Source organism: Calliphora vicina, chromosome 3, assembly GCF_958450345.1.
Source record: "Calliphora vicina chromosome 3, idCalVici1.1, whole genome shotgun sequence".
Lineage (NCBI taxonomy): Eukaryota > Metazoa > Arthropoda > Insecta > Diptera > Calliphoridae > Calliphora > Calliphora vicina.
Genome location: NC_088782.1, coordinates 124871934 through 124944022, shown reverse-complemented (window position 1 = coordinate 124944022; position 72089 = coordinate 124871934).

The window sequence follows — 72089 nt, the reverse complement described above, 5'->3', positions numbered from 1 at the left end:
ACTCCTTTGTGAGAACTTTTAGCACGTACTTTTTTCTGTTGTAATTTTCATTTGCGATTTTAAATATTTACTTATACTTAACGTGTTGAAAAAATCATTTCATTTGTAAATGGAGTAAGTATCATCATTTTACCAAGTTTTTTGTGGGCTTAAAAACTTTTTCTATACAATTCTTTTTATAAATTTTTTACATTTCTTGTTGTTTTTTTGCGTTTGTTCAATACTAGTAGTAGCAGACACACAGTCAGACTCTTGAACAATATTTGTTTGTAGTGGTCAATTGCAATTTTCATTGGTTTCACAGCACAAACATGCACTCTTTTTCAGACACTTACACACATATATACAGAAACACAAAAACAAACCGTTATATAGTTTAATATGTGTTTGTGTGTATAAGTAGTAGGCCTGAAAAAAATATTGAGTATTTGGTGTGTAAACGTTACAATTTTTTTGTAAATGTTTATTTTACACGCACTGTATGCATAAATGATGCCGCCATCAACAAAAAAAAAAAAAACTAAAAAGAAAAACATTTAAAAAATCAGCTTGTAGAAAAAGCCGAAAAAAACATTTAACAACCACAATACCATTACTTGCCTCACAATGTGAGTGCTGATGATGATTGTAATTTTTTTTTTCAAGTTTTTCAACTTTAAAAGTATTTTTTTTGCCACTGTTATTGGTATTGTATTTAAGTATCATTCAACTTTGGTGAATTAAACTCATGGTCATCGTCATCATCATCTTCATTATTATCAGTAGCATCATTATTATCATTATCCCGCTGTTTCTTTTCAACTTCATTTTGGTTTTGCTGTCTTGTGCCACAAATATATTTAAAATAGTCCATACATTCGTTAAGCACATCAGACTGAATGTATTTACAGCCAAAAAAAAAAAGAAACACTTGCATTTAATTTTGTAAAACAAGTGGTTGGGTTTCTTGAAGTGGCGGCATGTTTCACTGGTGGTTCCCGATTTTAATTTTGCAATGGAAATTGTTTCTCTGTAGGAAACGTTATGGTAAAATGTGTATTTTATTTGATGCTTAATTTTAATTTAAGACATTTTTGCTATAAATAAATATGAATATTTTGTAAATGAGAACAAATGAGTTGTGTTAAAATATTATATGAAAATTTTACTTTTTAGTAGAATTATCTCAATTTGTTTACATATCGTTTGTGTAAGAGAGCTAATTTTACTTAAGTTCCATTGTTTAAGAATTAGTAACATCTCCAGTAACAAAAAAATACGTTATAAAGTAAAATTATAATTTTTCCAAAAAAAGGATATACGGCGGCCACTTAAACCAAAGTTGGGAACTTCATGAAATTTTCAGCATTCATAGAGGCAACCAAGCTACGACTTGTGGTAAAATAATTATTAAAAAATTCAAATTTTTTCTAAAAAAAAAAATAAAAAAATTTTAAAAAAAATTGGTTTTATTAAAATTTTCTTCTCTATAGAAAACTTAACACTTTCTCCTGGCTTTCTTATATCATTATGTATATTTTAAATAAATTTTTCATTACAAGCTCTGTTAAAATGTGATAAAAAATGACACTTTTGTAAAATTTCTTTTCTAATTGGAATGATATTTAGAAAAATTTAAATTATCCTATTAAAAAAGTAAAATTTTACAAATAAGTGTTTCACCAAAAAACGTTTAAACAATCACTGTAACATTTCCCTTCAAAAATTAGAAGAGTTTCGATTAAATTTTATATAAATTCATTTAATTTGTATTAACTTCCATTCAATTCTCTTTTTTTTCACTGACGTATGAGTAATATTTAATTACTTTTGAAAATTATTATTTATCATACGCCTTGGTTAACCAGAAAGTTAAATAAGTGTTTGCTTTAACATTTCTAAAGGATAATTGATTACTTTTTAAATCAAATGTTAATATTACGTAATATATCCTAAACAAATTAATTAAAATTGTATTACAATAACTGCTGAAATGTTTACTTTATTAATTTTTACTAAAATACTAAATAGAGTTTTACTTTATGGAAATTTCATTTCAATTGTGGTTGAAATTCAATTTAAAACTTTGTTTTGTCTTATGTGTTGTTGTTTGTGTGCATAGTCTTTATTATATTCACTTTTTCCAATTGTTTAACATTTGAGTGACAGTTTATGGTTTTTTGTATGAGTATTTTAATAAAAGCTCTTTGCTTATATGCATAAATACTAGGGTGGCCCTTTTGCAAGAGACTTGAGCAAGAATATATAATGTTAAGGGGGTCGAGACTTTTCTATAGAAAACTTGAGTTGCCGTCAACTTTTCAATAGAAAACATGAGTTGCCGTCAACTTTTGTATAGAAAACTTGAGTTGCCGTCAACTTTTCTATAGAAAACTTGAGTTGCCCTCTACTTTCCTACAGAAAACTTGAGTTGCCCTCAACTTTCCTATAGAAAACTTGGGTTGCCCTCAACTTTCCTATAGAAAACTTGAGTTGCCCTCTACCTTCCTATAGAAAACTTGAGTTGGCTTCAACTTTTGTATAGAAAACTTGAGTTGGCTTCAACTTTTCTATAGAAAACTTGAGTTGGCTTCAACTTTTCTATAGAAAACTTGAGTTGGCTTCAACTTTTCTATAGAAAACTTGAGTTGCCGTCAACTTTTCTATAGAAAACTTGAGTTGCCGTCAACTTTTCTATAGAAAACTTGAGTTGCCGTCAACTTTTCTATAGAAAACTTGAGTTGCCGTCAACTTTTCTATAGAAAACTTGAGTTGCCGTCAACTTTTCTATAGAAAACTTGAGTTGCCGTCAACTTTTCTATAGAAAACTTGAGTTGCCGTCAACTTTTCTATAGAAAACTTGAGTTGCCGTCAACTTTTCTATAGAAAACTTGAGTTGCCGTCAACTTTTCTATAGAAAACTTGAGTTGCCGTCAACTTTTCTATAGAAAACTTGAGTTGCCGTCAACTTTTCTATAGAAAACTTGAGTTGCCGTCAACTTTTCTATAGAAAACTTGAGTTGCCGTCAACTTTTCTATAGAAAACTTGAGTTGCCCTCAACTTTTCTATAGAAAACTTGAGTTGCCCTCAACTTTTCTATAGAAAACTTGAGTTGCCGTCAACTTTTCTATAGAAAACTTGAGTTGCCGTCAACTTTTCTATAGAAAACTTGAGTTGCCGTCAACTTTTCTATAGAAAACTTGAGTTGCCCTCAACTTTTCTATAGAAAACTTGAGTTGCCCTCAACTTTTCTATAGAAAACTTGAGTTGCCGTCAACTTTTCTATAGAAAACTTGAATTGCCGTCAACTTTTCTATAGAAAACTTGAATTGCCGTCAACTTTTCTATAGAAAACTTGAGTTGCCGTCAACTTTTCTATAGAAAACTTGAGTTGCCGTCAACTTTCCTACAGAAAACTTGAGTTGCCCTCAACTTTCCTATAGAAAACTTGGGTTGCCCTCAACTTTCCTATAGAAAACTTGAGTTGGCTTCAACTTTTCTATAGAAAACTTGAGTTGGCTTCAACTTTTCTATAGAAAACTTGAGTTGCCTTCAACTTTTCTATAGAAAACTTGAGTTGCCTTCAACTTTTCTATAGAAAACTTGAGTTGCCTTCAACTTTTCTATAGAAAACTTGAGTTGCCTTCAACTTTTCTATAGAAAACTTGAGTTGTCGTCAACTTTTCTATAGAAAACTTGAATTGCCGTCAACTTTTCTATAGAAAACTTGAATTGCCGTCAACTTTTCTATAGAAAACTTGAGTTGCCGTCAACTTTTCTATAGAAAACTTGAGTTGCCGTCAACTTTTCTATAGAAAACTTGAGTTGCCGTCAACTTTTCTATAGAAAACTTGAGTTGCCGACAACTTTTCTATACAAAACTTGAGTTGCCGACAACTTTTCTATAGAAAACTTGAGTTGGCCTCAACTTTTCTATAGAAAACTTGAGTTGGCCTCAACTTTTCTATAGAAAACTTGAGTTGGTCTCAACTTTTCTATAGAAAACTTGAGTTGCCCTCAACTTTTCTATAGAAAACTTGAGATGCCGTCAACTTTTCTATAGAAAACTTGAGTTGCCCTCAACTTTTCTATAGAAAACTTGAGTTGCCCTCAACTTTTCTATAGAAAACTTGAGTTGCCCTCAACTTTTCTATAGAAAACTTGAGTTGCCCTCAACTTTTCTATAGAAAACTTGAGTTGCCCTCAACTTTTCTATAGAAAACTTGAGTTGCCCTCAACTTTTCTATAGAAAACTTGAGTTGCCCTCAACTTTTCTATAGAAAACTTGAGTTGCCCTCAACTTTTCTATAGAAAACTTGAGTTGCCCTCAACTTTTCTATAGAAAACTTGAGTTGCCCTCAACTTTTCTATAGAAAACTTGAGTTGCCCTCAACTTTTCTATAGAAAACTTGAGTTGCCCTCAACTTTTCTATAGAAAACTTGAGTTGCCCTCTACCTTCCTATAGAAAACTTGAGTTGGCTTCAACTTTTCTATAGAAAACTTGAGTTGGCTTCAACTTTTGTATAGAAAACTTGAGTTGGCTTCAACTTTTCTATAGAAAACTTGAGTTGGCTTCAACTTTTCTATAGAAAACTTGAGTTGGCTTCAACTTTTCTATAGAAAACTTGAGTTGCCGTCAACTTTTCTATAGAAAACTTGAGTTGCCGTCAACTTTTCTATAGAAAACTTGAGTTGCCGTCAACTTTTCTATAGAAAACTTGAGTTGCCGTCAACTTTTCTATAGAAAACTTGAGTTGCCGTCAACTTTTCTATAGAAAACTTGAGTTGCCGTCAACTTTTCTATAGAAAACTTGAGTTGCCGTCAACTTTTCTATAGAAAACTTGAGTTGCCGTCAACTTTTCTATAGAAAACTTGAGTTGCCCTCAACTTTTCTATAGAAAACTTGAGTTGCCCTCAACTTTTCTATAGAAAACTTGAGTTGCCGTCAACTTTTCTATAGAAAACTTGAGTTGCCGTCAACTTTTCTATAGAAAACTTGAGTTGCCGTCAACTTTTCTATAGAAAACTTGAGTTGCCGTCAACTTTTCTATAGAAAACTTGAGTTGCCCTCAACTTTTCTATAGAAAACTTGAGTTGCCCTCAACTTTTCTATAGAAAACTTGAGTTGCCGTCAACTTTTCTATAGAAAACTTGAATTGCCGTCAACTTTTCTATAGAAAACTTGAATTGCCGTCAACTTTTCTATAGAAAACTTGAGTTGCCGTCAACTTTTCTATAGAAAACTTGAGTTGCCGTCAACTTTCCTACAGAAAACTTGAGTTGCCCTCAACTTTCCTATAGAAAACTTGGGTTGCCCTCAACTTTCCTATAGAAAACTTGAGTTGGCTTCAACTTTTCTATAGAAAACTTGAGTTGGCTTCAACTTTTCTATAGAAAACTTGAGTTGCCTTCAACTTTTCTATAGAAAACTTGAGTTGCCTTCAACTTTTCTATAGAAAACTTGAGTTGCCTTCAACTTTTCTATAGAAAACTTGAGTTGCCTTCAACTTTTCTATAGAAAACTTGAGTTGTCGTCAACTTTTCTATAGAAAACTTGAATTGCCGTCAACTTTTCTATAGAAAACTTGAATTGCCGTCAACTTTTCTATAGAAAACTTGAGTTGCCGTCAACTTTTCTATAGAAAACTTGAGTTGCCGTCAACTTTTCTATAGAAAACTTGAGTTGCCGTCAACTTTTCTATAGAAAACTTGAGTTGCCGACAACTTTTCTATACAAAACTTGAGTTGCCGACAACTTTTCTATAGAAAACTTGAGTTGGCCTCAACTTTTCTATAGAAAACTTGAGTTGGCCTCAACTTTTCTATAGAAAACTTGAGTTGGTCTCAACTTTTCTATAGAAAACTTGAGTTGCCCTCAACTTTTCTATAGAAAACTTGAGATGCCGTCAACTTTTCTATAGAAAACTTGAGTTGCCCTCAACTTTTCTATAGAAAACTTGAGTTGCCCTCAACTTTTCTATAGAAAACTTGAGTTGCCCTCAACTTTTCTATAGAAAACTTGAGTTGCCCTCAACTTTTCTATAGAAAACTTGAGTTGCCCTCAACTTTTCTATAGAAAACTTGAGTTGCCCTCAACTTTTCTATAGAAAACTTGAGTTGCCCTCAACTTTTCTATAGAAAACTTGAGTTGCCCTCAACTTTTCTATAGAAAACTTGAGTTGCCCTCAACTTTTCTATAGAAAACTTGAGTTGCCCTCAACTTTTCTATAGAAAACTTGAGTTGCCCTCAACTTTTCTATAGAAAACTTGAGTTGCCCTCAACTTTTCTATAGAAAACTTGAGTTGCCCTCAACTTTTCTATAGAAAACTTGAGTTGCCCTCAACTTTTCTATAGAAAACTTGAGTTGCCGTCAACTTTTCTATAGAAAATGTAAATGCCACCCTAATAGTTACTATAGCTATAACAGTTTTTTCAATTTCCTTTAAAGTGTGCACAATTTTAGTTGGGGAAAGTGTTATGTCTGTTGTTTAAATAGTCATGTCTATGTGCATGACTCACTCTCTGTTTGAGCTTGTTACTTCATTGATTTTATTTGTTTTAAAACCATTTTACGGCCTATTGCTAGATACCCTGACATAAAATTTGCTGAATGTTCATAAAAAAAGACTTGTGGTTTAATTATTGAATCAGTAAAGCTCTAGAAATAAAATTGTTTTAAAGAAATCCATTTGGAAGTAAATAGGGTCTCTAAGATATCAAAAATATTTTAAGAATTTGCACAATTTTATGCAACCATAGAGAAATATTTATGATTAGGGCTTATCATATTGTCAAATTTTAAGCTTTTCGAACCCCTTTTTGAATTTTAGGTTTCAAATGTTTTACTTTTCTCTACATCATTTTTTAATTTCAAATTTTCATGCTCGTTTTTTTTTCAATTACATTTTAAACTAAAACCCCATTTAGTTGTAAATTGAATTCCTCTTTAGATTTTAAGTTTATATTTTATTTTTCTGTGTTTTTATTTCTATGCTGCCAGTTTAAAGTTAATTATAGACCCTCTTAATTTATTTAACATGCAACAATTAATTACTTTATATATATTTTCTGGTACAAATTGCACACAATACTCGTCTACACATGTAAATTGCAATTGCTTAACTCTTAATTACTAGTTTTGCTTGAACAAAACTGATGTTATTTTAGAACAAAAAATATTTTTTTTTATTTTTTTTAAAATAAATTTGTGAGTTTTGTGTTTTATTTTTTTTTTAATTTTCACAAAAAGGACCCTCATATATAACTTTGTATGTAATTTCATTGTTACGTGCTAAAATAAAATACATCATTTAGCTACAAAAATTTCACATAAATACCAACAACAGCAACAATCACTTTACAAATGTTGTTTTGTACAGCCAGCTAGCTCGTCATACAGAAAAACAAAAATGAAAATCAACTGTGTATAAGTATACATACATTTAATGAATAGTATTACAACAATAACACACACAAATTGCATTCAAACACAAAATTTACAAACACAAATGTACATATGTATAAATGAACAGGAAATCATGTGCTAAAAGTAAAGCAAGAGCGAGGATAACAGAGAGTGAAGGTAGAACATTAAAAATGTTAGCAACAAATATTTATGTTTATTTAACAACAACTATAACAAAGAATGACATATAATCTACTATTTGGAACTTTAGTTGCATTTTTACTAATTGCACATTTGAGTGCTAAAGTACAAGTGTATGTATGTGCAGGAGAGTGTTTGATGTTCATTAAGGTCATCAAGGGTTAGGTTGAAACTATTTAATTTAACCCAAAAAATCTATTTAGTTAGAATGAAAAAAGTAATTTTCAAAATTTTAACGTATGAGTGATATTGAATTATTTTGTAATTAAATAAAAATCATACGCTGTGTTACACTAAAAATGCAAAGAAATATTATTTAACTCTAAATTGAAAATTTGTTAACACAAATCTATTAAAAATTCCTAAAATATCCAAATTATTTTACAAAATTTAAATTTTCAATATTTTTTTTTAAAAATATAAAATTTTCCTGAAAAAAATTTGAGTTTTTTCATAATTTATTTTACCACAAGTCTTAGCTTGGCTGCCTTAAGCAACAAAGAAAATTTTATGAAATTCTTGCCTTTGGTTAAAATGTCCGCTGTATATCCTTTTTTTGAAAATTTCGTATTTCATTTAATAAATTAAATTTTTTGATACAAAGTGTGTTAAAAATTCATAAGCAATGAAACTTAAGTAAAATTATTTTTCGAACACCAATAATGTTTAAACAAATTGAAATTTTCCCAGTAAAAAATTACAATATTTAAAAAAATATTTTACCACAACTCGTAGTTTGGTCGTAACTATTAACCTTTAAAATTTTATGAAATTGTCTGCTTTGGTTTGAAAGGCCACCATATATCCTTTTTTGAAAAAGATATTATTTCACTCTAAAATTAAAATGTTTCAACAAAAAATTTATTTGCAATTTCTAAATTATTTAAATAACTATTTTTTTCAAATTAATTATTAATTTTGTTGAAATTTTTCCAGAAAAATAATAATTTTTTTCATACATTATTTTATCACAAGTCGCCGTTTGGAAGCCACTTTCAACCCCTACAATTTTTTGAAACTTTGTGCTATATTTAAAATGCCCGTCATATATCCTTTTTTTGAAAAATTATTATTTTTATGCAGAAAATAAATTTTCTATTGCAAAATGATTTATAAATTTCTAAACAATAAAAATTGGGTTAATACTCATATGTAACATAAAAGAGGCTTAAACAAATTCCCCAGTAAAAATATAAAATTGTTCAACAAATATTTTACCACAACTCCAAAAATACTAAAAAAATCTAAAATTATTTTAACATGAAATCAATTACCAAATTAATAAATATTAAAAAAAAATTAATTTTCAATATTTTTTTTTTAATTTAAAAATCTGCTAGCAAAAAATTAAGTTTTTTAAAAACTAATTTCCCCTCAAGTCACAGTTTGATAGCCTCTATGAACCCCTATAGTCTCAAAGAATTTTCGGCTTTAGTTTAAATAATCGTCATATATCCTTTTCTGGAAAAATTATTATTTTTCCGCAGAAAATTAATTTTCTATTGCAAAATGTTTTACAAATTCGTAAACAATATAAATTGTGTAAAATTGTCTATATACCATTAATTAAAAATAAATATTTTTTTTAAAAAAAAATTTTATAATTGAAAATTTTCCTAGCAAAAATGTAAATTTTCCAAGAATTTTTGTTCCACATGTCGTAGTTTAGTTACTTCTATGAACCCTTCAAATTGTATCAATTTACTAGCATTGTCTTAAATGCCGGGCGTATATCCTTTTATTGAAAAAAAATGTTTTTAAAAATTTTCTTAAAAAAATTTTCATTTTTTTCATAAATTAACCTGCCACATGAGGTAGTTTGATTACCTCTACGAACCCTTAAAATTGTATCAGTTTAGCATCTGTGGTTTTGATGCCAGCCGTATATCCTTTTTTGGAAAAATCATTATTGAATTTTATAAAATATTTTCTTAGTTACATTAACCATAACATGTTCATAAATAATTTAAAATATTTTATTAATTTTGATTTGATTAAAAAAATTTAAATTTTCCTAGTAAAAAAGTAAAATTTTTCTAAAAATTTCTGATTACAACTCGTAGTTTGGTCGCCTCTACGAACCCTTAAAATTGTATCAGTTTATAATCTTTGATATAAGTTCAAGCCTTATATCCTCTTTTTGAAAAATCATTATTTTATATTTTAAATAATTTTTTTTTGTTACAAAATCTATAACATGTTTATAGATAATGAAAATTTAAAACTTAACCAAAAGTTGTTTAAAAAAATTTAAATTTTTTAGTAAAAAAAGTAAAAATTTTCAAAAAATCTCTAATCACAACTCGTGGTTTGGTGGTGTCTAACAACCCTAAAAATTTGATTGCATTATCTGCCTTGATATAAATTGCAGCTATATATCCTTTTTTAAGAAATTATTAATTAACTCCTAAAAGTAAATTTTTCCAAACAAAATTTATTACAAATTCCTGAAATATCTAAACTATTTAAATATGTAAATTTTTTTTAACATTTTTATTAAATGCAATTTAATTATCTTTGTAGAAAATTCAATTTCTAGACAATTTAGTTTAAAATATTGAATTATGTGTGATAAATATTTAAATTTCGTTTATTTATCACTTGAATAATATTTTCCATTAGACTTATCTTGATGATTTGCCTCAAATATTTTCCACCTTATTTAAACCTAATAATAATTCTTAACATTTTTAACATTTACAGAAAGGATAACACCTACATGCATACATGTAATATGTTTACTTGTATGTGTATGATTGTGTGTATAGATTATTATTTTTTCCATTTGTATTTTATATTTATTTATTTATGTTTTTTTGTTTTTTTTTTGTTATTTTCTTATTCACATTTTCCAATTCTATCACATTATTGAAAGCATCCATATCGATTTTCATATCCTCTAGCAAATATGTTAAACTTGGTTTGTTTTTTCATACAATTTTTACGTACTTTTTCCTATAATATATAAAATAAAATAAGGAAAAAAGAGAAAAACACAATATATAGAATTATATTAGTTGGTGTTGTTTTGGTGCTGCTTTTCCTACTCATCATCTCAGCATCATCATGATTTTCGTTTAGCTGTGCTAAAAAGGAAGAGAGGAAATTGTTTACGTTTATCTTTGAAAATCTTTTGTATGGAAAAAAACCAAATGTATGAAAGACTAACAAGTAGGAAAAAAAATAACTACTTTAAGAGTTATAACGTCACCTAATATAGCAGCTTACTTACACATGTAAAAGGTAGCTGAGAAAAACTAACACAGTTACACAGAAAAATACAAATATAACACCCACAATCTATTCTAACTTACTGCCTGCTTACTGCTCTTACTCATTTCCTTTTTGCTGAAATTGTAAGCATGTCTATGCACGTTTAGTCAATCCACAGTAATGTGTCTAAGTACAAACACATAAACTGGTAGACACCTACATACACTCACACACACACACTTATTTTTGTAGAGAATTTTCCTATTCCTGTTTAAGTACATATCACTTGCATATCTTTAAGATGTAATCAGCATTTAGGCGTGATAGAACAGCTCTAGTGTTATAAATATGATAAAAATAATATTCCTAGCAGTAGGCAAAATGTAATAAAAAAAAACTGAAAAAAATGTAACAGAATCCTTAAAAACACTAAACATGAGATTGCTCTGAAAATATATGGCAATTTATTGAGAGAGAAAAAAAAACCTTATTTAGATCTAGATAAAGTTAATTTAGTTTTGAAAAATAAATTGTTATATATTTAAAGAAGAAGCTGAAAGATAAGTCAGTAAATGTATCGTTTACATTTTTGTTAACCTAGTATCAGGCGTATGAGTAATGTTAAGTAAAATGAAATAAATATTAAGTATACGTATGAGGAAGGGTAGATAAGAAATTATGAAAATGGTTGCGTATGAGTAATATTTTGTATTTTGAAAGATATTAATAATAAGTATACGCCAGTTGATTTTAATTCTTTATTTTTCCACCAGAATCTCAAAAATTTGGCTCAATTCTATTTCACAAACAGTTTTGATTTATAATATAAACTTTATTTTCTAAAGTGAAATAATTTTATAAAAAAGGATATTACAAAGCAGACAATTTTGAATTAATTAAAAAAACAAAATCTTTTGTAAATAATTTTTCTAATTTGGATATTTATAAAAGGTTTGTTTACTTTCTGAAGTATAATAATAATTTTTACAAAAAGGATATATGACATCCATTGAAACCAAGGATGAGAATTTTACAAAACTTCAAAGGTAGACAGAGAAGACCAAACTACGAGTTGTGGTAATAAATTTTTTAATAAATTTAAATTTTTTGCTAAGAAAATTTCAGTTTGGTTAAACATCCTTCGTGCTAGATAGACAACTTTGAACAGTTTAATTTTGTTTAAGAATTTCCAACAGATCTTGTAACAAAACATTTATTTTATAAAGTGAAATAATAATTTTTCAAAAAAGGATATATGGAGAAAATTTAAACCAAAACTGGAAAATTCTTAAAAGTGTAAGGGTTTCAAGAGGCAAAAAAACTACGAATTGTGGTAAAACATTTTTTTTAAAAATATTTCTTTATTAAAGAAAATAATTTTTAAAAAAAAAATCCATTCATATTATGAAAAATTGTTTACACAATTTTCATTGTTTATGCATTTGTAACAGATTTTGTAAGAAAACATGTGAAATAATATTTTTTAAAAAAAATTTTGAATTTTAAAAATTTCGAAATTTTTTATTTAGACAGCTAAGTTTTCAAAACAGTCACAGCACAACATGCTGTTTAATAAACTTTATTTAATCACCTACTTTTAGCTTAGCTACTGCTTCACTTAAAGTTTTATTCATATATCCTTTTTTGCAAACCAATATATTTTTTTAAATTTATATGAAGAAATTCATTCAACCTAGTAAAAACTATGTACTAAAGTATTTTTTTAGAAAAAAAAAAATTTCTAAAAAAAAATTTAATTTCAAAATTTTCGAAATTTTTTATTTAGACACCTTAATTTTCAAAACCGTGTTACCACAACTCGCAGCTTAATGGCCTCTATTGAATCACCAACATTTAGTGCGCCTACTATTTTACCTAAAGGTTTATTCATATATCCTTTTTTTTCAAACCAATATATTTTTTTAAATTTATATGATAAAACACTAAAAAATTCATTCAAATTATTACGAAATTATGTAGTAAAATATTTATTTGAATAAAATGGTTTTTGAATTATTCAAAAATTAGATTTCTTTTAAATCAATATTAAATTTTTACTACAACTAGGGGTTTTACATTCCCCATTTAATAACTTAGTCGGCTAAGTGTTTTAATTGGACTTTCCCAAATCAATTAAAAATTTGAATATCCTTAATTAAAATTGCTTAAAAATATGACCTTAAAAAATAATTATAAAAAATTAATTTTTGAATTTCCCAAAAAACTTCAATTTTTAAAAATTATCAAATTTTTTTATTCTACAATACGCCGTTGCATGTTCTTAATTTATATAACAAAATTTAAGATCCTTAATTGTTTTATTAAGGTGCTACCCATATATCCTTTTTTGGTAACATTGCAATTTGAATTGAATTTAGGTAGAAAATGGTACATATTTTATTTAAACTGCTAAACATATATAAAATAAACTTTAATAATCTTAATAAAATAAAATATTTTAAGAAATTAATTTTTAAAATATTTAAATTTTTAAAAATTTTCCTAATATTATTTTTATTTACAAAATAATCTTACTACAACTTGTTGTTTTATATTCTTTATTCATACACCAAATTTCATTGTAATTACTGTTTCCATTAATGTTTTAGCCACATATCCTTTTTTCCGCTAAAATTATTTTTAAACAAATTGTAGAAAAAAATACTTTCAAATCAATTCCAGCTGCTTAAAAATAAGGTTTAACTTAAATTTTTTTTTAAATTTCTTATTTGAATTTTTTAAATTTCAAAAATTTTTTTAATCTTGTAGCTTCCTAACTAATTAGTCTTACCACAACTAGTAGTTTAAAGCACTTAATTTAATCTCAAAAATTTGGCTATGCTAACTGCCATAATTTCAGTTTAGCCCATATATCCTTTTTTACAAATAAAATCTAAATTAACAAAATACTTTATTTATGGCTAGTATATATAAAAAAGCCTGTAAAATTTATTACAAGACCTTCTTTTAAAGATTTATCTCTGAAATTCATTATAAAATTAAAAATTTTAAATAAAAATTTCTAGCATGAAGATATTATGTTCTCATCGATATTTTAAATTCTTTAAGTTTTCCCCCAAAACTGTAAACAACCAACTAAATATAAAAACTTTTAATAAAAACGACACATGCCCATAACAATTCTAACAAAATCTTTTAACACTTTAAGAACATTTCAAGGTTAAAACAAGAATTTAAACAACAACAACAATCTAATAGCAACAAAAAACTTAAGTTCTATTAAAAAGGCCTCTTTATGTCTATACATTTTCAAAAAGTTTGAGTTTTAGTCTTTAATACTTTAACCTCTACAGCCTCTTCTATATAAACTAGGCGAAGCAAAAAACTTAAAATGTTTAACAAAACTTTAACTTAACAAAAAAATATATATATACAAACAAACTCACACATATTTTCGTTTACATATATAGAAAGTTACACATACAAATAACTTTATACTAAGCAGTCGTGCAAACAAATATAATTTCATAACAAACTGTTCAATGATGACGTATGTGTAAGGAGAATTCCATATATAATAGCAAATATATATTAGGGTCGCCCTAATATTGTAAAAATTTAACTTAAAGTCTATAATTTATAAACAAATTGCTATTTTGCATATTTTTAAAAAAGTAGTATATCTGCTACTATTTTTATAAATTCCAAAAATTATGTAATAGTATTAAAAATAACTAAATTAAGCAGAACTTAACGAAGTTTACTATTTTCCACACTTTTAAAAAAAGTAGTATTTTCACTACTATTTTCAAAAATTTAATTAAAGGCTGTTATTTTGCGTAGAATCATAAAAGATAAACAGAATTTAAAAAAAACAACTATTTTGAACATTTTTAAAAAAAGTAGTATATCTGCTACTATTTTTATATATTCAAAAAATTATGTACTATCACTTAAAATAAGTAAAACTTAATGTTGTTTACTATATTTCTAACAAAATTATTAGAATTTAAAGAAATTTACTATTTTTCACTATTTTTAAATAAGTAGTATTTTCACTACTATTTTAAAATTTTATATAAAGACCGTAATTTTGCATAGAATAATAAAAAAAATAAAGAATTTAATAAAAACTACTATTTTGAACATTTTTAAAAAAAGTAGTATATCTGCTACTATTTTTATATATTCAAAAAATTATGTAATATCACTTAAAATAAGTAAAACTTAATGTCCTTTACTATATCTCTAACAAAATTATTAAAATTTAATTAAATTTACTACTTTTCACAATTTTTAAAAAAGTAGTATTTTTGCTACTATTTCCAAAATTTTATATTAAGACTGTAATTTTGCATAGAATAATAAAAAAATAAAGAACTTAATAAAAACTACTATTTTGAAAATTTTTAAGAAAGTAGTATATCTGCTACTATTTTGAATAATTTAAAAAATTATGTAATATTACTTAAAATAACTTAAATTAAGTAGAATCTAACGATATTTACTATTTTTCACACTTTTGAAAAAAGTATTATTTCTACTACTATTTTCAAAAATTCAAATAACAACCAAAAATAAATAGAACTAATAGAAATTAACTTCTTCTCCGAAAAAATACAGAATTTACAAACAATTCGGATAAGCGCCATCCAGCCAAACTAAGTAGGCTCTCCTCTAATGTGCATAGAAAAGAATTTTATATTTTATTTTACATATATATATATAAAATTTATATATATGTTATATGAATTTTACATACATATATAATGCTTTTAGAAAATAATATAAAGTAGGAGCGGCACCAGAAGAAAAGCTGAAAGATGAAATGTTACTTAGTATTATAACAGAAATAAAAAAAAAAAACTTGACTAGACTTGAGCAAGCATGAAACTACGTGAGGTCTAAGGCTGGAAAAAAATTAAACAGCAACCTACAACAAATATTTTATTCCTATACCAACACACACATACATATACCCACTTACACATGTTAAAACTCTCATTTTATTTAAGATTTTTGTTTATTTTTTGTGTTCAATTCTCCCTCATGATAAAAAGCCAAAGCACGTGCTTTGTATAGAGGAGTAAACCATAAAACCTTAAAAGAATACCGAATAAGTTTTATGTAAAGGATATCTTAAAGGACATATATAATCATATACAAACAAACATACTCACTCCCTTTTAACTTAACACATAAATATGTGTTTAAACAAAAAATTAAGCACAAGCCTTTATACACTTGTAATAAATTTATTGAGCAGGTTCTCTACCATAAAGGTCATGGCAAGTAAGTAGCAGTAACTAAAAGCCTGTGGACATAGAAGGAATTGAAAATAAAGACATGAATAGCAGGAAAAAACAATATTAAAGAACAATGACCTAACGCTTTTAGAAATGTATTAAAAGAAAACAACAAATGGTCACAGTAAAAGCTGTGAAAATTGCTTTAAGAACAAAAGCAAAAATTCCCTAATTTTTTTTGTTGGTTCTCACTGTTTCTAGTCTCAGGTAAATTATATATAAACTCTTGTACAAATTATCAACCTGAGACGTGTTTATGTTTCACAATAGACTTTCGTACTAAAACAGCAAAACAAACACAAGCCTTAAAAGTTTGTTGGATGATATATGAATTTGTCAAAAATGTGTGCATTTTGAGCAAAAAGGTCAAGGTTAAAAATTAAATTGAATTTCTCATAACTTGGATACCTTAACTTATGCTGGATCATAAATAAAAAAGATTAGTTTTTGTAAACAACTAAAAATTTACTTTAAAATAACACTACTAGAGAAAATAAAAGTAATGGAAAACTTTTCTAGAGAAAATCAAATTTCAAGTTATCGATAATTTTCATGTATTTAATTATCGATAGCTTTTCTATAGAAAAGTAATGTTATCGATAGCTTTTCTATAGAAAAGTAATGTTATCGATAGCTTTTCTATAGAAAAGTAATGTTATCGATAGCTTTTCTATAGAAAAGTAATGTTATCGATAGCTTTTCTATAGAAAAGTAATGTTATCGATAGCTTTTCTATAGAAAAGTAAAGTTATCGATAGCTTTTCTATAGAAAAGTAATGTTATCGATAACTTTTCTATGGAAAAGTAAAGTTATCGATAACTTTTCTATGGAAAAGTAAAGTTATCGATAACTTTTCTATGGAAAAGTAAAGTTATCGATAACTTTTCTATGGAAAAGTAAAGTTATCGATAACTTTTCTATGGAAAAGTAAAGTTATCGATAACTTTTCTATGGAAAAGTAAAGTTATCGATAACTTTTCTATGGAAAAGTAAAGTTATCGATAACTTTTCTATGGAAAAGTAAAGTTATCGATAACTTTTCTATGGAAAAGTAAAGTTATCGATAACTTTTCTATGGAAAAGTAAAGTTATCGATAACTTTTCTATGGAAAAGTAAAGTTATCGATAACTTTTCTATGGAAAAGTAAAGTTATCGATAACTTTTCTATGGAAAAGTAAAGTTATCGATAACTTTTCTATGGAAAAGTAAAGTTATCGATAACTTTTCTATGGAAAAGTAAAGTTATCGATAACTTTTCTATGGAAAAGTAAAGTTATCGATAACTTTTCTATGGAAAAGTAAAGTAATCGATAACTTTTCTATAGAAAAGTAAAGTAATCGATAACTTTTCTATAGAAAAGTAAAGTAATCGATAACTTTTCTATAGAAAAGTAAAGTAATCGATAACTTTTCTATAGAAAAGTAAAGTAATCGATAACTTTTCTATAGAAAAGTAAAGTAATCGATAACTTTTCTATAGAAAAGTAAAGTAATCGATAACTTTTCTATAGAAAAGTAAAGTAATCGATAACTTTTCTATAGAAAAGTAAAGTAATCGATAACTTTTCTATAGAAAAGTAAAGTAATCGATAACTTTTCTATAGAAAAGTAAAGTAATCGATAACTTTTCTATAGAAAAGTAAAGTAATCGATAACTTTTCTATAGAAAAGTAAAGTTATCGATAACTTTTCTATAGAAAAGTAAAGTAATCGATAACTTTTCTATAGAAAAGTAAAGTAATCGATAACTTTTCTATAGAAAAGTAAAGTAATCGATAACTTTTCTATAGAAAAGTAAAGTAATCGATAACTTTTCTATAGAAAAGTAAAGTAATCGATAACTTTTCTATAGAAAAGTAAAGTTATCGATAACTTTTCTATGAAAAAGTAAAGTTATCGATAACTTTTCTATGAAAAAGTAAAGTTATCGATAACTTTTCTATGAAAAAGTAAAGTTATCGATAACTTTTCTATGGAAAAGTAAAGTTATCGATAACTTTTCTATGGAAAAGTAAAGTTATCGATAAGTTTTCTATAGAAAAGTAAAGTTATCGATAACTTTTCTATAGAAAAGTAAAGCTATCGATAACTTTTCTATAGAAAAGTAAAGTTATCGATAACTTTTCTATAGAAAAGTAAAGTTATCGATAACTTTTCTAAAGAAAAGTAAAGTTATCGATAACTTTTCTAAAGAAAAGTAAAGTTATCGATAACTTTTCTAAAGAAAAGTAAAGTTATCGATAACTTTTCTAAAGAAAAGTAAAGTTATCGATAACTTTTCTAAAGAAAAGTAAAGTTATCGATAACTTTTCTAAAGAAAAGTAAAGTTATCGATAACTTTTCTAAAGAAAAGTAAAGTTATCGATAACTTTTCTATAGAAAAGTAAAGTTAACGATAACTTTTCTTTAGAAAAGTAAAGTTAACGATAACTTTACTTTTCTATGGAAAAGTAAAGTTATCGATAACTTTTCTAAAGAAAAGTAAAGTTATCGATAACTTTTCTATGGAAAAGTAAAGTTATCGATAAGTTTTCTATAGAAAAGTAAAGTTATCGATAACTTTTCTATAGAAAAGTAAAGCTATCGATAACTTTTCTATAGAAAAGTAAAGTTATCGATAACTTTTCTATAGAAAAGTAAAGTTATCGATAACTTTTCTATAGAAAAGTAAAGTTATCGATAACTTTTCTATAGAAAAGTAAAGTTATCGATAACTTTTCTAAAGAAAAGTAAAGTTATCGATAACTTTTCTAAAGAAAAGTAAAGTTATCGATAACTTTTCTAAAGAAAAGTAAAGTTATCGATAACTTTTCTAAAGAAAAGTAAAGTTATCGATAACTTTTCTAAAGAAAAGTAAAGTTATCGATAACTTTTCTAAAGAAAAGTAAAGTTATCGATAACTTTTCTATAGAAAAGTAAAGCTATCGATAACTTTTCTATAGAAAAGTAAAGTTATCGATAACTTTTCTATAGAAAAGTAAAGTTATCGATAACTTTTCTAAAGAAAAGTAAAGTTATCGATAACTTTTCTAAAGAAAAGTAAAGTTATCGATAACTTTTCTAAAGAAAAGTAAAGTTATCGATAACTTTTCTAAAGAAAAGTAAAGTTATCGATAACTTTTCTAAAGAAAAGTAAAGTTATCGATAACTTTTCTAAAGAAAAGTAAAGTTATCGATAACTTTTCTAAAGAAAAGTAAAGTTATCGATAAGTTTTCTATAGAAAAGTAAAGTTATCGATAACTTTTCTATAGAAAAGTAAAGCTATCGATAACTTTTCTATAGAAAAGTAAAGTTATCGATAACTTTTCTATAGAAAAGTAAAGTTATCGATAACTTTTCTAAAGAAAAGTAAAGTTATCGATAACTTTTCTAAAGAAAAGTAAAGTTATCGATAACTTTTCTAAAGAAAAGTAAAGTTATCGATAACTTTTCTAAAGAAAAGTAAAGTTATCGATAACTTTTCTAAAGAAAAGTAAAGTTATCGATAACTTTTCTAAAGAAAAGTAAAGTTATCGATAACTTTTCTATAGAAAAGTAAAGTTAACGATAACTTTTCTTTAGAAAAGTAAAGTTAACGATAACTTTACTTTTCTATGGAAAAGTAAAGTTATCGATAACTTTTCTAAAGAAAAGTAAAGTTAACGATAACTTTTCTTTAGAAAAGTAAAGTTAACGATAACTTTACTTTTCTATGGAAAAGTAAAGTTATCGATAACTTTTCTAAAGAAAAGTAAAGTTATCGATAACTTTTCTATGGAAAAGTAAAGTTATCGATAACTTTTCTATGGAAAAGTAAAGTTATCGATAAGTTTTCTATAGAAAAGTAAAGTTATCGATAACTTTTCTATAGAAAAGTAAAGCTATCGATAACTTTTCTATAGAAAAGTAAAGTTATCGATAACTTTTCTATAGAAAAGTAAAGTTATCGATAACTTTTCTAAAGAAAAGTAAAGTTATCGATAACTTTTCTAAAGAAAAGTAAAGTTATCGATAACTTTTCTAAAGAAAAGTAAAGTTATCGATAACTTTTCTAAAGAAAAGTAAAGTTATCGATAACTTTTCTAAAGAAAAGTAAAGTTATCGATAACTTTTCTAAAGAAAAGTAAAGTTATCGATAACTTTTCTAAAGAAAAGTAAAGTTATCGATAACTTTTCTATAGAAAAGTAAAGTTAACGATAACTTTTCTTTAGAAAAGTAAAGTTAACGATAACTTTACTTTTCTATGGAAAAGTAAAGTTATCGATAACTTTTCTAAAGAAAAGTAAAGTTATCGATAACTTTTCTATGGAAAAGTAAAGTTATCGATAACTTTTCTATGGAAAAGTAAAGTTATCGATAAGTTTTCTATAGAAAAGTAAAGTTATCGATAACTTTTCTATAGAAAAGTAAAGCTATCGATAACTTTTCTATAGAAAAGTAAAGTTATCGATAACTTTTCTATAGAAAAGTAAAGTTATCGATAACTTTTCTAAAGAAAAGTAAAGTTATCGATAACTTTTCTAAAGAAAAGTAAAGTTATCGATAACTTTTCTAAAGAAAAGTAAAGTTATCGATAACTTTTCTAAAGAAAAGTAAAGTTATCGATAACTTTTCTAAAGAAAAGTAAAGTTATCGATAACTTTTCTAAAGAAAAGTAAAGTTATCGATAACTTTTCTAAAGAAAAGTAAAGTTATCGATAACTTTTCTAAAGAAAAGTAAAGTTATCGATAACTTTTCTATAGAAAAGTAAAGTTAACGATAACTTTTCTTTAGAAAAGTAAAGTTAACGATAACTTTACTTTTCTATGGAAAAGTAAAGTTATCGATAACTTTTCTATAGAAAAAACAAGTCAAAGTTATCGTTTTCTCATAATATGCATATAAAGTTACTTTAATCGGTTTCTACAACAAATTCAATTGTAATTCCGACAATTAGTTGAGATAAATACATATGTAGCATATGTTTCTGGAGAAGATTTACTATTCTCTGGTAAAGTTAGAAAATAGGGTGCATTTATTTTTATGCTAAATTTATCGATAACTCATATTTATCTATAACTAAGATATTAATAAAGTTTATTAAAGTCTCATTTGTTTTTTTACCATTAAAGTCTTTATAGGATTTGGCCCATTTCGTTTTCCCAGTCGCAACCATTAATTTCTTATTAATTTTTTTTCTAGCCATATCCTTTTCATTTCGTTAGGTTGTTCTTTGTAGTTATTTGCCTTTTTATCGTGTTGACCAGCTTTTTATTTGCTGTATTTATGCTTATGACACTGACCTTTTATTGTCAGTATAAACATTTCGTTTCAGTTTTCGTTTTCGTGGAATATATTTGTGATTTTAGTTTGTGATAAATTTTATTATATTTTATTTGGTTTGCTATGAAAACAATTTTTTTATTAAGGTTGTATATTTATAAAATGTTCTTACAGTTCTGAAAATGCTCTGTCTATCTCTGTGTAGCTAAATGCTTTAAAAATTTTGTTCCAGGATATTTTCGTAATTCTTGGTTGATAAATTCCTTTGGGTAAGCAAATTGTGAACCTCCCTATTATTGTGTATGAATGCTCGTTTTTATTCATTTATTTATTTTTTTGTTCAATTTTGATTGTATTATTTTCATGTGATATTAACTAAAATATATTAAGCGTAAATCTAATTTTTTATATGAAATAACACAATTCTCTGTGTATAGTTATTTTTTTTCTGTCTTTTAATTTTATTGCGTCCTGTAGAGGGAGGAAGTTGCTGATGTTGGATCTATAATAATGTTCGACTATTGGTGTGTATGAAAATGTTTGTTGTCACGCTGATGATGACGTTGGATATGATGATGATGATGTTGATGTCTGAGTGGTTATTGTTCGTTTAAATAAATGAATAAAGGTCTGTGGGTTCGTTTTTTTTTTGTTTGTGCTGTGGAATTTTTTGCTGCGTGAGTTTGTTGTATTGTGTTTTTGTTCTGTCTATCATTGGTTTTTATGTGGGTACTAGTACTACAACTGCTAGTATTTGCTAGTATGTGTTATTACCACAAAAAGTCATTTAAACATATCAAAATGGGAATTTTTACACATGTTTTTTCCCTGTTCAGGGTTTTTATTTTTGTTCTATACCTCATTCTCACTTTAAGTGGATTTTATTTTCAATACAAAGTTGCTGCTACTGGGCCGGGGAGAGAAGCCAACATGTGATATAAATTTAATAGAAAAATAATTGTTATTTAGTTTGGGGTTTAATTTAGTGGTATGTTGAAATTTAAACCAAAAGCAAAAAATATATAAAATGAGGCATATTCTGTGGGGAATATTTGCTGGAAATATAAAAAGGTGGCATATTTAAAGGGGCACGCTTGAAAAATTTAATGTTTCAGCAAATTCTCTTTTTAAGAATAAAGGGGATAATATTAATTCTCCACAGACTAACAAAAATTTACTATTTCAATAAAAAAAATTAACGAAAACTTTTTCTTCCATAGAAATGTTATCGATAATTTAACTTTTATATAGAAAAGTAATCGACAATTTCACTTTATCAACAAGTTGAGTCAAATTGATGAGATTCCGGCGAAAAAAAAATCACAATTAAAATTTTCTATACTTATTATTATTATTAATCACTTACAAACCACAAAATATTACTCATACGCAGCCATTTGCAACATTTGTTATCTATCCTCGCTCATTTGTATACATAATATTTATTTCCTTTTCCTTAACATTACTCATACGCTTTGCATTAGGCTAACAAAAGTGTATCTATATCAAATCACAAAATATTACTCATACGCAACCATTTTCATAGTTAATATTTATTTCATTTTACGTAACATAACTCATACGCCTTTTACTAGGTTAACAAAAATGTATACGATACTTTACTTTCTTTTAGAAAAGGTATCGATAACTTTACTTTTCTATAAAATAGTTATCGACAACTTGAACTTTCTATAGAAAAGTTATCGATAACCTGCCTTTTCTATAGAAAAGTTATCGATAACTTTACTTTTCTATAGAAAAGTTATCGATAACTTTACTTTTCTATAGAAAAGTTATCGATAACTTTACTTTTCTATAGAAAAGTTATCGATAACTTTACTTTTCTATAGAAAAGTTATCGATAACTTTACTTTTCTATAGAAAAGTTATCGATAACTTTACTTTTCTATAGAAAAGTTATCGATAACTTTACTTTTCTATAGAAAAGTTATCGATAACTTTACTTTTCTATAGAAAAGTTATCGATAACTTTACTTTTCTATAGAAAAGTTATCGATAACTTTACTTTTCTATAGAAAAGTTATCGATAACTTTACTTTTCTATAGAAAAGTTATCGATAACTTTACTTTTCTATAGAAAAGTTATCGATAACTTTACTTTTCTATAGAAAAGTTATCGATAACTTTACTTTTCTATAGAAAAGTTATCGATAACTTTACTTTTCTATAGAAAAGTTATCGATAACTTTACTTTTCTATAGAAAAGTTATCGATAACTTTACTTTTCTATAGAAAAGTTATCGATAACTTTACTTTTCTATAGAAAAGTTATCGATAACTTTACTTTTCTATAGAAAAGTTATCGATAACTTTACTTTTCTATAGAAAAGTTATCGATAACTTTACTTTTCTATAGAAAAGTTATCGATAACTTTACTTTTCTATAGAAAAGTTATCGATAACTTTACTTTTCTATAGAAAAGTTATCGATAACTTTACTTTTCTATAGAAAAGTTATCGATAACTTTACTTTTCTATAGAAAAGTTATCGATAACTTTACTTTTCTATAGAAAAGTTATCGATAACTTTACTTTTCTATAGAAAAGTTATCGATAACTTTACTTTTCTATAGAAAAGTTATCGATAACTTTACTTTTCTATAGAAAAGTTATCGATAACTTTACTTTTCTATAGAAAAGTTATCGATAACTTTACTTTTCTATAGAAAAGTTATCGATAACTTTACTTTTCTATAGAAAAGTTATCGATAACTTTACTTTTCTATAGAAAAGTTATCGATAACTTTACTTTTCTATAGAAAAGTTATCGATAACTTTACTTTTCTATAGAAAAGTTATCGATAACTTTACTTTTCTATAGAAAAGTTATCGATAACTTTACTTTTCTATAGAAAAGTTATCGATAACTTTACTTTTCTATAGAAAAGTTATCGATAACTTTACTTTTCTATAGAAAAGTTATCGATAACTTTACTTTTCTATAGAAAAGTTATCGATAACTTTACTTTTCTATAGAAAAGTTATCGATAACTTTACTTTTCTATAGAAAAGTTATCGATAACTTTACTTTTCTATAGAAAAGTTATCGATAACTTTACTTTTCTATAGAAAAGTTATCGATAACTTTACTTTTCTATAGAAAAGTTATCGATAACTTTACTTTTCTATAGAAAAGTTATCGATAACTTTACATTTCTATAGAAAAGTTATCGATAACTTTACATTTCTATAGAAAAGTTATCGATAACTTTACATTTCTATAGAAAAGTTATCGATAACTTTACATTTCTATAGAAAAGTTATCGATAACTTTACATTTCTATAGAAAAGTTATCGATAACTTTACATTTCTATAGAAAAGTTATCGATAACTTTACTTTTCTATAGAAAACTTATCGATAACTTTACTTTTCTATAGAAAAGTTATCGATAACTTGACTTTACTATAGAAAAGTTATCGATAACTTGACTTTACTATAGAAAAGATATCGATAACTTAATTTTTCTATAGAAATGTTATCGATAACTTGACTTCCCTATAGAAAAGAAGTTGATAACTTAATTTTTCTATAATAATGTTATCGATAACTTGACTTTTCTATTGAAAAGTTATCGATAACTTGACTTTTCTATAGAAAAGGGTCTTCGGGGATCGCACAAACTAACTTGTTTATTTTCTTATTATCCTTAGTGCAATTATGTTATTGTACTACAAAAATCCTTGACTGATACAATTCACACTCATGTTACACCTCCTTGAACTATGCTACACTTTTCATACATACATTATTATATTAATTTTATTTAATACATTATTTAGGTTTTCTCCTCCTCTATTTTTTTATGAATTTAAAAAACAGTTCACTTAAAAGTTTATTGTTTTCTTGCTACGAACTTAAAGCATCAACAGTAACAGCAGCAGCAGCAGCAGCAACAATAAGGTACTTGAGTTGTTGATCAAAAAAAGACAAGGGGGGAGCAAAGTTGAAAATCTGTGTTAAAATGCATGTGTGTAGAAAATATTGAAAAATATTGCCACTTAAAGTAAATGAGTCATTCACTAAGTAATGTTAACATCTACAAAAACATACACACACATACACGTAACTAGATAGTAGTGGAAGTTGTGTGTGTATGTGGAAATACATGTTATTATATGTTTTCACATACATATATTTGTATTAGGGTGCCTCTTGCAGTTTTGGATATTCGATGCAGCCAAAGATCTCCATCATCTAAAAACTAAATGCTGTAAATTGGAGCAAAATCGGGTAAGGTTAAACTTGAAATAAAAGGTGCATCCTGTAAGCGTTATCTGATGTTTTGCCCTCATTTTGAACTTCCAGCATTCGCAAAAGGGCAAAATGAGAGCTACCCTAATGTACATGTGTGTGTGTGTTTGTATTCTGGAATATTGTTGTGTGTTTTTGCATACAATTGCAAGCCTGCATGGTTGTGTTTAGTATTGCTGTTGGTGGATGTAATACACTCTGCATTGTACTTGTAGTATGTGGTATCAATTTATATACCTAAAGTATGTGTCTGTCATTTATAACCTGAAATTTTAACATTATGTGTGCAGTAGTAGCAACAACACACAACATTTGCATCTACATCGATATCAACAGCAATAGCTAACAATAACATCTTCAACATCATCATTGTAATTTTCTCTAATATCGTCATTTTCATCGTCATCATTCTACCAAATCAACCTCGAACTCATCCTTTCTCATTTCCCATTTACGTACATCGAACAGCTGCAGCATCATCATGATTTTTCTGTTATACAATACTGTAATGCGTATGTCTGTCTGTATGTTTGTATCTATGTATGTTGGCTTGTATTTTAGTATGTTACACATATACTTAATAACTTAAGTCAACCTTATTGTCATTGTATGTTCGTTCTTTCGTACATACACAAATTGGTATTTAAGTATGTCATTTGCTAATATTACTATCTATACATATTAATACAAGCACACACTCACTCACACACTCACACATAATTCTATGGCTGTAAGTAAAAATTGTATATTGGTTTCACAAGAGCTACAACCTCACTCACAGTGATGGTTGTCAACTTTGCTTTAAAAAATAAAAAAAAACAACTTTATATGTATCTACACTATTAATATATAAAAAAATGTATGACCGAGAAGGCAGTGGTATAGAAATAGAGGAACAGAAATGTTAACAAATTTGTTGGCTGTTGTTGTCTGATGGTTTTAAGTGCTGCTGCCTGCTACTTAAAAACACAAAAGCCCAGTAAATATTGATAAATTAATCGATAATACAATGGAAGGAAATACATATATATTTTAGTAAGAGTTAAAAAATAAATTTTACATTTATTTTATAGTTTAATTTAAGAAAGTCATACATCATACAATATTTTATAAAAAGTTCTATACAAAAGTCAAGTTATCAATAATTTTTCTATAGAAAAGTCAAATCATTTATAACTTTCTATAAAAAAGTCAGGTCAGCAATAACTTTTCTATAGAAATGAAGCTAAAACGAAATTTAGCTTCAATCGAGGGTCTTGTTAGAGTTCAATTTTAGCTTGAATCGTGGTTCTTTATGTTGAAGAAATTTAGCTTCAATCCTGGGTATTTTTAGAGTTAAATTTTTGATTCAATCGTGGGTCTTTTTCGAGTTCAATTTGAGCTTCAATCGTAGATCTTTTTACAGTTAAATTCCAACTTCAATCATAAGTATTTTTAGATTCAATTTCAGCTTCAATCGTGGGTCCGTTTACAGTTAAATTCTAACTTCAATCGTGAGACTTTTTATTATTAAATTTAGGCCGCAATCGTGGGTCTTTTTAGAGCTAAATTTCTGATTCAATCGTGGGTCTTTTTAGAGTTCAATTTGAGCTTCAAGCGTGGATCTTTAACAGTTAAATTCTAACTTTAATCGTGGGTCTTTTTATAGTAAAATTTTAGCTTCATTCGTTTATCTTTTTACAGTTAAATTCTAACTTCAATCGTGGGACTTTTTATAATTAAATTTAAGCTGCAATCGTGGGTCTTTTTATGGTTAAATTTTAGTTGCTATCGTGGCTCTTTTTCTCGTTAAATTTTAGCTTCATTCGTTGGTCTTTCTGTGTTTAAATTTCAGCTTCATTCCTGGGGGTTTCTGTATTTAGATTTCAGCTTAACTCGATGGTCTTTCTGTTGTTGAATTTAAGCTTCGTTCGTGGGTCTTTCTGTGTTTAAATTTCAGCTGCATTCCTGGGGGTTTCTATATTTAGATTTCAGCTTAACTCGAGGGTCTTCCTGTGGTTGAATTTAAGCTTAGCACTTTCTGTAGTTGCATTTTAGCTTCATTCGTGGGTCCTTCTGTTGTTGACTTTTAGGTTTATTCCTGAGTCTTTTTGTAGTTAAATTTTAGCTTCATTTGTGGGTCTTTTTGTAGTTAAATTTTAGCTTCATTTGTGGGTCTTTCTGTAGTTAAGATTTAGCTTCATTCGTGGGTCTTTTTGTAGTTAATTTTTAGTTAAATTTTAGCTTCATTCGTGGGTCTTTCTGTAGTTAAATTTTAGCTTGATTCGCGGGTCTTTTTGTAGTTGAATTTTAGCTTCATTCGTGGGTCTTTCTGTAGTTGAATTTTAGCTTCATTCGTGGGTCTTTCTGTAGTTAAATTTTAGGTTTATTCCTGGGTCTTTCTGTAGTTAAATTTTAGCTTCATTCGTAGGTATTTCTGTACTGAAATTTTAGCTTCATTCGTAGGTCTTTCTGTAGTTATATTTTAGCTTCATTTGTGAGTCTTTCTCTAGTTAAATTTTAGCTTCATATGTGGGTCTTTTTGTATTGAAATTTTAGCTTCATTCGTGGGCTTTCTGTAGTTAAATTTTAGCTTCATTCGTGGGTCTTTTTGTAGTTGAATTTTAGCTTAATTCATGGGTCTTTCTGTATTGAAATTTTAGCTTCATTCGTGGGCTTTCTGTAGTTAAATTTTAGCTTCATTCGTGGGTCTTTTTGTAGTTGAATTTTAGCTTAATTCATGGGTCTTTCTGTAGTTAAATTTTAGCTTCATTCGTGGGTCTTTCTGTAGTTAAATTTTAGGTTTATTCCTGGGTCTTTCTGTAGTTAAATTTTAGCTTCATTCGTAGGTCTTTCTGTACTGAAATTTTAGCTTCATTCGTAGGTCTTTCTGTACTGAAATTTTAGCTTCATTCGTAGGTCTTTCTGTAGTTAAATGTTAGCTTCATTTGTGGGTCTTTCTGTAGTTAAATTTTAGCTTCATATGTGGGTCTTTTTTTATTGAAATTTTAGCATCATTCGTGGGCTTTCTGTAGCTAAATTTTAGCTTCATTCGCTGGTCTTTTTGTAGTTGAATTTTAGTTTCATTCGTGGGTCTTTCTGTAGTTAAATTTTAGCTTCATTTGTGGGTCTTTCTGTAGTTAAATTTTAGTCTTTTTTTATTGAAATTTTAGCATCATTCGTGGGCTTTCTGTAGCTAAATTTTAGCTTCATTCGCTGGTCTTTTTGTAGTTGAATTTTAGTTTCATTCGTGGGTCTTTCTGTAGTTAAATTTTAGCTTCATTTGTGGGTCTTTCTGTAGTTAAATTTTAGCTTCATATGTGGGTCTTTTTTTATTGAAATTTTAGCATCATTCGTGGGCTTTCTGTAGCTAAATTTTAGCTTCATTCGCTGGTCTTTTTGTAGTTGAATTTTAGTTTCATTCGTGGGTCTTTCTGTAGTTAAATTTTAGCTTCATTTGTGGGTCTTTCTGTAGTTAAATTTTTGCTTCATTCGTGGGTCTTTCTGTAGCTAAATTTTAGCTTCATTTGTGGTCTTTCTGTAGTTAAATTTTAGCTTCATTCGTGGGTCTTTTTGTAGTTGAATTTTAGTTTCATTCGTGGGTCCTTCTGTAGTTAAAATTTAGCTTCATTCGTAGGTCTTTCTGTAGTTAAATTTTAGCTTCATTTGTGGGTCTTTCTGTAGTTAAATTTTAGCTTCATATGTGGGTCTTTTTTTATTGAAATTTTAGCATCATTCGTGGGCTTTCTGTAGCTAAATTTTAGCTTCATTCGCTGGTCTTTTTGTAGTTGAATTTTAGTTTCACTCGTGGGTCTTTCTGTAGTAAAATGTTAGCTTCATTTGTGGGTCTTTCTGTAGTTAAATTTTAGCTTCATTCGTGGGTCTTTCTGTAGCTAAATTTTAGCTTCATTTGTGGTCTTTCTGTAGTTAAATTTTAGCTTCATTCGTGGGTCTTTCTGTAGTTAAATTTTAGCTTCATTTGTGGGTCTTTCTGTAGTTAAATTTTAGCTTCATTCGTGGGTCTTTCTGTAGTTAAATTTTAGCTTCATTCGTGGGTCTTTCTGTAGTTAAATTTTAGCTTCATTCGTGGGCCTTTCTGTACTGAAATGTTAGCTTCATTCGTGGGTCTTTCTGTAGTTAAATTTTAGCTTCATTCGTGGGCCTTTCTGTACTGAAATGTTAGCTTCATTCGTGGGTCTTTCTGTTGTGAAATTTTAGCTTCATTCGTGGGCCTTTCTGTACTGAAATGTTAGCTTCATTCGTGGTCTTTCTGTAGTTAAATTTTAGCTTCATTCGTTGTTCTTTCTATATTGAAATTTTAGCTTCATGCGTGGGTCTTTCTATAGTTAAATTTTAGCTTCAATCGAGAGTCTTTTTAGAGTTCAGTTTTAGTTTCAATCATGGGTCTTTTTAGAGTTCAATTTAAGCTTCAATCGTGTTTATTTTTAGAGTTAAATTTTAGCTTCAATCGGATCTTCAACATATTCAAATTAGAAAGTTCAATTTGTTTAATATATGTATTTTACAGCAAAATATTTTATAAAATTTTATTCCTTTAAACAATTTTATAGCTTTTGCTAGACTTAAATATGTTATTAAGCAATCCAAATCATAAAATATTAACCCAGTTAAAAGAAATGCAGTTTTATTTTTTTTAAAAATCTTTAGCAATTCTACAAAATACAACAAAAAGGCTGGGTATGTTAAATTATGGCTTGTTAAAAGAAGACACAATTTCCATTTCATTTAGAGTATATATTTTTTTATTAAAAAAAAAGAACTATAAAATCCTTTAAAAATTACTTAACAATAGTCAGCCAAATAATCATCATGAATGAATGAATGAGTGAGTGACTGAATGCACAAATGACTGAATGAGAATGAATAAAATTATCATTATTATCATGAATCAGGCTCATTATTATCAACAACTTAACATACAAATGGCAGTGCATATACGAGTGTGTACGAGTATTTTTATGTGTGCATGTAAAGGATATTCATTCACAGTAATAATATGCAATAATAAGGACTATTTTCTTCACTTCCCTCTACTCACTGACACACACACTCACAAACACTTTAAACAGTTACACATTTTTATTGTATGTGTGTCTTTTTTATGCTCATTTTTGCTGTGTGTAAATGTAAACGTAAGTTGTTGTTGTTCTCTTTTATTGTTATTTTTATTATTATTATTTTCGTTGTTGTATGTTCTTGTTATTAATGCTGCTGTTGTTGTAGTAAACAGAGAATGCACACACACACAAACATACAGACTCATTACAATTTCATTTCTCTTGAGTTTCCGCAATCTCAGCAGAAAATTTTTCGTTATAATGGCAATTAACTGTTTGGCTGAGAAATCAACGACACATATGAACATATTTACACATTATAGCTCCTGCAACATACTATTTGCATACAGACATTTACACAATTTGTGTAAATTCCATACATATGTAGTCTATGACAGCGTCTGTAAGTCTAGTTGTGTCAGTAAGTAGTTGGTGTTGTAGAGTAGTGTTCATACGTACATTGACATGTAAATGCAAGAGTATTTTAAATTGTATTCGCTTGCCTGCTTCTGTCTTTAGAACGGGTGTGAGTTATTGCAAGTGTTTGCTGATGTCTGTGTGAAAAAAAGTAGTTTAAATTTGTTTGCTTTCACAGATCTACCATAAGTTTCAACATATTTACTATATAAAAAATGCATACATACATATGTGTGTGTAACTGAGTATATGCAATTGTCTTTCTGTAAACTGAGGAAAGTTGTTATAAATGTTTCAATAAATAAGTGTTAAAATGAGTTCGTTTTTTCTTTCGTTCTTAACATTTTGTTTTAATTTTGCAGACTACCTAGTGACACCTTTATAAATATTTAACATTTTAATTAATATTATTGTAAGTGTTTTATAGGAATTAAAACCGAAAAAATTGTATCATGCTAAAGTAAAGTTTAAAGAAATCAACAGCATTATTAAGTAAAAAATTTAACTACAGATCCCCATGAATGAAGTTAAATTTTCAATACAGAAAGACCCACGAATGAAGTTTAAATTTAACTACAGAAAGACCCACAAATGAAGCTAAAATTGATCGTTAAAATGTTATTCGGGAATACAAAATTAGTATTTTAGTAAAATTGTTTTATGCTAAATTCCCAATTTTTAATTTGATAAATTCACTGAAATTTATTGTTGGGGGATAAGCTAGTTCCTATGCGCATTTCAATGGTTGCTTAGGCCAGATCAATAGACAACCTTTTCCCAAAATTTAGCTACAGAAAGACACACGAATGAAGCTAAAATATAACTAAAGAAAGACCCACGAATGAAGCTAAAATTTAGGTACAGAAACGCCCACGAATAAAGCTAAAATATAACTAAAGAAAGACCCACGAATGAAGCTTAAATTTAACTACAGAAAGACCCACTAATGAAGCTAAAATTTCACTACAGAAAGACCCACGAATGAAGCTAAAATATAACTAAAGAAAGACCCACGAATGAAGCTAAAATTTCACTACAGAAAGACCCACGAATGAAGCTAAAATTTCACTACAGAAAGACCCACGAATGAAGCTAAAATTTAGCTACAGAAAGGTCTACGAATGAAGCTAAAATTTAACAACAAAACGACCCAGGAATTAAGCTAAAATTTAAATAGAGAAAGACCCACGAATGAAGCTCAAATTTAGCTACAGAAAGGCCCACGAATGAAGCTTAAATATAACTAAAGAAAGGCCCACGAATGAAGCTAAAATATAACTAAAGAAAGACCCACGAATGAAGCTAAAATTTAGCTACAGAAAGACCCACGAATTAAGCTAAAATTTAACTACAGAAAGACCCAAGAATGAAACTAAAATTTAGCTACAGAAAGACCCACGAATGAAGCTAAATTTTTAATACAGAAAGACCCACGAATGAAGCTAAAATTTCAGTACAGAAAGACCAACGAATGAAGCTAAAATTTCACTACAGAAAGACCAACGAATGAAGCTAAAATTTCACTACACAAAGACCCACGAATGAAGCTAAAATTTCAATATAGACAGAAACACGAATGAAGCTAAAATCTAACTACAGAAAGACCCAGGAATGAAGCTAAAATTTAACTACAGAAAGACCCACGAATGAAGCTAAAATCTAACTAGAGAAAGACCCACGAATGAAGCAAAAATTTAAATAGAGAAAGATCTACAAATGAATCTAAAATTTAAATAGAGACAGACCCACGAATGAAGCTAAATTTTAACTAAAGAAAGGCCAACGAATGAAGCTAAAATTTCAATACAGAAAGACCCACGAATGAAGCTAAAACTAAACTACAGAAAGACCCAGGAATGAAACTAAAATTTAGCTACAGAAACACCCACGAATGAAGCTAAAATATAACTAAAGAAAGACCCACGAATGAAGCTAAAATTTAACTACAGAAAGACCCACGATTGAAGCTAAAATTTAACTAAAGAAAGACCCACGATTGAAGCTAAAATTTAACTACAGAAAGACCCACGATTGAAGCTAAAATTTAACTCTAAAAAGACCCACGATTTAAGCTAAGATCTAACTATAGAAAGACCGAGGAATGAAGCTAAAATTTAACTACAGAAAGACCCACGGAAGAAGCTAAAATTTAACTACAGAAAGACCCACGAATGAAGCTAAAATTCAACACTAAAAAGACCCAGGACTGAAGCTAAAATTCAAGTCTAAAAAGACCCACGATCGAAGCTAAAATTTAGCTCTAAACAGACCCACGATCGAAGCTAAAATTTAAGTCTAAAACGACCCACGATCGAAGCTAAAATTTAGCTCTAAAAAGACCCACGATTGAAGCTAAAATTTAGCTCTAAACAGACCCACGATTGAAGCCAAAATTTAGCTCTAAACAGACCAACGATTGAAGCTAAAATTTAACTCTAAAAAGACCCACGATCGAATCTAAAATTTAGCTCTAAACAGACCCACGATCCAAGCTAAAATTTAGTTCTAAAAAGAGCCACGATTGAAGCTAAAATTTAACTCTAAAAAAAGCCACGATTGAAGCTAAAATTTAACTCTAAAAAGAGCCATGATTGAAGTTAAAATTTAACTCTAAAAAGAGCCACGATTGAAGCTAAAATTTAACTACAGAAAGACCCACGATGAAGCTTAAATTTAAGTACAGAAAGATCCATTAATGATGCTAAAATTTCAATGCAGAACGATCACCGATTGCAGCTTAAATTGTTTAGTATAAAGGCATAGCATTAAAGCCATAAGAGAAGATTGCCCTAAATTCCCATAAGAGAATTTACAGAACAGTCTAAATTTACATCACTCTTGTGAATGTTATAAAACGCTAACCTAGTGATTGTGCAGTATATAATTATGAAATTTAGTTTACAGCCTAATTATTAAAACATTTTCCTAAGAAGTTAACCTAATTATTAAAATTTAAAAACAACTTGTCATATTTTGTAGCATTTTTCTAAGCTTGAGAACAACAAATATTAAAAAACTTTTGAAAACTTCCCCAGAGTCTCCACTGCTTATTGACACAATTATTCTAGAATTAAAAAAAGATGCTGGTAAATTACTGGCACAAATTGTAACTTTTTTGGCACTTCCAAACAAATTTGTTTGAAAAACCTAAAATTATTATTTTTTAATTACAAAATCCTCTCAAAAACCAAAACAAATTTCTTAAGCTCCTACGCTGCTAACCGACAGTTTAAGCAGAGTGGTGTTAATGACAAACACGTGTCAAGAGGTTAGGAAATGGCAGGTGGGAAGAAAATTAAAGAAATACTTTCCTACAAGAATAAAATTTAAATTAGATATATGAAAGAAGCAAAAAAGAAAACAACTTAACTTGCAAATAAGGAATTCAATTAAGGACAAGTTGTTATTAAATATTTAATGCTAAAATTGTCTTTAGTTTTAAAATTATTCTTTTAAAAAATTTAAATTTTAGTAAAACTGTGACTGCTTTTCAAGGCATTAAACATCAAAAGATTTAATTTAATCCTGGCTGTTTGGTTTTAAAGTAGTTTTAATTTAGTCTGTAGTCATATGTAATCTATATATGGGCTTTTGTGTTTATATATATTATTCTATATAATTGTATGTATTAATGTATAGATAAGTATGTGTTGGTTTATAAACAAATCTAGTTAAGTATGTGTTTATATATTTTTTTTGTTATAGGTTTTATGTATTTATATACTTCTACTGGCTGCCAGTTGAGTATTTGTATGTGTTTAATGGTTTATAATGAGGTTGTTGTTATTGTTTTTTTTAAATACTTTTTTTTTTGGTTTTGTTTTTGTGCAAAATGTATTTGTTATGTTAATTAATTGTATAAATAATTTATAACTTGCTTTTTTATTAAAAAATAAAAATAGAGACACGAAATTAACACTGTATTACATTTTGAGAATCAACTAATTATATCAGTATCAAAAAAATGCAAAAAAAATGAACAACTTTATGTTACTGGTTTTTTTTTCGTTCGTTTTTAAAAAGTTTTCCTTGTATTTTTGAATTATTGAAAATCTATAGATGCTTTAAAAGACCACCATTGAAGCCAAAATTTTATTACGTAAAAACAATGATTAAGACTGAAATTGAACAAATTAAAACAACAACTAAAGCTAAAATTTTACTACATTAAGAACCACAATTGAAGTCAAAATTTAGGTACTCAAAGACCCACGACGAAAATAAAATTATGCTGCATAACACCAACAATTGAAGCTAAAATTTCGTTACAGAAAGACCCACGATTTCAAAAAATTGTTTTCAGTATGAAGTCCTACGATTGAATCTAAATTTGTTCAGTATTATTATTGCAGCTCACATTGGCTACAGAAAGACCCAAGATTGAAGCTAAAATGAATACTCCACCATTAAAGCTAAAATTGAAGAACAGAAGGACCAGCGATTGATGTAGATATTAAACTACAAAAACACCCACGATTGAATATAAAATTTAACTATAGAAAGACCCACGATTGAAGATAGAAATACCCGCCATTGAGGCTAAAACTGGAAGATAGAAAGACCCACGATTGAAGCTTAAATTGGAAGATAGAAAGACCCACGATTGAAGCTTAAATTGGAAGATAGAAAGACCCACGATTGAAGCTTAAATTGGAAGATAGAAAGACCCACGATTGAAGCTTAAATTGGAAGATAGAAAGACCCACGATTGAAGCTTAAATTGGAAGATAGAAAGACCCACGATTGAAGCTTAAATTGGAAGATAGAAAGACCCACGATTGAAGCTCAAATTGGAAGATAGAAAGACCCACGATTGAAGCTTAAATTGGAAGATAGAAAGACCCACGATTGAAGCTTAAATTGGAAGATAGAAAGACCCACGATTGAAGCTCAAATTGGAAGATAGAAAGACCCACGATTGAAGCTTAAATTGGAAGATAGAAAGACCCACGATTGAAGCTTAAATTGGAAGATAGAAAGACCCATGATTGAAGCTAAAATTTTACTATAAAAAGAACCACGATTGAAGCTTAAATTGGAAGATAGAAAGACCCACGATTGAAACGAAAATTAGAAGATAGAAACATCCACGATTGAAGCTAATATTTTACTATAGAAAGACCCACGATTGAAACTAAAATTAGAAGATAGAAACACCCACCATTGAAGCTAATATTTTACTATAGAAAGACCCACGATTGAAGCTAAAATTTTACTATTGAGGCTAAAATTGAACTATAGAGAGACCTACGATTGAAGCTAAAATTTTACTGTAGAAAGACCCACAATTGAAGCTAAAACTTTACTATAGAAATACCCACGATTAAAGCTAAAATTTTACTATAGAAATACCCACGAGACCTAAAATTTTACTATAGAAAGACCCACGATTTAAGCTAAAATTGAACTATTGAAAGACCCACGATTAGAGGTAAAATTTTACTATAGAAATTCCCACGAAATTTTTAACTATAGAAAGAACCACGATTGAACAGAAAGATTTACGATTGAAGCAAATATTTAAGTACAGAAAGACCCACGATTGAAGCTAAAATTGAAGTACAGAAAGACCCAAGATTGAATATTGAAGCTAAAACCGAATTACAGAAATATCCCTGACTAAAGCTAAATTTGGGCTACAGAAAGATCTACGATTGAAGCACAAAAAGATTCACGATTTAAACTGACATTTAGCTACAGAAACTCCCAAGAATAGAGCTAAAATTTTAGCTAAGAATCACCTACGTTTTAACCTAAAATTGAACTATGTACTGTCCCACGATTAAAGCGAAAAGTGAACCACAGAAAGACCCACGATTGAAGATAAAATTTGAGGCTAAAATTTATATAGAAAAATGTATACGATTGAAGCTGAAAATAAACTACAGAATGGTTTACGATAAAGGCTTACACTAAACTACAGAAAAGATAAGGTTTAATTAAAAAATTCATGCACTCATGAGTTGTTAAGGAATAGTGTTGAAAATAAACTTCTGTGGTAATTTTTTGTGGTCATTTTCAAGAACAGCTTTTTGATGCTAAGTAGTAAAAAAAATAATTTCGTGTACTTTTTCAGAAGTTGCAAAAGTTGTTTTTTAAAGGACCAGCAAAGTAGGCTTATAATTCGTTAACAAAACCTTTTGTTGCAATTTTTTGTTGGCACTTTGCGAAAGTAATCTGTGATTTATTTTGGAAAAGTAGTCTGAAAGTACCAAAGTGCGCTAAAAAATTTCTCACTGAATAATACCAAATAATAATAAATGTCGCCCTTATTATAATTTTCAGTAAGTTTTCAAAAGAAACTCTTTTTTTGTTTTGAAAAAGTACCAAATTAGTACCAGCAAATTTTCAATAATATATTTTACACTAAATCTCGCACTTATTATCACATTTCCAATATTAAAAGCCACTTTTGAATGGAATTAAGTTTATTTATTTTCATACATATGAATTGGGGTACATATGAAAAAGTACCCCAAATAGTACTTTTGAAAAAAAAAATATTTTTTTATGGTATTTCTAGTGTTAAACATTACTTTACGCAAAAACTCATATACTTTCACACAAATTGAGGTTTATTATTTTTTTTTAATAATAATGCGGTAATGTTTATGTGTTTTTAAATTTATTTTTTTTTTGTCCAGATATAAATTGCAAAACTTGTTTATAGCAATATTATTGTTTGCCAAGCTTTTTTATAAACAAATTTGTTTTTGTTGCTCTCTGGTTTTAAACTATTGTTTTGTAATTTTAATATTTAAAGTGTTAAAAATAATGTTAATGTCAGTTTATTTATGCCGTATTTAACACATTTTTAATAATTTTTCATGTTTAATGATTCTGTTTTTTTTAATAGGCAGCAGTAGTCTGGGTATTTTTTATTTAATTCAAAATTCATTTATAGGTTTATTTTATTTTTTTTTTTGAATAACAACAAAATAAATTAGTTTTATATATTAAATTAACACATTTTTTATGGCCATAATTCTAGTATATTTTTCTTTTTTTGCCCATAAATATTTGTGATGTGTAATCATTAACATCAAATGCACAACATGTGCCAAAGAAATATGAAGCATTCAAATTATGTATTGCATAATGTGTAAAGGACATCTACAAACATAAATTTATTTATGACAGTTTTAATACAACAAATAGAATATTTAATGTGAATGTTTTTTTTTTAGAATTGTAAATGCCAGGGCCAGCCTGGTCTAATAATATTAATACCCTCAACATCAAATGACACGTAGCAATTGGACATTTTAATTTAAACAATTAAATTAGACAGTCAAGTCATTTTATTTGCACAAAAAATCTATTCAATTAAATTGCATTAAATTGTATTTTTATTTCATTTAAATTACAAAACTACAAACCTGACAATTTATTTCACTAAATAATAAAAAAAGCAATTTTCTTTCATCCAACCAATTTTCCACCTTAAAGTTGTTCATGTTTATACTCGATTTATTATATTTTGTGTTCCATTTTATTTCATTGCAAATTATTCATAAATAGTTTGTTGTATTAGCATTAGTTTACAACTATAAAAAGTAAAGAGTTTAATGTAGACCTTTTATACTAAATATCCTTTAAGTTTTCCTTTTTTTAGTTTTTTTTATAAATCTTATTTAGTGACAACCTTTAATTATTTTTTATAAAGAAATTTTAGTTTTATAAATGGCAAAAGGTTTCACAAATTTTCTAAATAAATATTTGCAAAAGAAAACAAATTTATATCAAACATGAACATAAAGAAAAAGGTTAAAATAAAAGCAATATTTTAAGGTTAGTTTCAAAGTAGTTGTGTAAAGGAAACTTCAGTTTAAACTTAAAATTTAAGGTCCATTCATGGGTCTTTTTGAAGTTAAATTTTAGCTTCATTCGTGGGTCTTTCCATAGTTAAATTTTAGCTTTATTCATGGGTCTTTCAAAAGCTAAATTTTAGCTTCATTCGTGGGTCTTCCAAGAGTTAAATTTTAGCTTCATTCGTGGGTCTTTCTATAGTTCAATTTTAGCTTCATTTGTGGCTCTTCCTGTAGTTAAATTTTAGCTTCATTCGTGGTGTTTCTGTAGTTAAATTTTAGCTCCATTCGTTGGTCTTTCAAAAGCTAAATTTTAGCTTCATTCGTGGGTCTTTCAAAAGTTAAATTTTAGCTTCATTCGTGGGTCTTTCAAAAGTTAAATTTTAGCTTAATTCGTGGGTCTTTCCATAGTTAAATTTTAGCTTCATTCGTGGGTCTTTCAAAAGCTAAATTTTAACTTCATTCATCGGTCTTTCAAAAGTTAAATTTTAGCTTCATTCGTGGGTCTTTCTGTAGTTAAATTTTAGCTTCATTCGTGGGTCTTTCTGTAGTTAAATTTTAGCTTCATTCGTGGGTCTTTCTGTTGTTAAATTATAGCTTCATTCATGGGTCTTTCTGCATTAAAATTTTAGCTTCGTTCGTGGGACTCTCTGTAGTTACATTTTTGCTCCATTAGTAGGACTCACTGCTGTTAGATTTTAGCTTCATTCGTGGGTCTTTCTGTATTAAAAATTTAGCTTTATTCGTGGGTCTTTCTGTATTAAAAATTTAGCTTCATTCGTGGGTCTTTCTGTATTAAAAATTTAGCTTCATTCGTGGGTCTTTCTGTATTAAAAATTTAGCTTCATTGGTGGTTCTTTCTATATTGAAATTTTAGCCTCATCCTCGTTCTTTCTATAGTAAAATTATAGCTTCAATCGTGGGTCTGTCTATAGTAAAATGTTAGCTTCAATCGTGGGTCTTTCTATAGTAAAGTTTTAGCTTAAATCGTTGGTCTTTCTATCGTTCAATTTAAGCTTCAATCGTGGGTCTTTCTATAGTAAAATTTTAGCTTCATTCGTGGGTCTTTCTGAATTTACCTACCCATCCTCGTAAATTCTGCTTTTAAAAATATTTCTTAAATAAACTCTTGCACTTTCAAATACCTTCAACTACTTATTCCTAACTACCCAAGTTAATCCTTTGATTTATTTAAAGCTAAACATAAAACAAAATTTTCTAATTCCTTTTTCCTTTCTAACCACACAGCAGGAAGGATGAGAAAAATATGTAAAAATAAAGAAACACACGACAATTATTTTTATATAAAGCCAACATTTTAGGCCATAAATTTATAATAATAAATAATAAAAATTACAAAAATAAAAATAAATTTTGTGCAGTTTATTATTTATTATAGAGACAATAGAAAAAATTCTTTGATTTTGTTGTGGCTGTAAAAAGAAATATATTTTTTTACTTTATTTATTATTTATTTGTATGTGGACCAAAATAAATAAATAAATAAAGAAATTTATGTTTTACATTTTATATACATAAATATGTATACAAAATAAACTATGTGTGTGCAAGTATAGAATGTTTATTTTTATATTACCCGCATATATTTACAATTACAATAAAAACACAAATGCTAAGTTGTGTAAAAGTTAGAGAGTGTGTTAAAGAGAGCAGGAGGAAAACAGAGTTTGCATTAATGTAGGTAAGGGTTTATTGTAAATTTGCTGTTGATATTTTTCTTATGTACTTTTAAGCGTAACACACATGTGAGATATTTAAAATCCCAGCAATTTTGCAAGTTGTAATCTTAAAAAAATTATTTTCGAATTTTGTTCATGCACTCCCAGCTCCGTTAGTAGTTACATTAGAATTTTATTTTTAATTGTATAGCAAGTACAAAGCCTTTATTATTACTAAACTATATTAAAAAAATTAAAATCTCCAACAGATATAAAGAAAATTTGAAATTTGTAAAATTTTGTATGGGTACGTATGATTAATATTAATTGGGACTAATTTTATAAAATCGCAATTTTCAGACGGAAGCAATTAAAATAGAGCCTTACAATGTTCTACAAATATATTACTAACAAATCAAGAAATATTACTAAAGCATTTGTTTAATATTTGTAGAACACTTTTAAAAATATATCAACGATTTTTTAAAAATTTTCTACAAAAACTAAAAAAAAAATATTCAATATCAATTAATTTTATACAGTTGCTGCTGAAATTAAAGTGTACTTTGGTGAAGGGTATATAAGATTCGACAAAGACGGATATAACTCTTTTATTTCATTTCATGATGCTTAAGCTTACAAGTGTGTTTATAAGGGTCTAACGAACAATATTTTCAGTTCTCATAGACATAAAAGTGCAGCAATATGACAGTGTGAGTTGAAAAAGCAACATACATATGAGTAAATGTTTATAAAAACAACAAAAATAAAGATAATAGAAACAAAACAAAAAAAAAATAAACGAAACTACAACTACATCTACAATAATATTAAGAAGACTACAAAAATAAACAACAATAATAAAAAAGCCGGATACCATGTGCCACTAAGGAATACAAACCTACAAAAGATACACACACACAAACAAATATAAGAATTACACATACACATAAGAAATACTCATACATACATCACACACATACTCATTCCCTTACTATCCTCTACAGGCGAATATTTACTATAAATTGTAGAAGACTCTAGGAAGAGCCTGAGTATGTGAAGCTTAATACAAAATAACCTTGTTTTCTTCTATGTTTTTTTTAGTAAAAGTTCCCTCCTTCCTCCTTGATGTTTTAGTATATCTTTTGCTGGCCTTTTTATAATGTAAAAGGGGTTGACTGTTTTTGTTTATTTATATTTTATTTTGTATTTTGTTTTTATTTTCTTACTTATTTATTTTTATTATTCTTGTAGTCTTCTGGTTGTTTTCTTTTTTTTTAAATTTCTCTTCTCTACAAATTGTTGTATATAAATTCATATGTGTGTGTGTTAGTATTTACCCACATACATACATATAAATAAAATAAATGTAGGTGAAAATATACATAAATAATAAGCTGTGCTCCTAAGTTTTCTATACATGTATGAAAGATTATTAGGGTGGCCCTATTCTACCTACATAAAAACACAAGTTTTATAAAAGAAAGACCCACGATTGCAGCTAAAATTTGACTACAGATAGACCCACGAATGAAGCTAAAATTTGAATACAGAAAGACCCACGAATGAAGCTAAAATTTGACTACAGAAAGACCCACCAATGAAGCTAAAATTGAACTACAGAAAGACCCAAGAATGAAGCTAAAATTTGACTACAGAAAGTCCCACCAATGAAGCTAAAATTTTAATACAGAAAGACCCACGAATAAAGCTAAAATTTAACTTTTGAAAGACCCACGAATGAAGCTTAAATTTAACTATAGAAAGACCCACGAATGAAGCTAAAATTTAACTATAGAAAGACCCACAAATGAAGCTAAAATTTAACTACTGAAAACCCCCGAATGAAGCTAAAATTTAACTATGGAAAGACCCAAGAATGAAGCTAAAATTTGACTACAGAAAGTCCCACCAATGAAGCTAAAATTTGACTACAGAAAGACTCACGAATGCAGCTAAAATTTAGCTACAGAAGACCCAAGAAAGAAGCTAAAATTGAACTACAAAAAGACCCACGAATGAAGCTAAAATTTAACTAAAGAAGGACCCACAAATGAAGCTAAAATTTAACTAAAGAAGGACCCACAAATGCAGATAAAATTTAACTACACAAAGACCCACGAATGAAGCTAAAATTTAACTACAGAAGGACCCACGAATGCGGCTAAAATTTAGCTACAGAAAGACCCACGAATGAAGCTAAAATTTAACTACAGAAAGACCCACGAATGAAACTAAAATTTAACTACAGAAGGACCCACGAATGCGGCTAAAATTTAGCTACAGAAAGACCCACGAATGGAGCTAAAATTTGACTACAGAAAGACCCACGACTGAAGCTAAAATTTAGCTACAGAAAGACCCATGAATGAAGCTAAAATTTATGGATGAATTACTATTTTCAACATAAGGACCTACGATCGAAGCTTGAAGTGATCTACATAGAGACCTACGATTTAAGCTTAAATTGGTCTGCGTAGGGCCTTCTATTGAAGCTTCAATTTATCTTCATACAGACCTACGATTGAAGCTTAAATTGATCTGCATAGAGACCTATGATCGAAGCTTAAATTTATCTTCGTAGAGACCTACGATTGAAGCTTAAATTGATCTACATACAGACCTACGATTGAAGCTTAATAAGAAAATTATTCAACATAAAGACCTATGATTGAAGCTAATTTATGTTTCACTATTTCTTTTCCTTTATTTTCATTACAAAAAAATAATGAAAAAAATTGTTTAAAATTTATTTTGTGTAAAACACTCTCATCATTATCATCATTTCAACATTGCCTCATGATGTTTGCTACCAAGACAAGTTGCTTTAAAAAGCAATAAAAAAAATTTGTAAAAGAAAAAAATTCTAAATCAGACCATTTATGCCACCCCAGCAGCCAGCATGTTTCTTTCTCATTGACATTCAATGTTTATAGTTTTGTATTATTTGGTTTAAATTTTTTTTTTTCTTCATTTCAGTTTTTTGTAAAATGCTTTCCTTTTCGTTTTTTTAATTTTTTTTCTATCTTTTTGTATAGAAGCTTAGTTGTCATTTACGCCAGCATTGACTTTTTGTTGTGACTTTTAAGCTTTACTTTTCTGCAGTACTCTTTACTTTACAATTTTCAAGTTTTGTATGTCCTTTTTTTATTTCTCTGTGAGGCTAAGTTTGTTTAAAGAAATTTGAAGCATACTTTTGGGCTTTTCAGCAAGTGTTTCTTTTTTTTGTTTTTTTTCAGAATTCTTGTTACAATTTGAAGTGAAAGTTAAGTGTTTGTGTTTATTTATGGGAAAAAAGAAAGAAAAAATTTAAAACAATTTTAACATTTTAAAAAAATTTTAACAAAATACTATAAAATTATCTTTTCTATGTTTTTTTTTTTTTTTGTTTATTTCATCTATAAATTGTTAAAACTTTTAGCAATTTCATACACTATTAATTACACAAACTTTATAGATTTCTTAAAATTGTTTTCTCTCCTGAAATTTGTTTTTTTTTTGTTCTTTAAACAAAGATTTATGCATTTAATAACAAAACAATTTCAAACACTTGTATATTGTTCCATTATTTTTTCGCTTTAATAACCAGCATAATTTATTAACAACATTAACTTGGAGTTTTGTAACTTTTTAAATCTTTAGCACAAACTTTGCTAAAAGTAAAAAAAGAACAAAATATATTCAATTTTTACCATGAATATAAAATGCAATGACACGCATGTTTGGCAGCAAAGACAAATATATCCACACACACCAATGGCAATAGCGCATACAGATGCGGAAATACTCTCTACTACAAACATTCAAACTTGTATGTGATTTCTGTAGCATACATTTATGCTTTCCAAGTGTGTGTGCCAAACCGTAGCTTTTTTAAATTTTGAAAGAAAATTCAAAGCAAAAGCCTTATGAATTATTTTTCCATAGCAAATTTGATGGTAGATAGATATATATATGGGGGATTTCATGTCAAGTGAACCAACTTTTGAAATCAATGTCTTCCGATCGGGATGAAATTTGCACCAAGGTTAGCTCTATTGGATAGTAACTCAGACACAATTTTTCAACAACATCGGTCGAGAACTCTCTGAGTTATAGGTAAAATTTTGACAATTTGGTCAAACAGGGGTTTTTTCTTATCCATGTAACTTATTACCTATTGTTCTTAGCAAAATGTGTCCCAAATAGTATAGATAGCTATTTCTTCGATCTTTCGAAAAAAAATAAAAAATTTTTAATATTTTTTTTCCGAAATCAAAAACTTTTTTGACTTTTTTTTAAAATACGCTATTTTTTTTTTTTTTTTTTCTTAAAATAAAGTTTAGATATTTTCCTTGAACACCTACTTGGTCGCTTAGTGGGATGCGAGTGGGATATCTATCAAAATAAATATTTTGTAACTCAAAACATAAAATTTTTTACTTTTTTTGCAAAATCAAAAACTTTGTTGACTTTTTTTTTTCAAAATGGACCCTTTTTTAATCTTTTTTTTTAGGTCAAACAAAAGCTTAGATATTATCCTTGAAGACCCTTTTGGTCGCTTAGTGGGATGCGAGTGGGATATCTATCAAAATAAATATTTTTTAACTCAAGACTGACAATTTTTGACTTTTTTTTTTGCAAATACGATTTTTTTTTCCAAATGGGCCCTTTTTTTAAAATTTTTTTTGTAGTCAAAAGAAAGCTTAGGTCCATTCCTTTAAGATATTTTTAGTCCCTTAGTGGGATGCGAGTAGGATATCTATCAAAATAAATATTTTGTAACGCAAGACATACAATTTTTTAATTTTTTTTTGCAAAATCAAAATTTTTTTCCAATATGGGCCCTTTTTTAATTTTTTTTTTTTTGCTCAAAAGAAAGCCTAGGTCCATTCCTTTAAGATATTTTTAGTCCCTTAGTGGGATGCTAGTGGGATATCTATGAAAATAAATATTTTGTAACGCAAGACATCCAATTTTTTAATTTTTTTTTGCAAAATCGAAATTTTTTTCCAATATGGGACTTTTTTTTAAAAATTTTTTTTGCTCAAAAGAAAGCTTAGGTCTTTTCCTTTAAGACCTATTTTGTCACTTAGGAAGATGTGAGTAGGATATCTATTAAAATAAAAATGTTGTAACTCAAGACATTCAATTATTGACTTTTTTTTTGCAAATTCGAATTTTTTTTCAAAATGGGCCCTTTTTTAAAAATTTTTTTTTAGTCAAAAGAAAGCTTAGGTCCATTCCTTTAAGATATTTTAGGTCCCTTAGTGGGATACGAGTGGGATATCTATCAAAATAAATATTTTGTAACTCAAGATATACAATTTTTGATTTTTTGGCAAAATCAAAAACTTTTTTGACTTTTTTTTAAAATGGGCCCTTTTTGTAATTTTTTTTTTTTGCTATAAAGAAAGCTTAGGCCTATTCCTTTAAGATGGTTTTGATCGCTTAGTGGGATGCGAGTGGGATATATATCAAAATAAATGTTTTGTAACTCAAGACATACAATTTTTGTGTTAAAACATTTATTTTGATAGATATCCCACTCGCATCCCACTAAGGGACTAAAAATATCTTAAAGGAATGGGCCTAGGCTTTCTTTTGAGCAAAAAAAAAAAATTAAAAAAGGGCCCATATTGGAAAAAAATTTGGATTTTGCAAAAAAAAATTAAAAAATTGTATGTCTTGCGTTACAAAATATTTATTTTGATAGATATCCTACTCGCATCCCACTAAGGGACTAAAAATATCTTAAAGGAATGGACCTAAGCTTTCTTTTGACTACAAAAAAAATTTTAAAAAAAGGGCCCATTTGGAAAAAAAATCGTATTTGCAAAAAAAAAAGTCAAAAATTGTAAGTCTTGAGTTAAAAAATATTTATTTTGATAGATATCCCACTCGCATCCCACTAAGCGACCAAAAGGGTCTTCAAGGATAATATCTAAGCTTTTGTTTGACCTAAAAAAAAAAGATTAAAAAAGGGTCCATTTTGAAAAAAAAAAGTCAACAAAGTTTTTGATTTTGCAAAAAAAGTAAAAAATTTTATGTTTTGAGTTACAAAATATTTATTTTGATAGATATCCCACTCGCATCCCACTAAGCGACCAAGTAGGTGTTCAAGGAAAATATCTAAACTTTATTTTAAGAAAAAAAAAAAAAAAAAAATAGCGTATTTTAAAAAAAAGTCAAAAAAGTTTTTGATTTCGGAAAAAAAATATTAAAAATTTTTTATTTTTTTTTTTAAATATTTTTTTTCGAAAGATCGAAGAAATAGCTATCTATACTATTTGGAACACATTTTGCTAAAAACAATAGGTAATAAGTTACATGGATAAGAAAAAACCCCTGTTTGACCAAATTGTCAAAATTTTACCCCCTATAACTCAGAGAGTTCTCGACCGATGTTGTTGAAAAATTGTGTCTGAGTTACTATCCAATAGAGCTAACCTTGGTGCAAATTTCATCCCGATCGGAAGACATCGATTTCAAAAGTTGGTTCACTTGACATGAAATCCCCCATATATATAAACAAAAATCCGAGAATAACTCGAAATTCCACCAAATTTTTTTTCATGGCGAAGTTTATACCCTTCGTGGCCAGAGTACAGAAAGACCCACGAATGAAGCTAAAATTTAACTACAGAAAGACTCACGAATGAAGCTAAAATTTAACTACAGAAAGACTCACGAATGAAGCTAAAATTTAACTACAGAAAGACTCACGAATGAAGCTAAAATTTAACTACAGAAAGACCCACGAATGAAGCTACAATTTAACTACAGAAAGACCCACGAATGAAGCTACAATTTAACTACAGAAAGACCCACGAATGAAGCTAAAATTTAACTACAGAAAGACTCACGAATGAAGCTAAAATTTAACTACAGAAAGACCCACGAATGAAGCTAAAATTTAACTACAGAAAGACCCACGAATGAAGCTAAAATTTAACTACAGATAGACCCACGAATGAACGTAAAATTTGACTACAGAAAGACCCACGAATGAAGCTAAAATTTAACTACAGAAAGACCCATGAATGAAGCTAAAATTTTACTACAGAAAGACCCACAAATGAAGCTAAAATTTTAATACAGAAAGACCCACGAATGAAGCTAAAATTTAACTACAGAAAGACCCACGAATGAAGCTAAAATTTGACTACAGAAAGACCCACGAATGAAGCTAAAATTTGACTACAGAAAGACCCACGAATGAAGCTAAAATTTAACTACAGAAAGACCCACGAATGAAGCTAAAATTTGACTACAGAAAGACCCATGAATGAAGCTAAAATTTGACTACAGAAAGACCCACGAATGAAGCTAAAATTTAACTGCAGAAAGACCCACGAATGAAGCTAAAATTTAACTACAGAAAGACCCACGAATGAACCTAAAATTTGACTACAGAAAGACAAAAATCCGAGAATAACAATCGAGAACAAAAATCCGAAAATAACTCGAAATTCCACCAAATTTTTTTTTCATGGCAAAGTTTATACCCTTCGTGGCCAGAGTATATACATATAAGTTTGTCTTTCCTTTTGTAATTTCTACATTTTTCATTTGCGATCCCACAAAGTATACATATTCTGGATCCTTATAGATAGCAGAATCGATTAAGCCATTTCTGCCTGTTTGTCCGTCGACAAAAATCGGCCCTCAGATGGGTGAGATATAAGGAAAAAACCGGGACAACCTCGATTTTTGGCCAATTTTTTATCTAATCTGGATTACTAAGTCATTAATATAGACAATATGGATATCTAAGGATAGATATTTAAAAGTCCATTGCAACGATGTATATAAGGCTGTAGTAAGTTGGACCTACAATGGTTCAAAATCGGGAATAATATTTATTAACCCGAATTTTTTTTCACCAAAAAAATTTTTTTTTTTGTCATAAATTCTTTTTCCAAAAAAAATGTTTTTTTTAAAAATTAAATAAAAAATTTTGCGAAAAACTTTTCTAAAAAAAATTCCAAAAAATTTTAACCGGAATTTTTTTTCACCAAAATTTTTATTTTTTTTTGTCATAAATTCTTTTTCCAAAAAAATGTTTTTTTTTAAAAATTAAAAAAAAAAAATAAATAAAAAATTTTGGGAAAAACTTTTCTAAAAAAAATTTTTAAAAACAGTTTTGAAAAAAAAAATTAAGAAAAATTTTAATTTTGTTTAAATAAAAATATTTAAAAAACAAGTAAGAAAGTATGGTCGGTCAAGCCCGACCATATAATACCCTACACTAAGTAAAAGAGCAAAAACATTTTTCTTTTAAAATTTCAATAATTTATATTTTTGAGTGATTTTCGGAAGTGGGCCTTATATGGGAGCTATGACCAATGATGGACCGATCACCATGAAATTAGGTCGCATGATTTATGTCTATATTAAAGTTAACTATGTTGAATTTTGTGTGTATACCAATATTTTTAAGCGATTTATGCACGTTAAAGTGATTTTCGGAAGCGGGCCTATATGGGAGCTATGACTAATTGTGGACCGATCGCAACAAAATTTGGTGGTATGAATTTCGTATATATAAAACTTATTTGGAGCGTAATTTGTGGAGATACATTTATAAATTAAACATTTATGACCGATAAAGTCCAATTTCGGAGGGACATTTGTATGGGGGCTAGGTGAAATAATGGCCCGATTTTAGCCAGTTTCAATAGGCTTCGTCCTTGAGCCGAAAAAATAATATGTACCAAATTTGATTTAAATATCTTCAAAATTGCGACCTGAACTCTGTGCACAAGGTTTACATGGACAGCCAGCCGACCAGCCAGCCAGACGGACGGACGGACATCGTTTAATCGACTCAAAGTGATTCTAAGTCGATCGGTATACTTTGAGGTGGGTGTTAGGTGTTATACCCTCCCCACTATGGTAGAGTAGGGTATACAAATATTTTAAGTATAATTTGGTGAAGGGTATATAAGATTCGGCACAGCCGAATTTGGCTCTCTTACTTGGTTTTAATATTTTTCTTAAGATTACTTTCATGAAGGGTAGATACGTTTGGGCTTACACACCTCCTCTACTGGTTACAAATTTTATTATAGATTATTTTAATAATATAGATTAATAAATTTTTCGCTTTTTCTTTCATTACTTTTTCCTGGCAGTAAGCTTAAGCTACATAACAAATATTAAATTTTTACGAAAATTTTTCAAACACCCCCTGCCCCCTTTTATACCAACAAAATAACATAATGAAATCAAGGCTTTATACCCCCAAAAAAAAGTATATAAGTAAGAGAAGGTTACATCAAAAAATATCACAACAAAAATGCTTGCAACTTTTAACGAAGATGGTTACAACCAGAAAAACAACAGGAAACAAAAGTGTGGGGGGAAGATGTTGATGCAAAAAAATGCAAATTAAAAACTTATCCAATTAATTTCGCTATCAAGTCAGTAAAATATATATGTATAAACACATAAACAGGGGTAGGTATGGAAAAAATATAGAGATGTTACTACAACTATCACTAGCACTTTATGAAAAACCAGTAACAATTTCTTTTTTTTCTTCTTTCCTTAATATGTATGTCAGTATAAATTGTAAAAATTGTATACGTATATGAGCTCATTTTTACAAAAGCAGCAGCTGTAAAATGTTGAGAGAAAAAACCTACAGCAACGAATTGCCACAAATTTTATAAAATATGCATAAAAATATTTAACGCTACATAAAATATAAATATTTCTTTTTTTTATTTTTATTTTTTTTTGTATTTATAACCATATATTTTGTATGAAAAAAAATCTTCCTTAACTACTACAACATTGTGTACAAACTATAGTGAGACAGAAAGCAGAAAAATCATAGCCGTTTATATGGTTAAAGAGTATGAAATGCAAAGAAATTTTATAAAAAAAAAAAACAGGGAACAGTTAGTACAGCCTCAGTAATACAATAAAATGCTTGAAAACATATAAATAAATTTTGCTGAAGCAACAGTAGATACTTTAAGCAACCGACTGACTAAATTTAAACACAAAGTAACAATTAAATAATCAAAATAACAAAAGATCCTCAAAAATTTTTTTCGAAAAATTTAGGTTCTTCATCAAACTTTTTTTTCAATTTCATAGTTTTTATTTTTACCAAACATTTTTTCTGCGTGAAAAATTTTTTTAAACAAATTTTTTTTTCCGAAATTTATAATTTCTGGTTTTTAAATTTTTGAATAATACAGAACCTTTGTACCAAGTTTTAACCAATTTAGGAACTGTTAAGCTGCGTTGTATTGTCGAAAATTTCTGTTTCCTGCCTTTACAAACAACAATAATAACAAATTATAAAGACGTTGTTGGCCCACTTGTTTTTTTTCTCATACAAAGAAAAAAATTCACACACATTCAGCCAAAGGCAGGCATATTTGTAACACAAAACTAAAACACACTCACATTCACACTCACTCAGTTACTTACTCTCTTATTCATATAAATATTCTCATAAAATCCGTTATCTACACACATGTAATGCAAAAGAGTTGTCTTACTCATGTGTTTTTGCCCATGTGGGTGGCAGACTTTTGTATTTTATTTTTGTTTTTTTTTTCTTTCTTTTGCTCATTTTAGTTTTGTTTTTATTTTTATTTTCTTTTTTTTTTTACTTTGCATAAAAGATAAAAAGTTTTCTTCATAATCTCATGCTCTCATACTCATATTCATTTAAATATATGTGTGTTTTACTTACACACACATACTTTTATCTACATATATCTTTGGCTGTTGGCAAAAACAAAAAACATAGAAAGAAAATTCATACATATGTATGTAAAAAAGCTTGTCATTTGGTGTGTATGTTGTTGTTTTTTTGCGTTCTTTCTTGTCTGTTTCACAGCAAAAACAGGAGACAGTTAATACAGAGGAACTAACAAAAAAATATATAAATACAATTTTTATTAAAAAATTTTATACCAATTTGTGAAAAAGGGCTTAACTTTGAAATAAAAAACAATTTTTATAACAACAAGTAAGAGACCTATATTCGGCTGTATATATACTTTAAGATACAATTTTTGTTAAAAAATAAATTTGGTGAAAAAAAAATGTCCATGAAAAAAATTTTGTTAAAAACAAGCAAGAGAGCTATATTCAGCTGTGACGAATATATTTTTTTTTAAATATTTTTATTTAAACAAAATCAAAATTTTTTTTTTAATGTTTTAAACTTTTTTTAAAAAAAATTTTTTTTTCCAAATTGCTTTTTAATTTTTTTTAAAAATTTTTTTTTTCAAAATTTTTTTTTTTTAAATTTCTTTAATTAATTTTTTTGGAAAAAGAATTTATGACAAAAAACATTTTTTGATGAAAAAAAAATTCGGGTTAAAAATATATTTTTCCGATTTTGACCCATTGTATGTCCAACTTACTATGGTCTTATATACGTCGTTGCAAAGGTCTTTGAAATATCTATCATTAGATATCCATATTGTCTATATTAATGACTTAGTATCCAGATATAGGTCAAAAATCGTTGTCCTAGTTTTTTTTCTTATATCTCAGCCATTTGTGGACTGATTTTCTCGATTTTAAATAGCGACCGAGCCGGAAGAATTTCGGAGATATTGATGTATGAATTGTGTATGTAAGTTATTTGGGGGCTTCGCAAAGTTGATTTCAACACACAGACGGATAGACGGACATGGCTATATCGATTCCGCTATCTATAACGATCCAGAATTTAAACAAAATTAAGCAAAATTAATTTATTTTTAAAAAAATAGCTTTCAAAAAATTTTTAAATTTTTTTTTTTCAAATTGTTTTTTTTAATTTTTTTTTCAATTTTGTTTTTTGGAAAAAGAATCACCCAATTATACTTAAAAATAATTTTATTTAAACAAAATTAAATTTGTTTTAAAATAGCCTTTAAAATTTTTTTTTCCAAATGGTTTTTTAATTTTTTTTAAAAAGTTTTTTTCAAAATTTTTTTTTTTTCTTTGAAAAGAATTTTTGAAAAAAAAAACAAGTAAGAATCTTATACCAAATTAGAACAAGTAAGAATCTTATCACCAAATTATACTTAAAAATGTTTTTATTTAAACAAAATTTATTTTTTAATTTTAAATTTTTTTTCCAAATTGTTTTTTAAATTTTTTTAAAAAGTTTTTTCCAAATTTTTTTTTTAATTTTTAAAATTTTTTTATTTATTTGGAAAAATAATTTTTGACAAAAAAATTTTTTTGATGAAAAAAAAATTCGGCTGAAAAAATATTTTTCCCGATTTGGTCCCATTTTAGGTCCAACTTACTATAGCCTAATATACATCGTTGCAATGGACTCTGAAATATCTATCATTAGATATCCATATTGCCTAAATAGACAATATTAATTAATGATATCAAAAATAGGCCAAAAATCGAGGTTGTCCTTATATCTCAGCCATTTGTGGGCCGATTTTGTCGATTTTAAACCGAGCCGGAAGAATTTCCGATATATTGCTGTATGAATCATATATGTAAGTTATTTGAGCGCTACGGAAAGTTGATTTAAACATACAGACGGACATGGCTATATCGACTTCGCTATCTATAACGATCCAGAATATATATACTTTATGGGGTAGCAAATGAAAAATGTAGAAATTATAAACGGAATGACAAACTTATACTTATATACCCTTACCACTCATGGTGAAGGTTATAAAAATGGAAAAAAATTTACTAAAAAAAAAATTGGTAAAAATAGTGGAAAAGCCATTTGTGAGGCGATTTTCTCGATCTGAAAATAACAATCTAAATTGAAATATACCGGATAGATTGATGTAGTTTATTTGGTAGCTTCGGAAAGTTGATTTCAACATACAGACGGACAGATGGACATGGCTATATAGACTTTCCACTATATTGAACTATCCAGAATATAAGGAGTGAGATCGAAAAATTCTTAACATACATATATGTTTATAAAAAAGAAACCACTAAACTTACAGCTTTAATTTTTTTTTTATTTGATTGAAATTATTATTACAATTTACAAAAAAAATTATTTTTATAGTTTTAATCACTAGTGATGAAATTTTGAACCTTTTTCGGAAACCCTTCCATTAACGTTTTTATAGTGCTTTCTGTCACTTTGCTCGAACATGTAGTCCATCTCCGTTTAAAATCTACCACACTTTTGGACACCTTTTTTGTACTCTTCAATTCTCTTTTAACAAGAGCCCAATATCTCTCCACTGGCCTTAGCTCCGGGCAGTTTGGAGGATTTGCCTCTCTTGGTACAAATACCACATTATTGTTCTTGTACCACTCAAGGGCTTGTTTGCCATAGTGACAGGATGCCAAGTCAGGCCAAAAATAAGTGGACACATTATGAAGTCTTATGAATGGAAGCAGCCTTTTTTGTAAACATTCCTTGATGTAAATTTCGGTATTTATAGAGCCCGTTGTAACAAATGAGTGGCTTCTTTTGCCGCAACTGCATATTGCTTGCCATACCAAGAACTTTCTGGGAAATTTTGTCTGCTTTTGGGTCCTAAACTTTTCTTCAACATTCCCTCGAGCATCAGCAACATAAAATTTTTGACCTGGAAGTTGCGAAAAATCTGCCAGAACATACGTTTCGTCATCCATTATGCAGCAAGAATATTTTTTTATAAAACTTGACTTCAATTTCCGTGCTCTGTTTTTGGCCTCTAAATTTTTAGTAGCGTTCCTGTCAGGAACTTTTTGAGCCTTGTATGTTTTTAAACCTGCATTAGCTTTAACTTTTCGTACCAAATAGTCCGAGCACTGAGCTAACCGGGCTGCTTTCCTACCGGATGTGTTGGGAGCTCTTTTGAAAATGCGTTCTATTTTTTTGGCTTTAGAAACATCATGTGGACCATTCCTTCTACCTGAACCAGGTTTTCTATCAACTGACAAGTTCTCCCGGTACTGTTTAATAACATTGGAAACAGTTTGACGGCAGACCTTTGTATGCTTGGCCAACTTTTTGTAAGACCAAGTTGGGTTTTGTTGAAAATATTTAATAATTTCAGTACGCACTTTTTTCTGGTCACTCATTTTAATCAGATTAACAAAAAAATTAATATAATTGACATTACACATAATAACTGACATGTTTTTCAAAGGTAACTTGATCAAAAAAAAATTCAAATAATACTTGGGTTAAAAAATGTAATGAAAAACGTGTGTTAAGAATTTTTCGATCTCACTCCTTATACATATACTTTATAAGGTTGCAAACGAAAAATATCGAAATTACAATGGAAATGGCAAACTTATTTAAATGCAATATTAACATTGAAGACGTATAAGTAATATTTATATAAATGTGTAATTAATATCAATCATACGCATAGAACGGCTTACAAAATAAATGTAAGTAAATAAATACCATATTAACCACTAAACCGATCGATATAAAACTTTGTTTATAAATAAAGCAAGAGCTATTGTTTCAAAATATATTTAGAATTAATATAAAGATCTCGTTGCACTGTGAATAATATAAGGGGAATGAATGCATCTCATAATTGATTTTTGCAAATGTTTGCAAGTTCTATCGTTAATTTAAGATGTCCATCAATAATTATTTGCAGAAATTATAGTTATTATAAAAACAGAAGTATTCGAAAATGACGACATAACATACTACTTTTGACTTTGAGTTGAAATTATATCATATACAAGGGCATATTTTTAATACTTATAACTATTTTTTTTAGGATTGCTATACCTTGTTGGAAAGGATATCTTCTCCAGATTATATTTTTTTATGAGTTTGTATATATTGTTAGCAGATTTGAAATTTATTCATTTGAACTATATAATGTTTTTTTGTTTACCTACGCCACTTTGACTAGAATTTTAGCTGTTGGCTGTTTAAGTTTAACTTATCATCTAATAGATATATCAAAACTAGCTGCCTTTTCGTGCCTATAAACATGCAAAAATTTCATGCAAAAATGTTAAAGTTTTTTGGATTTTATGGCTTTTTATTGCATTTTTTTGTATAAAAATTTTGCTGTTAAATAATGGAGAAAATCGGCACACAAATGGCTGAGCTATAAGCAGAAAAACCGTGACTACCTCGATGTTTTACCAAACATTTTTTTTCACAAAAATTTTTTTCGTTCAAATTTTTTTTTCACTAAAATTTTTTTCACCGAAATTTTTTTAGCAATTTCCTTTTTTTTTCTTCAAAAACTGTTTTTAATATTTATCTTAAAGTACACTTTGGTGAAGGGTGAATAATATTCGGCACAGTACTCTAAATAGTTTTACTTTTTTGCATGCAATATATTTAAAAATGTTAATATTTTCCAAAGGGGGCCAGGTTTCTATAGCTTCAGAAGACGAAATATCGACTTTTTATATAAGTATTTGAAATTCGTGAAAACCCTACGACTTGAAGATTGTTATTTTAGTAAAATCAAATAATTTTACAAATTTTTGGGAAGTCATTTACCTTAAAAACTAAAAAAATTATATTATGGTGATTTTCTATGAAGAAAAATATAGAATTTGAATTAATGTAAATTTTTAAATGTTAAAGATATCATTATAACATTTGACTGTTATGTAGATCCAATTGTTAGTAAATCAATGGCATAATAGTTTTTTATATTTTATATTTTCAAATATCGAAATTCCTAATAAAGGGAAAATATGTTCCAAAAACTGAATTTTTTTTTAGAAAATTACCTACTGTGACTTTATATACCGTGTGATAGTAAAAAATCTTTATATGTATTTATAAAACATATAGGATTATATAAATATGGAGCCTTTTGAAGGATCAGTACTTTGTGTTTTTAGAATTTTTTACTCAAACCTAAATTTTTTTTAAAAAATTGGCCAAGTTTGAATAGTTCTGGGGAGTACTATGTCCGCTTAAGTGAGTCACATTTTACTTTACACATTTTTGCATTAAGTTTCATATCAATTTTGTATATAGTCCCGAAGAAATTTTTTTTCTAGAAAATAAAAAATATAGGGACCTTTTTGGGAAAAAACGTAAAAAATACGGTTCTTTTTACAACTTTGGATTCGTGTAACTTTTTAAAGGATCGAGATAACTATTAGCAAGTTGTTTTTGTTTTATTTAGAATTTTATCCCAAATATAGTTGATATTTTAAAATAGAATTTCGAACCTCCGTAGGCCCGCCATATCTAAAAAACAAAAAAAAGATTAGGCAAAATTAAAAAAATAAATAAACCTAAATATCTCTTCAACTAAAACATACAAGCGATTTTTTTGTAGATCTTTACAAGAACTATTTATATTTTAATCAGCTTATTCAGATAATAAATGCAGTTTTTGGCGATTTTTTTAAAAAATGTGAGATCTGAGGTGACCGAATTTGAGGGGCGACCCACTGGTCTCCATTCAACCTAGGTCTGTAAGATTAACTGCAGATTAACTCCAAAACATTTCAGCTCTAACATGGTGCAATTTCGTTATGATATCTGCAATAGTTCCCGAAATACCAAATAATTTCCAAAGAAAAGCGTTTCTAAACCACTGTATGATGATGGATTGCATGAGATCATAGTGGGGCGTATGATTGATATTTACAGAAATTATTTAAACAAATATTACTCATACTTCACTAATGAAAATTTTCCTTGTTTTATTAAATTATTAAATTTAAATTCATTATTATTATTTTGAATAACTTCTTAATAATCCCTTCTTCACTTAAACTATTTATACAATTTTTTTTATTTTAATTTCAAATAAAAAAGTGTCACATACTTTTTCGGTTTTGTAGTCATAGTTAATATTGTTGCTGTTTTTTCATATACATTTACTTTTTTTTATTTTTTTTGTTTTACTACACATTTTTTTCAAAACTTTTTTCTCTTTGTCATATTTAACAAAATGCAAGTTTAAGATAAGGCCTATAAAATGTCACAAAAAAAATATATAAAAAAAAAAACATTTCATAGCAGACTCTCACATGTTATAATTTTTACTTTTTTGTTTATACAGATTTCTCTTTGTAAAAAAAACTGAAATAAGATTAAATTTTTAAAAAAGAATATTTAGCCTAGTGTTGATTTTTTTCATCTTTACTATAGGAGAGAAATTAAAGGCTCAAAAATTGTATTTAAAATTTAGAAGGAAAAAACAGAACTAGATTTAAGTAAAAATGAGGCAGCAATTAGTAGTAGAAATAGGATTGAATTGAAAGAAGAGAAAAGTAATAAATGAAAAATAAAAACATTAAAGAAGAAACATATAAAAAACGAATAATAAAGTAAATCATTCTATGGAAAAAATCTAAATATTTTCTATATTTGGAATCTATAAAAAAATCAAAACATTTAATGAAGAAAAATTTATTAGCTTTTCTTAAAGAGGTTTAATTGGCTAAAATATTGTTATGAATAGTCCGTCATTAAACAATTTAATTAAATATTATAATAAACTTTTTCAAAACTATGCAATTTTATTTTAAAATAAATAGCAGCCTAAATGTAGGCAAAATTTTCTTAACAAAAAATAACTTCAAACATTTTTGTGGAATTACATAAAATTTGTGTATCTTAAAATTATTCTAGAAAAAGAAAATGAATTTTTCTATTTAAATACAATTTCCATCCTAAAAATTTAATTCAGGTAACTTTGTTTAACTATAAATAGCCGCCCAAATGTAGGCAATATTTTAAATATTTATAAAATAAATGTTTTATATACTTGATTTAGCATTTATTTTAAAACATTTGTCAAAGTAAATTTATTGATAAACTTTTGCAAAACTATGCAATTTTATTTTAAAATAAACAGCAGCCTAAATGTAGGCAACATTTTCTAAAAATTAATTTTCTTAACAAAAAATAACTTCAAAAATCATTTTAAAACATTTGTACAAAGTAAATTTATTGATAGTATTTGTCATTGTTAGCTATAACCTTTTCCCATCTTTTTGGCAGCATATGGTTTCCCAGCCAAAATAACTGCTCATCTTTTCACGACAAGAACGAATCAAGCCAATATCGGATACTATTTCAAAGTGAACCATATCCCAGAGAGATCCCAAATCAATTATCATTTAAAATACAACATAATTGTTAATAAATTTTAATTTCAAATATTGGTATAAGCATTTTTCAAAAAATTTTAAAAATTTTTGAGGGTGAATGGAAAAAAGGATATATGGGTGACTTCTAGGTTTTTGTACAGAATTTCATAAAATTTTGACGAAACATTCATGATACTATACTACAATTATATAACAAATTTGGAAACATTTAGATAATTTATAAACATTTAATATCAGTTTTATAAAATAAATTTTGATTTTTAAAAACTTTAGTTTTAAAATCTACTTTGATTTTAATTTCATTTAAAATGCATCATAACTGTTAATAAATTTTTATTTAAAATATTTATATAAGCCTGTTTCTAAAATTTGAAGAATTTTTGAGGGTGAATGGAAAAAAGGATATATGGGTGACTTCTAGGTTTTTTAATAGAATTTCTTAAAATTTTTAGAAAATATTCCTGAATCTAAACTACAATTATATAACAAATTTGGAATTATTTAGATAATTTAGAAAGATTTTGTAGAAGTTTTAAGAAATGTTTTTGTTTTTAGAAAACTAATATTTTCGAAGAACAAAATATTTTGTTGTACGCTATTATGTTCAATAATTTCATATAGCTTTGTCCGTCTGTATGTTGAAATCAACTTTCCGTAGTCCCCAAATAACTTAAATACATGACACATACATCATAATATCCGCTATATTCCGGGTTTGGATGCTATTTAAAATATAGAAAAATGGCCCACAAATAGCTTTTTATACCCCTTCACCTTCGTAAGTTTGTCATTCCGTTTGTAATTCCTACATTTTTCATTTCCTACCCTATAAAGTTTATATATTCTGGATCCTTATAGATTAAGCCATGTCCGTCTGTCTGTTGAAATCAATTTTCTGAAGACCCCAGATATCTTCGGGATCCAAGTCATCAATAATTCTGTCAGACATGCTTTCGAGAAGTTTCCTATTTAAAATCAGCAAAATCGGTCCACAAATGGCTGAGATATGAGGAAAAAACCAGAACAACCTCGATTTTTGACCTATATCTGGATTATAAAGTCATTAATATAGACAATATTGATATCTAATGATAGATATTGCAAAGACCTTTGCAATGACGTATATAAAACCATAGTAAGTTGGACCTACAATGGGTTGGACCTACCAAAAGTTTTTTCACTAAATATTAAAAAAAAATAAAAAAAACAAAAAAAAATTTTTAAAATTGAAAAAAAATTTCCAAAAAATTAAAAACTAAAAAAAAAAATTAATTTTGTTTACCTAAAAATATTTAAAAATTTTATTTTGAAGTATAAATTGGTGAAGGGTATATAAGATTCGGCACAGCCGAATATAGCTCTCTTACTTGTTTATCATAAAATTTATTTCACTAATAAATTTTTTATATATAAGATTCGGCACAGCCGAATATAGCTCTCTTAACTGTTTATCATAAAATTGATTTCACTAATAAATTTTTTACAAAAAAGTAAAAATTAAAAAAAAAAATTTTTTAAAATTTTGAAAAAAAAAATTGGCAAAAAAAAATAAAATTCAATTTTATTTACCTGAATGGTATATAAGATTCGGCATAGCTCTTTTACTTGTTATTATTTATATTATATAATTTTTAAGCCAAATAAGGCAACTTCATTTAAATATAAATAGCCGCCTAAATGTAGGCAATATTTTCTAAAGATCATTCTTAAAAGCAAAAATCTTAAACAATCTTTATTAAACGGCTTAAAAGGTTTGAAAATAAGTGTTCTATATATTTAACTTAAATCAAATAAGGCAACCTTATTCTACATTGCATATCCGCCTAATTTTTTTAAAAGAAGTAAAAATTAAAATAAAAAAAATTTAAAATTTTGAAAAAAAAAAAATTTGCCAAAATATTAATTTCTCTAACAAATAAAAAAAAAAATTTAAATGAAAATTAAAAAAAAAATATTTTTTTTTCAATTTTCTTTACCTGAAGGGTATATAAGATTCGGCACAGCCGAATATAGCTCTCTCTTTCTATTATTCTATTATTTATATTATATAAATTGTAAGCCAAATAAGGCAACTTCATTTAAATACAAATAACCGCCTAAATGTAGGCAATATTTTCTAAAGATCTTAACAATCTTTATCAAACGGTTTAAAAGGTTTGAAAATAAGTGTTTTATATATTTAACTTAAATCAAATAAGGCAACATTAGTCTACATTGCATATCCGCCTAAATGTAGGCAATATTTTCTAAACATCTTTCATAAAAGCAAAACCATTAAACAAGTTTTTATGAAAAGTTTTCAAATTGTTAAAAAATTGTGTTTTATATATGAGCAGCTGTTTGAATTTCATTAAATGAATATAATTTTAACAAATATATTTGTTTTATATGATTAAATTTAAGGCAAATAAGGGAACTGTATTTAAATATAAATAGCCGCCTAAATGTAGGCAATATTTTCTAAAGATCTTTGTTAAATGGAAAAAACCTTAAAAAAATCTTCATTTATTTGTTTTAATTTGTTAAAAAAAAAGTGTTTTATATATTACAGCTGTTTAAATTGAGTTAAATAAATTTTTCTCTAACAAATTGATATCATTTAATTTAAGACAATAAATAGCCGCCTATAAATTGGCAATATTTTCTAGAAATCTTTCCTAAAAGCAAAAACCTTAAACAAATGTAGCTTCAACCGCTTGCATTTGGAAGACTCTTTATATTACAGCTGCTTAACTTTCATTAAATAAATAATTCTTTAGCAAATTTAGGCATTTTATATAATTTAACTTATGTCAAATAACTCAATTTTATTTAAATATAAATAGCAGCCTAAATTTAGGCAATATTTTCCACAGATCTTTTTTAAAATCCAAAACCTTAAATAAATCTTTATTAAAATTTATAAAAAAGTATTTTAATTGCACTAAATAAATATTTCTTTAACAAATTTAGATAAATCATATAATTAAATTTAAACTTAAAATAGCCGCCTTAATATAAGCAATATCTTCTAAAGATCTTTTTTAAAAACAAAAACCTTAAACAAAATCTTTATTAAAGGGTTCTAAATATATAAAAAGAAGTGTTTTTAACATTATAGCTGCATTCATTTTATTAAATAAATATTGATTTAACAATTTTAAGTATTTTTTTATTTTTCTAATTTAACCCCTAAAACTATGCTTCTAATTTTAAAACTTTTATTGTTTTTCTAATACCCCTTAAAATATGCTTTAAATATTCTTCCAAAAACTAGCTTTAACCTTTAAAAATATGTTACAATTTCAATTTTTATTTTGTTGTATTTCTTTTTTCCACTTTTATGAAGCCGCCTCCCCAAAAACTATGCTAAATATTTTATTTATGATTTATTTAGAAGAAAATCTTTTTTTTTTTTTTTTTTGTAACGATTTTCCTTAGCAAAGAAGTTTAAGGTATAAACCAATTTCTTGTTATTTATAAAGAAAAATAAGAAAAAAAAATTCATTATAATTTTATACTTTTTTTTGTTTGTCATACTCCACTCGTTTCAGTGTGTCCTGATGACAAACTCTTGCACTTTGGATGTCCTTGTTGTTTTTTTTTTATTTTTTTTGAGCAACTTTAAAGAATCTGTTGTGTAGTTGTTATTTATTTTCTGTTTTGTTAAGCATTTCTTACTAGAATTTTGTATGTGACATTTTGAAAATGTTGCTTAGACTGGCTTGTTGTGTTCATGTTGCTGCTATTGCTGCTGCTGCTGTGTCGTTGTGTTGATGACATTTTCTGCTTGATATTGTGGTTGTTTCTTGAGTTTTTAATATTATAGTATAAATGTATATAAATAATTTCTATTTCAGTTCTTTTTTTTCGCCATCTTTTACTCCTTGATGTTGTTTGGTTGGCTGGCAGTTTGAGTTGTTCGAGTTTTTTTTTCCACGTTTCAGTGTTTAATTTTTTTTTTTTTTAGACTAACTCTTGTGTTTAGTTGTTGAATTATACTTTTACTGCTTTTCAGTTTCTCTTGTTGGGTTTGTAGCTGAAGATAAAGGAGTTCATTACCCCGCGCTTGGTTTTTTTCTTCTTTTTTTTAAAAAAAATTCTAGTGTTTGTTTTGTTGCTGCAGCTGCTTCTTCTCCATTTTTTCTATTATTTATACTCCACTTATAAAACACTTAGAAAAAACGAGGCAAGGTTAGTTAAAGCATAGTTTTAGGGGTTCGGGTGGCTTTGAGGGGGGTTAAAGCATAAACTTTAAGTTTTATTTCAACTCTCACTAGTGCAATTTTTCTTATTTTTTATTTATTGCCATAATATAGTCAAACAAAAAAGTAGCATGAAAAATTGTCAAAATAAACAAACAGTCATTGCCTGTTTTAACAACTGTTATTGTTGATATAATATAGACTTTTTAGTTGTAGCTTGGTGTTAAATGAAAACTAAGATATTCTTAAGAAACTCAAAATTTCTTTAGTATTAAGAGCGTGCATACAAATATAGACTTCCTAGTCCATATCAAGTATTGTTTTTTTTTTTCACTCAAGATCCTTTTCGTTTCAAAAATATAAACTTTTAAATGTTGAAGAAGGAAAACATTTAAAAAGTGCAGCCTATTTTTTAGGCATATAGAGCCATAATCACAAAAATATCTTAAATGAATTACAACAAACTTTACAGAATAAGCTTTTTTGCTGAATGTTGAATGTTATCATTTAAAAAATTAAATTCTAAGTTGCCTGCAATTGTAATATTTTGCAGCTGCATTTTCTCTAGCACTGCAGTTGTGTGTTTCATTTTACTTCCTGTTTGTCAGCCATTAAATGTTGCATATCCTTTAATAGTTATTGTTAATTGTTATTATTACATTCCTGGACAAACAGTTTAAAAATAATTTTTCAAATTTAATCTTTAATTAAAATTTATTTCATCTTTTAATGGCTGCATACAAACATTGTTTGTTGTTGTTATTATTGTATATATTTAAACCACCACCCACCAGATAACAATAATGGCAAACAGAAGCTATTTAAGTGGCAAAAAAAGTATAAAAAATAACCCAGCAAAATGTGTAAAAGAAAAAAAACTAGTGGTGGTCAAAACATATGCAACCAGAAACAGAATTTTACAAAAGTGGTTTAAACTAGTTTAAGATGTAAACAAAAATATTCATTTGCTTATAATATTTTTTAATTAATGCTTTAAAAATAAGAATATGAAATTTAATTCAGAATTGTTTGCATTGAAAAGAAAAAAAATGAAAAAACTACGTATGGGTTGATATTTCATTGGTCAAAACATATGCAACTAATTGCTTTTAAAACATTTCTGTCTATAAAACTTAATATTTCGTGGCAAATCCTATATTTTCAATGACGGCCTTACATCGGCAAGGCAGTGAAGCTATCAAATTGGTAATAAAATTTGCAGGAATAGCGTTCCAAGCTTCTACCAATCCTTGAAACATAATATCTGAATTAGTGTTAAAAAATATTTTTTCCGATTTTATGGTCTTATATACGTCGTTGCAAAGGTCTTTGAAATATCTATCATTAGATATCCATATTGTCTATATTAATGACTTAGTAATCCAGATATAGGTCAAAAATAGGTCAAAAATCGAGGTTGTCCTGGTTTTTTCCTCATATCTGAGCCATTTGTGGACCGATTTTGCTGATTTTAAATAGCAAACTTCTCGAAAGCATCTCTGACAGAATTATTGAAGATTTGGATCCCGAAGATATCAGGGGTCTTCATAAAATTGATTTCAACAGACAGACAGACAGGCGGACATGGCTTAATCGACTCCGCTATCTATAAGGATCCAGAATATATATACTTTATAGGGTCGGAAATGAAAAATATAGAAATTACAAACGGAATGACAAAAAAACAAAAAAACTCATTATTAAAACAAACATAAGACTCGAGAAAGGACTTCCTAGAAAATGATATTTATTTGGGAGAAAACTAAATTTACAGTTCCTTAAAATATGCTATGCTTTTGATACTATCGAGATTTAAAGTTCAAATTTTAATGAAGAATAGTGTTAAATTGTACAGCTTCAATTGTATATAACTTTTTAAATAATAATTATTATAATAAATTATTCATTTTGTATTTTTATACCCTTCACCTTCGTGAGTTTGTAATTTCTGTCTGTCCGTCTGTCTGTTGAAATCAATTTTCTGAAGACCCCAGATATCTTCGGGATCCAAATCTTCAATAATTCTGTCAGACATGCTTTCGAGAATTTTGCTATTTAAAATCAGCAAAATCGGTTCACAAATGGCCAAAAAACCAAGACAACCTCGATTTTTGACCTATTTTTGACCTATATCTGGATTACTAAGACATTAATATAGACAATATGGATATCTAATGATAGATATTTCAAAGACATTTGCAACGACGTATATAAGACCATAGTAAGTTGGACCTACAATGGGTCAAAATCGGAAAAAAAATGTTTAACCCGAATTTTTTTTTCACAAAAAAAAATATTGAAAAAAAAAAAAAATTCTTAAAATTTAAAAAAAAATTAAAATTTAAAAAAAAAAATTTTAAATTAAAAAAAAAAAAAGTTTAAAATAACAATCGAAAAATTTTTTTTTACAAAAAATTAAAAAAACTGGAAATAAAATTAAATTTTGTTTACCTAAAAAAATATTTAAAATTTTTATTTTAAAGTATAATTTGGTGAAGGGTATATAAGATTCGGCACAGCTGAATATAGCACTCTTACTTGTTTGTATCTACGCTTAAACAATTTTCTAAAACTAAACAAATTTAATTATAAAAATGTTTGCTGGATCTCGAAAATATCCTGCCTTTGGACTTCAACACACTCACTAACACAATATTTTGTATATTTAAACACATACACCATATTATTACATATGGCAAATGCTTTATAGTAAACAAACAACACCAAAATCCAGTAATAAAAAACTCTATAATAACAACAAAAAAAATGTGGTCCAAATTCCCTTTATTGTAAGGATTATAGTCAGTCAACAATAAAACAACAGCAAATTTAAAAAAAAAAAAAAAATTATTGACATTTTAATTTTTCGTTTACTCGTGATTTTGTATCTTCCTTAAATGGCAGCACAGCAATGTTTTTTTTTTCTTTCTATAAATTTTATTTTTTTTTTAAATAACGTTGAAAATATTGGCATGAAAATTAAACCAAGTTAAAGCAATTTTAACCAATATCAAACATAATTTTGTGGCCACACAAAAAAATATTTTTAAAAGAGTGAAACAAAAAAATTTAAAGCAAGTAACAATGCTATATTTGACTGTAACGAATATTGTATACTCTTCACCAAAGTATATTTTAATAGCATTAATGATGCCTTTATTTTGCCTGTGTTCTTTTCTGAAAAAAACTAGAGTTTGTTAAGCTTAAAATGTGTTCTTTTCTAATAATAATGCCTTACAACCCCGAAAATATGCTACATATTTCGCACTCAATATTATTAAAGGGTTGGGCACTAGCTTTTAAACAGCTATTCTTGTTATTGTTTTTGAAGTTCGTTTGTGCCGTATAAAAAATGCTATATTCGTCTATGCCGAATCTTATATACCTTTCACCAAAGTATCTTTAATGGCGTTTTGTTTTCTGGCATAAATGATAATAACTCTATGAAAATATTACGTTAGTTTTGATGTGGGGTACATTTTTTTCTACTGAATACTTACGCTAACTCTGACATGGTGGTAAAATATTTTCAAAGACAAAATTACCTAAATGCTGACGAGTGGTAATTTTTACACCAGGATGTTTGTAGCTCCGCTAGTGAAATGTCTAACTCTACCAAAACACAACTGAGTAACAACAATCAAGATATGAGAAGCTACTAAAAGAATTTAATTGATAGAATGCAATGGAAGAGAGTATTTTAAAAAAATGTAAAGAGAGGGTAAAATCTAACACCACCTTAACAGTTAACAGTTAAAAAAAAAGTGGTCAACAAAAATTGTTGGTGAAAAAAATTATTAGTGAAAAAAATTAAAATTATGTTTTAAAATTTGAGGTTGTCGCGTTTTTTTGCTGATATCTCAGCCATTTGTGGGCCGATTATCTCGATTTTAAAGGTAAACGCTATAAAATTGGGTGCAAAAAATGTTTTGGTGAATAAAATGTTGGCAACAAAAAAAAAAAATTTGGTGAAAAAAATTCAATAGAAAAAAATATTGGTGAAAAATAGGTGAAACAAATAAGAAAGTATGATCGGTCAAGCCCGACCATATAATACCCTACACTAAGTAAAAGAGCAAAAACATTTTTCTTTTAAAATTTCAATAATTTATATTTTTGAGTGATTTTCGGAAGTGGGCCTTATATGGGGGCTATGACCAATTATAGACCGATCACCATGAAATTAGGTCGTGTGATTTATGTCTATTTGAAAGTTATTTATGTTGAATTTTGTGAGTATACCAACATTTTTAAGCGATTTATGCACGTTAAAGTGATTTTCGGAAGCGGGTCTATATGGGAGCTATGACTAATTATGGACCGATCGTAACAAAATTTGGTGAGATAGATTTTGTATATATAAAACTTATTTGGAGCGGAATTTGTGGAGATACCTATATAAATTAAACATTTATGACCTATAAAGTCCAATTTCGGGAGGACATTTGTATGGGGGCTAGGAGAAATAATGGACTGATTTCAGACAGTTTCAATAGACTTGGTCCTTGAGCCGAATAAATAATATGTACAAAATTTGATAGAAATATCTTCAAATTTGCGACCTGTACTCTGATATTGGCTTGGTTCGTTCTTGGCCTCAAAAGATGAGCAGTTCTGTTAGCTCGAAATCCATATGTTGCCGGAAAGATGGGAAATAGTCATAGCTAATAATGGCCAATACTTTCAATAAATTTATATTGTACAAATGTTTTAAAATTAAAAAAAATCCCGCATTTTTAAGTCATACACCCAATAGTTAAATTCATACCTTCAATAGTTTGTAGTTTTTAATAGCAGTTTCTTTAAATGTAGATTTTTCTACAAAAAAAAACTGCAATAAAAAATGTCTTAAAATTCAATGGTTCGAAGGACCATTTTTGATACTATTAACATCAAATTTTTATATGGGTATTAGATTGATTTGTTAAATGATAAAGAAAAGGATATTGGTAAAGAATGAAGAAAAGGATATTGGTAAAGAATGATTGATTTTTTTATAGTAAAAAAACTGATGTCTTGAAATTTAATGGTTCGAAGGACCATTTTTGATAGTATTTATATCAGAGTTTTGTTTGGATGTTTGACTGATTTGCTAAATAAAATGAAAATAAAAAATTATAAAGAATGATTGATTTTTTATAGTAAAAAAAACATAAATATACAAATAACTTGAAATTCAATGGCCCGAAGGACCGTTTTTTTAATATTTATATCAAGTATTTATCTGGGTGTTTGATTGATTTACTAAATGATAAAGAAAAGAAAATGGTAAAGTCTGATTGATTTTTTTTATAGTAAAAGAAAATCTGATGTCTTGAAATTCAAGTTCGAAGGACCATTTCTATTAATTTTTATATCAAGGTTTTATCTGGGTGTTTCAATGATTTGCTAAATGATAACGAAAATAAAAATGATAATAAATAATTGATTTTTTATATTAAAAAAAAAAACTGAAATAAATTTTTTTTTTTTAAATTCAATTCTTCGAAGGACCATTTTTGATAATATTTATATCATGTTTTTATTTTTGTGTCTGATGGATTTGCTGAATAATAAAGAAACATGATAAAGAATGATGGATTATTTATAGTAAAAAAAAAATTAAATATACAAATAACTTGAAATTCAATGGCCCGAAGGACCGTTTTTTTTAATATTTATATCAAGTATTAATCTGGGTGTTTGATTGATTTACTAAATGATAAAGAAAAGAAAATGGTAAAGTCTGATTGATTTTGTTTATAGTAAAAGAAAATCTGATATCTTGAAATTCAAGTTCGAAGGACCATTTCTGTTAATATTTATATCAAGTTTTTATCTGGGTGTTTGAATGATTTGCTAAATGATAAAGAAAAGAAAAATGATAAAAAATAATTGATTTTTTAGTAAAAATTAACTGAAATAAACAAATTTTTTGAAATTCAATGGTTCGAAGGACCATTTTTGTTAATATTTATATTATGTTTTTATTTTTGTGTTTGATGGATTTGCTGAATGATAAAGAAAAGAAAAATGATAAAGAATGATGATATTTTATAGTAAAAAAACTGCAATAAACAAATGTCTTGAAATTCAATATTCCGAAGGACCATTTTTGATAATATTTATATCAAGTTTTTATTTGGGTGTTTGATTGATTTGCTAAATGATAAAGAATGATTGATTTTTATAGCAAAAAAACTAAAATAAACATTAGCTTTCAAATTCAATGGTTCGAAGGACCATTTTTGATAATATTTATATCAAGTTTGTAGTTGGATATTTAGTAAAGAATGATTGATTTGAATCTATTAGTTTCGTTGCAATTTTTATAACATCCTTTTCTGTATTGTGATATAGCTGTAATTGTAGTTTTTTGTACAAAAAAAACTTCAATAAAATGTCTTGAAATTCAATGGTTCGAAGGACCATTTTTGATAATATTTATATCAAGTTTTTAGTTGGGTTTTTAATAAAGAATTATTAACTTGGCTCTAGCAGTTTCGTAGTGATTTTTATAACATCATTTACTGCATTGTAATAAAGCTGCAAGACAATTTCTAAACAATTTTTGTTCACAAAAAAAAATCAACCAAAATTTTTTTTCGCAACAATAAATTAGCAAACAATTGAACAACATATTTAGCGTGGTGATCAATTTTGAAATATTTACTCTATATATTTAAAGAACGAGATTATCAGGTTTCATTGTATTAATATTTTCAATAATATAATTTAAGAGGAATCAATGTTTTAACAAAATTCCTTATCTCATTTTTAAATTAATAGCAAAAAATCCAATTCCCAAGTCCTTAAACATAACTTAACAAATAACTGCCAAACTTATCAAAAGAAGTGAACAACAATTCCTATAAAATTTAATAGCCTACTTTAAGGCATTATTTTTATACAACTTTTTTTGCAGCAATAAAGTCCTTAGCGTATTAAATAGAAACCAAGTTTATGGCACAAATTATATCATGTAGCATTAAAAATTTACATATTTATAGACTTTGACTTAATAAAAATTAATCTAAATTAAATTTATTTTCTGGGCCTTTTCAAAGCTGTTACATTTTAATACCTTTTTTTAATAAAATCCAACGTTGTTGTTTGCTTTGACTATGACTTTCTAATGGTGCTAAAGCGAAGACATTTATGAATAAAAATGAATTAAGCACCAGCTGGTTTTTCTACGTTCATTTAACACAAGAAAACAAATTTGTATTTTATGGTTTAAAAGGACTGACTGCCTTAAATTTGTAATTTTCTTTAAGGATTTCTTTCTTTTTTTTAACACAAATTTAGCAGAAATGCTTTTTTTTAAAGCAAAACACTGGTTAAAGCAAATATTTAATAATGATATTTAAGGATTTATTTAAATTTGTATTTTTATTTTATAAGATATATAATATTTAAATCTGTATTTATGTTTAAGATTAATAGCAAGGCTAATTTTTATTTATTTATTTATATTTTTAATTTAAATTTAAAGCACTTTTTTATTTTTTTCACTAAATTTTTTAAGAAATTTCTCACGACTTTTCTAATTAAAACCGATTTTTATAAGTTTTTCCATACAAAATTTATTTAATTTTCAAACTGATAAACTACAATTTACACTCTTTACACAATTAATCATTTCTTTACTTTAGTAAAGCCTTTTTTTTAGCTTTTTCTTTAACTAATTTTTTTTTTAATTTTTTAAATCAAAATTTTTACGCACGTTTTTTTTATTTCTTTATACGAATTTCTTTTCAAAAAATAACGCGTTTTTATGCACAAATTTTTTTTTATATTTCGCTTGAGACAACGTGTTTGTTTTTGTTTGTATTCAAAAAAATATGTGTGAATGCAACGACTTCAGCCACACAACTGAATAAGCGCCAACATGTATTGAAATTTTTTTACACTTTCCCAACATGTTTTTAGTCGGTTTTCGGTTTTGCTTGGTATTGTCACACTCAAGCACTCAACCAGCAGCCAGCAAAAAGGACGAAAGAACGAATGTAATGTCTAAAATAATGAATAGGCGAATAAAACAAAGCCCACAATAACTGAGAGCAAAACTCGCTCTCTCTTTTTCTCTCTCCAAGAGCTCATTTGTAGTGGGTGTTGAATGGCTGAGCAGGCAACAGTAAAGATTTGTATGCATTTTGTTGTTTTAAAGGAAAAGGTGAATGCATTAGTGACGTCATGAAAAAAGCTTTCTTTTCCTCAAGTATTTGTGGATGAGAGTGTGTGAATTTAAATGTGTTTGACAAAGAAATTGTAAGAGCATCGTTATTAAATACAACTATTTAAGACTTTAAACTGACTTAAGCGAAATAATAAAAGTGATTTAAAGGAATTTCAAGCAAAAATTAAATATTGTAAAGGATTTATGATTTTTATGTAGAAAACCACAACAAATATTTAAATTTTTATTTGATTCTAAATTAAAGTCTGTTCAATGAAAGTTTTGATGTTGCAACTGAAATAGAACTAGACTTTCTTTAAAATGTACTTACTTTAAAAGGTACTTTCTTTAAAAGGTACTTTCTTTAAAAGGTACTTTCCTTAAAAGGTACTTTCTTTAAAAGGTACTTTCTTTAAAAGGTACTTTCTTTAAAAGGTACTTTCTTTAAAAGGTACCTTCTTTAAAAGGTACTTTCTTTAAAAGGTACTTTCTTTAAAAGGTACTTTCTTTAAAAGGTACTTTCTTTAAAAGGTACTTTCTTTAAAAGGTACTTTCTTTAAAAGGTACTTTCCTTAAAAGGTTCTTTCTTTAAAAGGTACTTTCTTTAAAAGGTACTTTCTTTAAAAGGTACTTTCCTTAAAAGGTACTTTCTTTAAAAGGTACTTTCTTTAAAAGGTACTTTCTTTAAAAGGTACTTTCTTTAAAAGGTACTTTCTTTAAAAGGTACTTTCTTTAAAAGGTACTTTCTTTAAAAGGTACTTTCTTTAAAAGGTACTTTCTTTAAAAGGTACTTTCTTTAAAAGGTACTTTCTTTAAAAGGTACTTTCTTTAAAAGGTACTTTCTTTAAAAGGTACTTTCTTTAAAAGGTACTTTCTTTAAAAGGTACTTTCTTTAAAAGGTACTTAAAAGGTACTTTCTTTAAAAGGTACTTTCTTTAAAAGGTGCTTTCTTTAAAAGGTACCTTCTTTAAAATTTACTTTCTTTAAAAGGTACTTTCTTTAAAAGGTACTTTCTGTAAAAGGTACTTTCTGTAAAAGGTACTTTCTTTAAAAGGTACTTTCTTTAAAAGGTACTTTCTTTAAAAGGTACTTTCTTTAAAAGGTACTTTCTTTAAAAGGTACTTTCTTTAAAAGGTACTTTCTTTAAAATGTACTTTCTTTAAAAGGTACTTTCTTTAAAAGGTACTTTCTTTAAAA